The sequence below is a fragment of the Talaromyces amestolkiae genome, assembly GCF_001896365.1.
Source record: "Talaromyces amestolkiae strain CIB chromosome Unknown scaffold35.1, whole genome shotgun sequence".
Taxonomy (NCBI): Eukaryota; Fungi; Ascomycota; class Eurotiomycetes; order Eurotiales; family Trichocomaceae; genus Talaromyces; species Talaromyces amestolkiae.
In genome coordinates, this window is record NW_024468071.1 from 1 (window position 1) to 56,879 (window position 56,879).

The 56,879-nt window shown below is 46.7% G+C and overlaps 7 protein-coding genes across 7 annotated transcripts; 2 read left to right on the forward strand and 5 right to left on the reverse strand.

Moving 5' to 3' along the window:
• Positions 1-640: 640 nt before the first annotated feature.
• Positions 641-3,330, forward strand: BHQ10_010336 (uncharacterized protein; the record flags this gene model as incomplete). The annotated part of the gene is made up of 5 exons (XM_040872955.1): positions 641-840; positions 903-1,110; positions 1,164-1,594; positions 1,650-2,008; positions 2,081-3,330. The coding sequence occupies 5 exons, from the start codon at positions 641-643 to the stop codon at positions 3,328-3,330; spliced, it is 2,448 nt and encodes an 815-aa protein (XP_040738838.1).
• A 1,203-nt stretch (positions 3,331-4,533) lies between these two features.
• On the reverse strand, positions 4,534-6,495 carry BHQ10_010337 (uncharacterized protein; the record flags this gene model as incomplete). Its single annotated transcript, XM_040872956.1, has 1 exon — positions 4,534-6,495. The coding sequence occupies one exon, from the start codon at positions 6,493-6,495 to the stop codon at positions 4,534-4,536; it is 1,962 nt and encodes a 653-aa protein (XP_040738839.1).
• Positions 6,496-10,199: 3,704 nt separating this feature from the next.
• BHQ10_010338 (uncharacterized protein) lies at positions 10,200-11,687 on the reverse strand (the record flags this gene model as incomplete). Its single annotated transcript, XM_040872957.1, has 3 exons — positions 10,200-10,973; positions 11,025-11,109; positions 11,158-11,687. 3 exons carry the CDS (start codon positions 11,685-11,687, stop codon positions 10,200-10,202), a joined length of 1,389 nt encoding a protein of 462 aa, XP_040738840.1.
• A 4,304-nt stretch (positions 11,688-15,991) lies between these two features.
• BHQ10_010339 (uncharacterized protein) lies at positions 15,992-20,419 on the reverse strand (the record flags this gene model as incomplete). The annotated part of the gene is made up of 1 exon (XM_040872958.1): positions 15,992-20,419. The coding sequence occupies one exon, from the start codon at positions 20,417-20,419 to the stop codon at positions 15,992-15,994; it is 4,428 nt and encodes a 1,475-aa protein (XP_040738841.1).
• Positions 20,420-24,640: 4,221 nt separating this feature from the next.
• Positions 24,641-29,111, forward strand: BHQ10_010340 (uncharacterized protein; the record flags this gene model as incomplete). Its single annotated transcript, XM_040872960.1, has 6 exons — positions 24,641-24,724; positions 24,833-24,992; positions 25,053-26,205; positions 26,270-26,516; positions 28,036-28,442; positions 28,799-29,111. 6 exons carry the CDS (start codon positions 24,641-24,643, stop codon positions 29,109-29,111), a joined length of 2,364 nt encoding a protein of 787 aa, XP_040738842.1.
• A 4,654-nt stretch (positions 29,112-33,765) lies between these two features.
• Positions 33,766-42,085, reverse strand: BHQ10_010341 (uncharacterized protein; the record flags this gene model as incomplete). The annotated part of the gene is made up of 7 exons (XM_040872961.1): positions 33,766-37,491; positions 37,537-37,832; positions 37,883-38,222; positions 40,683-40,750; positions 40,797-41,096; positions 41,166-41,559; positions 41,609-42,085. 7 exons carry the CDS (start codon positions 42,083-42,085, stop codon positions 33,766-33,768), a joined length of 5,601 nt encoding a protein of 1,866 aa, XP_040738843.1.
• A 916-nt stretch (positions 42,086-43,001) lies between these two features.
• BHQ10_010342 (uncharacterized protein) lies at positions 43,002-44,848 on the reverse strand (the record flags this gene model as incomplete). Its single annotated transcript, XM_040872962.1, has 3 exons — positions 43,002-43,266; positions 43,317-44,454; positions 44,518-44,848. 3 exons carry the CDS (start codon positions 44,846-44,848, stop codon positions 43,002-43,004), a joined length of 1,734 nt encoding a protein of 577 aa, XP_040738844.1.
• Positions 44,849-56,879: the final 12,031 nt, after the last annotated feature.

Genomic DNA, 56,879 nt, shown 5'->3' on the forward strand with positions numbered 1-56,879 from the left:
ATAATTCTAGTTTTAATTAATAAAATAGCTAGTAATAGCTATAAAAACTTATTAAAATAATTAATAGTTTTAAATTATTATAATTTTATTAAAATAAAGAGAACTAAAACTAAAGATTAAAAAAATAAAATTATATTTAATTTTATAAGCTAAAGAATAAAGAATTAATAATAAAATAATAAATTAAAAGCTATATTTACTAATAGAATAGTTGGACCTACGGAATGGCGGTCCAAAATGACCGCTACGGCCGCCTCATACGGCGGTATTTCCACTGCCCAGTCCGCAACGAACCGGCTGCCGCTTTAACGCTTCGTCCCACCACATCGTCCCTGATTCGTCGCAGACACCCTTTCGTCAGGACCCTGTTTCGCAACAGAGCGGTCGTGATCGACTCCTGTCCCCTTCGCAACAGAGTCATGATCCCACCGCGGAGAAAACCTCTGCGACCAGCTCCAACGCTGTCTCCCTCTGACCCGCCTGGTCGGCCACTACATAAGATGGCACCAGCTCCCCCATCTCCCCTGTTCTTCTACCAGCATCCGCTCCCCTCCCTCCCATCTGCTCCTTTCCCAGATCTCCCCAAATCCACGCATTGCCCTCTTGCCCTGATCTCTGCATCATCATACTTCCTTCTCCCATGGCCCCATCCCCAGCATCGGCACCATCAACACCTCCTCCGGCTGCGAATCCCGAAGAGCATCAATACTGGACAGACCCCATTCTCTGCGAAGAAACGCGAGCCAGGCTCGAATATTACCGAAGCCTAGGATGGCTTCCTCCCAATCACAAACCAAAAACCCTGGAGGGAATCGCCGTGGTTGAGCGGTACTGGCGAAAGTATGTTCTAGACGCGTAACCTCTGACCGAGTTACTCCAACAAAACCACTAACCGCGGACAGGTACTGTCTCCAATCAAAAGAGGAATATGAGAAGTATCTTCTCTCCGAGGACCAGGCAATCTACATGAATTTTTTCGATTGGATGCACAAGACGTCCCGTGAGAAGCGTCTCCAATCCTACGATGAATACTGGCGGCGCCTCAAGCAGTATTTCAGCCTGTTCGCCAGACGTCGTATGGACCCGGAAGTCCAAGAACAGATGCGACGCGTATACCGTATTCTCTTCCCCTGTGATGTACACGACTGATGGAAGAAAAACAGTTTATCAACCAAAGATTCCCCGCCGAACACTCCATCTCTCGACGGATGAAGGAAAAGCATACACTATCCGTGGACGCCTTCTGTATTCTGTACCGCCACCATTGGATTCATTCAAGATTTTTTCGTCATGGGAGCATGCTAATACAATTCGCTACGATCCAACTATGGTCGTCCATTACTGGAACACGGCCCGGTGTGCTTCTCCCGCAGAGGACCTATCTACCCGACAGTATGACCGTGCGCAAACGAAAAGGAGGCTTAACTTTCCAAAGTGACATCCCCAAATATATCTCGGCCACTGATCTTCCCGATTCGGTGTGTTATCGAGATATTGAACTCTTCTATCTTCGAGATCCGACCGGCAACCGTGACGTTCTATGTGCCATCATTGAGTTTCGTAACTTGAAAGGCCGACCTGAGGGTGCCGATGGGTAAGAGCAATCACTTCCACCCTTAAAGCCCGACCATGCTAAAGCCTGCCTCTAGAACCAAGTTTTTCATGCATGGCGATTATCAACTCGCATACTGCCCGATCTTGCAAATTATCTCGTACGCATTTCGTGACGGGGCCTTCGCCAATACGACACTGACACCAGAGTTAATTTGGCAACTCCAGGTGCCAGACTACCTGGCTTCCCTTCCCCTCCATTGGAAACCGGAGGTCCTGGACACCCCTCTTCTGCGGCATGTCCACTCCACAGAATACGGCCTCGAACTTCACAAGTTCCTGCCGATGGCGTATGCCTCCAGCCGAGAAGCGCTGCAGGAGTTGGGTCGAGATGCCAAGTTCGAGGATGATGTCGGCCACTACAATTATCGGCGTTGGACTGCCAACGAGGCAAACCGTATGTCTAAAAGAAAAAAACCTCTATCGTGAGATCTGGTCATATCATCTAGGATCTAACATGCTATTACAGGGAACTTCACGAGCCAGGAGCGGCAAAGGGTGCTCGGTCAATCCGGTGACGGGGTCTTTGAAAGGCACTACCAATCCCACTTTGTTCAACGCGATCTTCAAAATGTGGTGCTTCTCCGGCCACCCCAGGAACACCTCCTTCAGGCCGCGGGGAGCATGCTCCGGAAGCGGGATCTGTCCGCTCCCTCCTCCGTACTGACCGAAGAGCAGCGTCGCGCTGTTTGCCAGGACCCACGGATTTTAGAGCTCAGGCGCGCAAAGCGAGAGGTAATGGAGGAGATGCGATCTCTTGCTGGGACCAAGAAGAAAGCCGAGAAGCCTTTCCCGCATCTCTACCAGAAGCATGAATCGCTTTGCAAGGAGCTTTCGCAGTTGAGGAAAACCTTAGCGAAGGACATCAAGAACACCGCCAGAAAAGAGCACTTCCATAATGCGCCGATCCTGGAAGTCGCCAGGCAGATCAAGCGACTTCTCGGTGAGCTCGATTCTGAAGATAGTGACGTTGACAGGCCCGACAAGAGGGACTGGGAACTTCCTATCCCCACCTACATCTTCCCGGAACGGGAGCGGCTTGTTGATTATTTTTATGGCCCAGATGCAGAGAATTACGAGCATGATCAGCTTCTTGCAAGACGGATCCAGGCAACCAAAGATATGGTTATGCTCAGTACCCTCTGTGAACCGAACCGTCGGGGCAATCGAGTTAACTGGAATTTCGACGATCACGAGTCTGCGGAACCGGAAAAGCCATGCGCTGTCGAAGAGGAAACTCTTGACTGCCCGACGGATGTTTGCATCATCTGTTACGGTCTATCCCGCTGTTCCGCGTCGAATCCACCTCCACACCGATTTCCTCCTAAGCGACAAGACTCTCTCCGGCGCCATGTGATCGATTGTCACCTCGCCAAAGCGTACGATGGGATCAGTTGCACCTGGAAGATATGCCACGAGGTTCCGAAGTTCACCCACACCACAGATTTCTTGGCCCATGCCTTGTACGTGCACGCGTACGATATTAATATTCAGCGGCAACATCTGCCTTCGTGGCAACTTGTTAGTGACTGTGAAGATTCATCCTTCGATGATTCAGATTCCTCTTCTGGATCCGATCGCGATTCTGGCGTAGACACCCCTGCTTCCTCTATCACATCTGAAACGACGAATACCGAGCCTGACTTGGTCGAATTTGGCTCTGTTCATTCCACACAATACCCAGTGCGCCGGTCAAAGAGAATCAAAGTATCTGTATGAAATCTAGATATAGGGGCTTCTTCGACGACTTGCACAAATATGTTTCTTTTGAGTCATCTTTAAGTTTATAATTTCCACACACTTATATCGTTTCGGCGCGTTTCAGTCTCTTTTATGAATAGAGTCCATTTCAGTTTTCAACCATTGTATTTTAGGTTTGTTGTATTTAGACATTTGCAAGTTCTGTTACACGATGTTTCCTTAGACCTAGGATCCAAATAGTAGAGATCATTTGAGAATCCGTGCGGCTTCATGGTAATGTTGGTACTTCAGCAGTATATCACGGTTTCATAGGTCTGGATTAAGTGGTAACCCTGGCAATGTAAAAAGCATGAAGCAACTTGTAGCCGGGGCGGATGCCTTAAGACGCCCAGCTGTCTGGTATCATCTTCAACGTCCGGACAAAGGAGACAGGATACAGATTGTCCAACGTATGCTGCCATGAAAGACGCCGAGAGCAACTGCAACAGTGGCAAAAAGATGGTCGAGATCTATACCTAGCCGATCAATTCGGTCGGTTCCAACCCATGGTATGTCGATACGCATGGTTTGAGACGTCCTGCGGGTCGATAACTTATTAAAGTTGAGACTAAAGGTTTTAGTGCCCGCACAGTTTTAAAACTACATTTATGAACTTACGGCTGGGATGATCCTCACGGACTTAACCTTGAGGACTAAATCAATGAATTTGACTACATAGAGCTGCGTCTTCTGCTGGTATGGCCTAGCGATAGATTTGTACTGTTAAATTGATACTTGGCACCATTTGAGCACGACCGTAATGTCACCCACCCTAGGCCCAAGAATAACGGAATCATCCATCCATTCAGTGCCTTGTCCACAGACTCTATAGTTCTGTCCGTGTCCATGCTTGCTACGGCTTTCCGTTACACTTTCTTTTCTAGTAAGACGCGTTGTAAAGTCCATGAAAATTTCCAATCCCAAATCAGGTAAGTAGATTCCGTTCTGTTAATACAATTAGAGCTCAATAATATCACGCCAGTCATACAGACCACAGCTTCATGACGGAAGTAGAACGTAATTAATCAAGCAAGATACACGGCTCCAGACTGACCCAGGCATTAATTTCAAGAAATCAGGGGCAACGAAAACGATATTGAGTGGCTAAAACCATTAGAGCAAACAAAAACAGGCCGAAAGAACACTGGACGCGACAGTTCTCTAACGAGGACATGACCGCATTCACTTCCGTCCAACATCAACTCCACAAGTCCTTGCCACAAATCCGAATTCGCGGTCATTGCGACAGACACTCAAGGAACAGAGCTCGCCAGCATACATTCTTTGAAATTCACCGTCTCCGGTCCGATCATCCCGATTTCGCGCTTCATGGAATATGCAGGTGAGGACAGCCTTTATGCCGGGAAGATCGCCGGCTCGAGTAAGGTAGTTGCGTGTCACGGGAGGCAATTCACTCCGCTGGTGAACAATTTGTAGGACATTCTCGACCGTGGGAGTAAGATTCAAATTTAGACAGTCACACACGCGGGCAAATAGATTTACATATCCCTGACGGATCGATCTCTTTGTTCTGAATTTCTTTTGGACGTCATGTGCGACGTGTCTTAGCCACGGGTCATTGTCCTCGACCCAGAACTTGCCATCATCGATGTCGTCTGACAGAAAATCAAAGATCGTGCTGGCTTGGTCCAGCAAGGCCAGCTTCATCCGTGGGGAGAGAAACCCTCTAATACACTGACCACAAGTGCATCCGTACATGAGGCGAGAGTTGAAAACGTTGGGATCTTCACCACTGGGAGGATGCATACCAAGCAAGGAGAGGCACTCTACTGCGGGAGAAGGAAACCCCTGAAATTCATCCGACACATGCAGGTTTCCCATAAACAGGTGTCTTTTGGTTCGTATGTCTTCGAGAAATTCTCTCAGCACATCCAGAGGGGTATCTCCATTCATGTCACGCGCCGCCTTCCATGACACTGCCAAGTCGACGTTCGCCAGAAGCCACGTTATGCTTTTCGTTTTCAATCTGCGTGCAAGGGTGTGCAAAATGGTCCTGTTTGTGCGGTCCACCATAGTCAAGCCAATGCCATTCTCGACTGCGGCTTTCTTGAGGTACTCCACGCACTCTAGATCCGAAAGTGTAGTTGCAGCGTGGTGTAGCGGGAATTCCTTTCGCAGAGTGGACAAAGTACTCTGGCCTTGCTGAACCTCTACTCCATATGGAATGATATAATCGGCCCCTCCCGGCTCGTCCTCCCGGTCGTCCAAAGGCTCAATCTGAGGATCAAAGTCCCTATCGGGGGAGACCGATCGGGATTGATGATTTGGATGGAATGAATAAGCAAAACACGGTGAGGAGCCGATACGTCGAAATCCGAGAGATCTATAAAATGAAGCAGCGACGTGGTTTGCTTGGAGCTTGACTTCATTTTTCTGGCGCTTTGTTTTGTCAGTATATCGAGGGTCGACATCCTCAGTAAGCCATCCAGGTATTACAATCGCATGAGCCGTAGTCACCCTCTGAAACTGTGTAATGGAGCCGAATTCCAGAGCTATGAGACCAGGTGACATATTCCGTGGCTTTGCGTCATCCACACGCTTCTCGCCGACCACGAGGAGCTCTCTGACCATTGCGCGCCCTACACCTCTCCTTCGCCATTCAACGTCCGTAATGAATATCTTTTCAAAAACCAGGAGGTGACCGTCGTCAAGCTCAGAACCCCATACACCTGTCCCCCGGTGCACGGTATGCGACTTGAACTTATCCTTGAGGAAACCGTACCGGTCGAAGATTGTCCATGCTATTTCTCCTATATCCTGGGAACATCCCTGCATTTTCTCCCAAAAGTCCTTTGTGATGATTCCCCGGTAGATAAATCGAGCAACAGCATGCCCGATCGCCTTGCCCTCGTGGGTGCACTTGACCGTTATATCATCTCGCCAAACACGCGGCGATATTGAAATCTTAATTTTGACAGTCTGGTTTGTACCATCATCTAGCAAGAATTTTCTCTCAATCAAAGTAGGTTTGCACTTGCAATAGGACCTGGTTTCACTATCATAGTCGTCCTCGGAGCTGTCAAATTCGTCGCTCTCCATGAACGTAATGTCTTCTGAGGCTGAGGTAACATTTTGGGCTTCTCGTAACCGGACAGCGCCGGCTGTCTCGTGGAGGATATCCATCGAATCTCTTCAGCGTGGCACGTTGGTACGTTATGCTCTAGGCGAGAGGGGGATCGTTCAGATGATGCAATGCGACAGTCGTGCGGGAAATGGCCTTTCCAAGCAGTCAAGATGCTACTTGAGAATCATCTGCACCTAGATACAACATACTTGAAAGGATGAAGGCGGGCGGAGTGAGTATATAAGTTTCATTTCTCGACGAAACAGCTTGTTTGATGCCTATTTAGTTATCTAGCCATTTGAAACGAGGAAACGGGAGCTCCTATGAGCTCCCATTTGAAACGAGCCGATGACTCAGCTCCCTGTTCATACATTTCGACGCGAGCCCCACTGCCAAAACGACGAGGCCACAATTTATAAATAAATTAGTTACAATCTGCTCTGACGAATGGCCAATTACCAATGACAAGAGCTTATCCACCATTTCACAACAGATTGAGTGGTCACATATCCATGGATTAAGAATCATTGCTTCAAATATATTTTGGAGATATCGTATTTCACTGAGTCAATAGGCTCAAAATTGGATCTATCCTAGGGAGAAAATACAGAAGATGACTAGAAACGGCAGTGCTGGGAAAGAAGCCAAGATATATAGAGCCAACACTACCCTCATGTTTGGGGTGTAACCAGGACGCCTCTGTCATTGCTCTGTTTTACTAAGCTGCCGTCTGATTGTAACTCAGAGTCGAAGTTTCTGGGCGCACTCAAGTGGTAAGACCATCACTTCCTCGTTTATCTGTTGCGTTGAGTTTCACGCTAAGTATATTAAGCCATCATAAATTGACATTTGTAGTCCACTTCTAGAACCTTTTGTGCCTGCTGCCGTCTTTGCTGATCTCTATGGAGAAGGCTCTACGGATATAGGCAAACTCAGACATGACGTCAGTCTGTTTCATACCGCATTTTCACCTAGATTGCCTGGTATAGCGCTAATGTTTATTAGTAAAAATAAATAATGGATATATAACCACTATTTAGAATAGGTGTTAGGTGTTAGGGGTATGATTAAAACCTGAGTCGACTTTAATCGCCAATAAGGTACAGAAGGGAATCATCGGTCTATTATTCMCCCGCCAATGTCTTAGATCTCTCCGAGAGAAATGTGTCACTGCTAAATACAGCCTCTCAGTCAAACCACGGTACTTCATACGTTAACAGTGATCTAGCATCAGATCCGCCTAGAAGCTTTATACTCCATCGTCTGTTTGATGATGGAACTTTCTCAACCGTAGTCGGAAGAGGCCGTCTCTTCCAACAAAGCCAATAGAGTCGGGAATAAACAACGCGACCATGAGGAAGAAGCAGGTTACATTATAGATGACTTGAAATCTGGAAAGTTTATTATTCTTCTCTAAGAAACTCCTAGAGTCAAAATGAGCCATTGCTAAGCATAGCGTTATATGCCACGTAAACGAACTAGGAAGCTGGTTATCAAGTCCCATTATCGTTTCATGCTTAAAGATATCTCAGTTTCCTCAAGTATTGAGAATGATCCTCACATTACTGGATAATTTGCTAACGTTGGTACGCATAGAATCAAGAGGTGAATACTATCACGTCACATGTCTTGAGCGTCTTCTGCCCGATTTGTCTACTCTACTCCGAGATAGCAACTCAACAGGATATCTAGATATCTGCAAAGGCCAGAGCACTACACAGCGGGCTAATTTCCAGGGTCTGCAGCCTTTGAAAAACGGTCGAGAATTGGCCGGTATGTCGGAACACAGATAGCCACAATACCTATACAGACTTCAATGCAAGACCATATAGCATGACTCACGTTGTCCCCTTCATAGCTTTAGTTTCAATCTCGTCATCAAGATAGAGTAGGCTTTGACATACAACTGGGGTCGTCTGTGCTGTTCACCGTATGTGCATATGTTAATCGTACAATACCCGCAATGCATGCACTTCAAAAACATCAGCAGGAGGGATCAATAAAGAATGGATGACTTTGACGTACAATGAGCCTGAAATGAGTGCGAGAATGATTAGTACTCTTCTTCTCTTTTTCATTTTCAGTGACCAAATAATAGGGATAGGAAGAGCTAGGATGACGAAATCGGTAATAATGTTGAAGATGCCACCAATTAGCACGAACTTCCCATAAGCAATACATTGGCCCTTGATGGAGGCATTCCATTGGGAGTGAATAGGTACACATCTAAAAATGGTACCGAAACCAAATGTAATTGCCCATGTAGTGATGAATGTCGCCATTGCAACGATCGGGGTGCGAAGATATCGGTGCGTAAGGAGAAACAGTCGTGAGTATAGGAGTAGAATTGAAAATTTGACACAAGCAATGGCAACAGGGAATATAACTCCGCAGGCAATCATGGTCTGAATGTCACATTAACAAGAGTAATCAATGATGTGACAGCGAAGATATATGTTTACCTTGGCAAAGGCACCAGCGTTCGTGACCATAATTGCATGCTTTCCCAAACCCCACTGCGTGGCCAAGGCAAAGTATATCAGGAGGCTGGTGTACACTGCCTTTATATATATTAGGTCATTCACATTAGATTGTTATCATAGTCGTGTTGCATACCAAGGCTATGCAGACTGCCCAATCATCTAAACCGATACCGAAATTGACCATCCGCCTCGCCACGAGTCGCAAAGCGACGGCGATATATGCAACCAAGGAACATGCAATTGAAGTGGTAATGATTTCGTTGACCCTGGACTCGTTTTTATGCTCTTCTATGTATTGAGGGTCTAGTGCCGAGGCGTTTTGCTCAGTCATCCTAACAATGGGTTGGTGGCCAGTTAATGAAAGAGAGGCAATTGGTGTCCAAAGAGCATAACCTGGATCGGAAAGTAATCATCACAAGTAGAGGTATTGTGATTATCTATATCATGGGGAAAGGAGACATAAATCAGACTTTAAATATACGATTAGAGAAGAGAACAGTTGAAGATATGGCCCGGTTAGGAGAGCCTCATTCCACAATATCAGCATTCCAAAACATCACGAGCAGGCCTGCAGGGTGCAGGTCAGCCCATATCACCGGTTACAAGCAGTAGCTCACGAAAAATAGGACTGTTCAGCACCTCACTAGCCCGGAGTAACACAGGGGCCGATTATATCCCACATGGAATGTGCCTCATAGTTCGGATTTCTTTGGAGAAGATCTGCACTGGGAGAGTGCGTATGGCCCCAGCAATACCTTGCTTCGAAATGTAGAGTGGTCTGTATCATGCTGCAGATGTGAAACACTCGAATCACAATAGAAGTGATCCATGACCAGTATTCTGGAGCGTACTCTGTATATTAACATTTATTATTCTGTGTAACTAAACAAGAGGTCAAAAGTGGGGGCTGTAATTCGGCGTCCACAATGCTTTATTGCTCATAATCAAACATACCGCAATTAAGCCGGCCTCTCATTCGGAATGCATGTGCTAAATTCGTACTCTAAATGGGGGCGAGTGAGCATTTCAGCAAGATTTTGCAAACGCATGTACGAAAATTGGCGAGAAGGGCGAGTAGAGTGTAAATATTTGACGATTATGACGACGAGTAAGTTGGGGCGATCTTCAAAAAACGAAATATTGAGCGTCGATCTCTAAATGGGGAAGATCAGATCCAACACAAAAGTATTACTGAGTAATACGAAAATACACACAAACATAATAAATTTACACCCGGCGACTAAGCCGAAAGGGCAAGTTTTGTCAAAATGTGAGTAGTCTTAAGTTGACGGTGACACGGCTGCTGCCCGTAGTGTTGGTCTCCTCACAAGATTCATTCTCACTTGCGCAATCTCCTCTTCATGACGCCTTATTTCGTCACAGTTTTCGCGAAAGGCCCGGGAGTCCACGAAAACCGCATACCCTGAAACGATTATTTTTTTGGCATCGACTGGATGGAATATAATTTTCGGAAACAGACACCAAGACTGCTGTATTGTAGGTTTATGCGCAGAGTCCTCCTTTGATTTCACATTGACATCTTCAAGCTCTGGGCAGTCTTCTGCTACCCAACCCGGGCTGCAGACTGCGGGGGGCTGAAGGTCAAATTCCACCAGGCAGCTATCCCGTTTCAATTCATTCCAGAACCTGATCGACTCTTGAAGAATTTCTCGCAGCTCATCCTCAAAGGCCCTATGCTCTTTGGCTGGGATTAGCCGTCGAAGAAATCCCATGATTCCTGTTTCTTCTACGTGGATATCCTGTGAAGTTCGTGTTTCGAGACCTTTGAAACTGAGGAAGCGCCACAAGCTCTCCGTATGACGGTCCTCTCCAGCAAGTGCGTGAGTAATTTGCGATAATATGGCCGTCGTCTCGTGTGAAAGAGGCTGAGTAGTGATGTAGAACGGCTGCCAAAAAAGTTTGTGAATTGCGTGGACGATTGTGCATTGAGCACCGCGAACGCGAAGAAACTTAGATGTCACAGATGCGGATAGAGAAATGGTTCCAAGGATGCTATTCATGTGGTGGAACTCCTTCTGTGTCTCCTCAATGTTCTTCCAACATTCAGTTATAGGCTCACAAAATGGAGACAAGATTCCACTCACAAATTCGTTATCTGGTGGTAAATTCGACAAGAAATGCTGTGCTATGGCTTGAATCTTTTGACGTATCCTTGAAAGTTTTTCTTCGCTGTTCAAGAATTAGGAGATGTGAAAATAATAAACGGATATAACGTACTAGTGCTCGATAGGTAGACTCTGGGTAGGGTATCTCAATTTCAGCTCGTCCACTTGCGACTCTAAAGCGTTGGAATTTTGGACGTATAATTTGAGGGTTTTCTCAATCTGAACCTTTTCCTCAGTTAGAGTACCTATCTTCTCATTGAGCTTCGTATTTTCCCTCTTCAACCGCTCAAATTGCGAAGCATTCGCTTTGACAAGTTTGTCTCTTTCTTCCTCGAGTTTCTTCTCAAATTTCCTCTCCTGTTGTTGTATGAAGCTTGTTTGCTTCACTTTTTCTTGTTCTATTTGCTTCTTCAATGCCTCTTGACCCTCCTTAAAACGGGCCTTCTGATGTTCTAATTCTGCCCAACGCGTAGCAGCTTCCACAGCCTCTGCCTTGAGGCCTTGAATTTCTTCATTGTTAGAACGCTTTAATTCCATAATAGTCATAGTAAGGGATCTGATTTTCTGGTCTTTCTCCTGGAGACTAGCCACTGCTTGCTCAATTTCTCCAACATCGTTATTATATGAAGACAAGAATTGCATCACGTCAATTATGCGAGAGATGGGTTTTCGGGGTATTTTCCCAGCATTACCAACATCAAGTTGTTCATCACTATCTGGAGATGCTGCTCCCCGAGCGTGAAGTCGAGCTAGTTTCCTCTGGTCCCGTCTAGACAATCGCGAAGAGGTCTCAAGTCGGATTAGTTTGTGACACTTGATGGAGAACGAGTTATTACCTGAGAGTTGGTAGGGCTATGTGAGCGACCATTCATCGTGAAAAGCCTCTTAGTGACACCGGCAAAGAACGACTTTTCGATCTTGTTAGTCATCTGTAAATTTTCTTGGAAATAGAGGGGTGAGTCCGGATCCTATATATACAGTTCAAGGACACCGAGTTCCTTCGATCAGAGAGAAGACGCCTCTATCCTAGCTTGCCTCACTTCTAAGAGAAGGGGTCGTATGGGATTTTGCACAAGGCTGGCTACGATACGTGTCACGATAAGATTTGTCTCGTTTTTCACCTCGCCCCGAGATTGTGCTTCATGGACAAGGCTGAACTTTCAAGGACCAGAACCCGCCAAAGCCACTGTTCACAGGTCGATACCCCGCTCTTCCGTCGATATTGTTATTCGAAAACCAACAAAAGTCGCATTGATGATGAATGACTCTACGTCCATGATATCTTGCAGGGGTAGTAGACGCACCCATCGTGGCAACCATGCCGCTTGCCTTATCAATGCCTGATATTAGCTTGTACAACTTTGTTTGCACGCCCTCTTAATGAATAGAGACGCAGGAAAAAGACACCCCGACCCTCATGCAAATAGCGTCGTGGATGCTATATCAATCCCAGTCGGGCGACACAATTGCACAATAGGCAAGGTTGATTGCAACGCGGGCGTTTCCAGGCTATCTATGACAGAGTTAGACGATCCCCATGAACCAGAGACCTCATGTGCAATGTCTCAAAAATCTCGTCCAATCACACCTCAGAATGCAGTCTCAGTGGTTGCCTTGTTTGTGTTCGATTACTCCAAGTTGGATTCTAGATGAGCATGGTTGTTGAGGTCCGGGTTGCGCACGGACAGCAAATACCGGTACCCGTAGGGTCGATTCGTGAGGGGTGACTGTGCCGCATTCTGCCTGGAAATACCCTGAACAGAAATGACCGCAAGTCGACCTATGCAATTAGTATGTGCATGAAGTTCGACTTGAACAAGATCTTGATTGGGTGCTCAATTTTGTCGATAATGAGAGATCAACCAGGTATTTATTCATTACCGACAAATTGCGGTGGGAAATCCCGCAGGTATGAGGATTGACAAGGCTGAATAACTGGAAAATGGCAAAGCTGACTTAACCGACGGAGGGTTGCAGGCCATTGTTGACGCCAGCATGGTTGAAAGCTTGTGTAGTTGATAGCGAGTCTTAGCGTTTAAGCCTTGAAGTCATTCACGTCTCTATATGTTCTTGTCTCGGTCGAAGATGGCAGAGTGTGTCTTCAGTATTCGTTGGAATGTAGAGTTAGAGAAGTCTCCAAAGCATTGTGTTGTCTGAGCTTTGGTGGAAATGGATTTTACTGAAGTGAGAAGTCCATTTGATGAGCCGATTGGTTGAAGAATATCGTCTTGTGCCGTGATGTTCTCGAAGATATTAACACTAGGTGGCTCGGACCGGGTGTTCGGCAGTATAGAAATCAGTGAACTACACATTGCGCGGCTGCTGTTCGGCGAATTTTGAAGATCATCAATCAAAAGCCACAACTTCACAAACGGAAGCTTGGCGCTGCAAGCCACCCATAGGCGATATGGTCTGATGCGCTGATAACAACCCTTGTCGATATGCAACTACAACCAATTATTAGTACACACGAATCAGTCACGAGGGAGTAACTTGCATGCTGTACAACTCCAAATCTTGATTAACACATTCCCTTCCCAATCCCCTTCAGCAACCGATCATAATCTGCCCTAAGATCAAGAATGCTTGTTTATGAAATTGCAATTACGATCGATTCCAAACGAAGTGCTACGCCGGATCAGAATAGGATCTCCACAATTACCTCCAGTGTGGTATTTAGGCCATGACACGACAGCGGAATGGAGCACGCTTCGAAGCCACAGGAAATACTATATATTTTGTTCTGACGTAAGGGATCCTTGCCAGTTTGAGCTTAATCAACGTGTCGTCATACGGAGATAATTCCAACTCGCTGCAATATAATCGAACCTAAGAATCATGATGGAGTCCGAGAAAAACCTTCAGATTAATTGTGCAGAAGATATTTCTCTGTTGTCGCTGCTGCATTCTATTCCAGAAAAGCCAAGAAGTAACCCGTTGAATTTTCAACCAAATTCTCGAAGTCAAATATATACACTCCCCTTCGATAAGGAACGCAGCTTCACGGGAATACTTGCGTTTATTGCAAGCATCAGAGGTGACTATAAACACATACCTGCTGTATGCGTTGGAGAGAGTTGTGATTCGGATTACCTGAAAATCTTCCTCGCTGTTAATAAAGTGGGGACCAATGATGGCAACAGCATCCTCAATGATATGAAGCGCGGCCTTGATCAGATATTTGGTCTTCTTGAGAGCGGATTTAATAGTAAGTTCTATGAAAAAAAGGCTTGCGTTGAAGAGACCTCTGATCAAGTAAGGTGAACGTAATCCTCGTGATGTAGAACATGAAGTTTTTACACAAGTGGTGTCCATGTGTTCTTCACGGATACTGACTCGGCTAGGTTTATCGTCAGGCAAGAGAGGTACCAGGAGATCAATCAATGACAGTCTGCTCCAAGTCGTCAGATATGTCAAGAAGATGGATAACCACCAAATAGAAGGCCTGGGGTTAACAACAACTGTGGGGTCATTCTTACAAGCAGCAAAAGAGACAATCAGCCTCGTGAATGCTTGGTGTAATCACCAAACGTTAACGGAGCTTGAGAGACTTGTTGATGGTATCTATCGATTCCACCGACAGCAATCAATCGCCACCGCTCTGCGCCTAGTATCGGACAAGGACATAAATCCTTCATTGAAAACGAGTCTTTTGAACATGACTAGTAAAGTGGCAAGATATAGAGAAGCCGCCACAATCTTAATTAGAGTTGCAAGAAAGTTTCCCATTGTTCGTCAGGCAAGAGTCGAGTCGATATGTTTCCCACCGGAGTCATTTCAATCTCCGGCAATTGGCAACTACAAGCCTGATCTTCTGTCAGCAATTTCACGAGTAGTGCCGAAATATCATACTACCAAGATCGGCCAGATATGGAAAGTATTACGATTGACGGAATCAGGTGCCGCTAATCGATTCGCGGAACAAGCTCAGAACACATTGCAACAAGCGAGAATTCACGCTGAAAAACAGCTCATTTTCCACTGCGAGCTTCAACTAGACGTCAAATTTCCTCGAGTGATTTGCTCTAGTAAAGATGCCTGTTTTCTGTGCGATGCGTTCATATCTCTGCATGGGAAAACATATACACCACGATGTCACGGCAGGTTGTATCCAGGTTGGAGGCTTCCCTACAATCCCCAATTGATGAACTTACAACGAAGTCTCAATCGGTATCTTGAGAGTGCATGTAAGGAGAGCTTTGGAGCCTTGATGTCGACTCGGAAAAGGATCGCTTATCCGTGTCCACTCGAAAGTACACTTTTGACATTACCGACATCGGTGTCGGCAAAGGATAGTCTTCATACCAGTTTAAGCTCGACGAAAGCAATTCCTTTGGGAGACAGTGTAGGTGGGAACAGTAGTTCAATACTAGAGACGGATGAGAGTTATCCATGTCGTTTTGAGAAGCCAGAGGTGGATCAACCCGCCAGAATTACGGAGAATCCACTGGCGAAGAATGTTGCGTGGTCAGATCACCGCCTGCCAAGAAAGGTTTGGCCGGACTATGATGAGCCGTCTATTTATCAAACGCTCATTTCAGGTACCAGTCTGACAAAACGAATGAAAGATGTTTCATCATTGTACGCTGCCGGCTCTTTGGAAGTGCAGATTGAACATGATCGCCAACCAGTGCTCCGCTCGGAGGACGTCATCTTTACAATCGAATGGCTCTCAATCGAAGATGTCCAAAGAGGAGAGATTTGTCATTTAGGATGCATTGTACAAGCTGAATCACTTGAACGCGATATAACACTTGAATTGTGTCATGAAAAAAACATCTATATCGCAGTAGGAAGTTCATTAGTAAAACTCAAATTTCATTGAGATCAAACCGCATAGAAGACCCTGACAAGCGTGTTACTCACATTGCTTGCCTCAACCCAATCCAACTTCGACTGCAAGCGTCAACATAGCCAGAAAATACACGATTTAGTCATGTCAGACACTAATTATAGCGTTGATGATGTGTGAATACCTGCCCTTCTTCGAGGGTCTTGAGATTGTGGAGTGACTCGTGCCACCGAGACCCCTTGAATAAGTCAGGGTGTCGTTCGCGTCGCGCTTCCTCTTCTGCGTAGTCAAGAGGTTTCTTGCCCTGAAAGTCATTTTCATGTAATAAGTGAACAATATCTCTCTCTCGTAGAAAGCTCGTGAGGTTTTCGTTGAAGGCACCGTGAATTGCTCCATGATGCAGTGCATTGCGGTCCTTGGCGTCTTTCGCTCTGATATCTAAAGACCGCAGCAATCGCTCTAGGACAAGGGCATTATCGCTATCCCACTGGTGCATCACTCGGTGTATTAGGCTCTCTTTTTGTTCGCTAAGCCAGGTCACATCGGCGCCATTATCCACTAAACAGTCAAAGACATCCACTCGAAAAAGCAAGTGAAATGATCCCAAGTATAGGCTGAGAACCGATTCCCCGTTATCATCTAATAAATTGAGGTCGAACCCAGACTCTGAAAGCAAATTAATTAGTTCAATGGAACCAAAATCGGATTTTGCATGATGATGTAGAAGTTTCATCTGCAAAAGGTCACTGTGCTGGCTGTTTTCCCGTGATTGCTGACGATGCAATTCCAAGAGATCCCGTACAACCTCAGTTTGGCCTTCCCCCACCGCATAATGAAGGGGAGATAGTCCATATTTGTCTTGCAGGGTAATGCTGCAATTTCGACTCGTTAATATTCGAACAGCGTCCAAGTGTCCCGCCCCGCATGCCAAATGAAGACACGTCTGACCTCTGTTGTTTGATTTGGACAAGTCGGCACCCTTTTTGATCAGCTTCATTAATATGTCTGATGCGTACCATTTATCAAAAGGAATCACATGATGCGGACAATCTCCTTGATTATTGGCAATATTGATATTGACAGAACCTGACCCCAAAAGTACGCCAACAATACGTACTCTTGTGGTGTCTATTTGGTTGATGATCTCAACGGCTTCACGTTCCCAATCTGTAATAAAACTTTGGAGGTCTTCAATGGAATAGTCTCCAGTTATCCAGTGATCATCATATCTAGACCCCAGAATCGTACGCCGAATTGCCAGATGCAATGGTGTATCACCCGTTTCCGATTGTGAGTGCAGATTGGCATCCTGAAGACATAGGAAATTGGTCATTTCTATATTTCCGTTCAAAGCAGAGAAGTGAAGCGCAGTCATCCCTGGAGCGGAAGCTCTATCCGATGGGTCTTCAGGGCTTTCATCAAGCTTATAAGTAACGTAACCATTTTGCATTTGACCGGTCCAAGAACGTCGATGAATTGCATGGTTTATGTCGTATCCATTTTGAAGAAGAAGGAGCGCTAGATCTTGTCGTCCGCATGCGACGGCATACAGAAAAGGAGTCATATTCTGTACATCGAGCTCATGCGCTGAGACTCCCTGGTTTAAAAAGTATGACAGCAATGCATAGCTGCTATCAGACTGCCGAGCTTTGCAAATGAGATGTAAAGTGTTTTGATGCATGTTGTTGGATGTGTGGACGTCAGCTGTGGCTTCGGCTAGACGATGAACAGCTGCAGCGTGCAAATTTTCCACTGCAATAAGCAATGCCGATTGGCCATAAACATCCTTCACCTCTAGATTTGTCTGTGTGTGAGCAAATTGTCGAACGAACTCTTCGTTTCCAACCTCGGCTGCAAAATGGAGAGCCGACCTCGACTGATTGTCAAGCAGTTCATGATTAGCACCCCAATGTAAAAGAAGGTTGACAGCTTCTTTCTGGGATTCTATGACCGCCCAATGAAGTGGAGTTTTACCACTTTGATCGACGGTATCTACATGAGGCGGCAGCTTGTATGGAGTCTTTGACAGCCTCAAAAGTCCCGTCACTAGGCCAAACACAGCCGAGACCTTAGATAGAGAAAAGGGTATAAGACACCCGATGCCCCACGTTGCCGCGACATGTAGAATAGAGAATCTTTGAGGGAGAGGACGGTGCTTGCGATAGGCTTTTAACCACACCTCACGCTCAGCGGAAATGGGACAAAAGAATACTTGATATTTAGGCAGAATTTTGAATTCCACGTCTGCGGAACTAGCGTGTTCAGGCCAGTAAAGGGTGGCATATTCAAGAAACGAATCACGCTGTTGATCCACTTGCTCGTGAAGGTGACCAATATTGTCTAACATGTATTCAACACATCTATTTGCCAGAGATGCGTGGACTTGCAGCTCGTTGATAGAGAATGGATGTGTCGAAATCAGAAGAAAATCTCTGACTGATTTGTGCAAAAGACGCACAAGTCCATCTTGGATAAAGACCATAAGACAGCACCTGTGAACATATTCTTCTGTATACTTCTTTCGATGTTCATTGTCCTCTTCTTCGTAGAATTTGCAGGCGATAGATAGCTCTAGAACGCTAAGAGGACGTCTCGATGTTGCGACAACGGCAAGGATCCGTGAAAGAGGATCCAAGATGTCTTCATCCGCGTCTAGCGCCATTTCTAGCAATTTGGCATAGAGAGAATGCAATCCTTGTGGTAAGCTGTGTAGTTTCTTGATAGCCTCTCGTGAATCAATACCTTCCAATTTCTCACACGCAAAAGCAACCCATAGAAAGGTTCCTTCTGCCTTTTCTTTAAGTATTCGTGATACATCTCGTTTTGTTCTCGCGGTATAGCATTTTCTCAATGCAAGGTCATTGACTTTCTGCTCAATAAATACTTGAAGGTCATCTTGGACTTGCTGATAAGTGCCCAAGTCTTTCGATCTATATGGATCGAGGTACTCTCGGATTTCAGGAAATGGTCGACTGATTATCAGAAAATGTATTTTACCGATTGTGTTATCGTTCTGATTTTCACAGCTCTGAGTGATCTGCATCAACAGCATTCTCTGTGAAATTTGGTCGCATTCATCCAAGGCATCGATGATACAGTAAAGTTGGTGATATGTATTATCGTGACCGATCTCAATGAATATGGCCCACAATGCATCAAATGAATTGAACAGCTTTCCCCCACGCTCCTTGAACTTGGGAAGTAAGTGTTTCATTAAACGTGGGCGTTGCTTAAGCAACTGGGATAGGAGACCTCGTAGTATAGCAGTTGCGGTACAGCGTTCTGGGTAATTGGAGTCGCAGAAGAAGTATGCAAGAGCCATTTCTTGGCTAATCGTATCATATTCTTCCGAGAGTTTCTCCACCAGCGTGATCGCCATGGTTGATTTTCCAGTACCGGGGTAACCATAAAACCACATCAATCTTTCGGAAGAGGCACTAGGTGGTGCGAGCCATGCCCGAAGTTCATCCGTGTGCATGATCCAGTCGCATGTGCCAGGAGCGCGTTTTCCTTTTTTACGCTTCAGGGCGTTCTTATTTTCCTCGGGTTCGGTTATAAAAAGACTTCGCAGGCACGCCTCTTCTTCGGGAGTGAATTCTTTTCCTGTCGGGCTTGTCAATGTATGCATTACTTGAGAAGAAAATGGCATACGCTGTGTTCGGAGAACAACCGACAGCAGCTGTTTTGCATAAGCCGCCGCAGTCAGGGCCGCATAGCCCTGCCATTCTTTCTGTTTGTGAGAATCGGAGTAGTCAGAAATTCCGCGGATCACCACAAATGGAAGTAAATCCATCAAGCCTGCCGCCTCCATCTCGAAGCAGAGAATGTTTCGTGCTTTAGCGACTTGGTCACGTGTCTGTGCATCTTTCATAACTTGATTTGCGGAAGCGATTAGGCCGTAATGAAAACCGGGTTCGTCTGTCACTTGCGGTGCACGAGTGACAATTTGTGTCCGGTCGCAGGTTGAGCAGTCGTAGGCTCCGTCTTGATGTTGATATGTAGCACTGAAAAGAAAGTCATCAGTGGGCCGGGAAAATTCGTTTCTCGTCCCTTTATTTTTCTCCAGCGCACTGTATATAATCTGCATGATGGAACGCTTCCCAAGGATGTGGTCTTTTCTCAAGTGGCTCGCTGCCTTCAACAGTTTTTCGGATGGTTTGTTGAGATTTCCTGTAGGCTGAAGCCCGGCGTGAGTTTTCTTCCCAAAATCATATTGTATCACACCACTTCCGCGCTCAGTTGGCATGCTAATCACCACATCGCCAAGCCGAATATCAACATTCGTAGGTACTCCACCTCCAATTCCGACTAGTAGGCCATATTTTAGGAACGGAAACGTAGCTTGCATTTGTACCAGCACCGAGGCTGCCGCTGTGATCCCGAAGGTACCCAACGGCAAGTTAGCAATCACTACATTATGGTCGTTCACGCGACCCAAAATGTAACTGTTGTGATCACTGGGTGCTGTAGGAACGCCGTTGTATTCTTCATCTAACATGTTCTGTGCTGCGGCTAACTCGATCGGCAGTGCACAGATCCATGCTACGGTGTAGTCCTCCGGCGAAAGGGCTAAACGGGCCATGATAGTCAAGCACGTTGCGTTGTCATATAAGAATGAAAGTTCCAAGATATTCTGTCAGTGTATCTTTGACATTCTTGTTTGCTTTTGGGAGGAGCGGGGGTATTTAGGTCATCACACTGGACACTAGTACATCGAGCGGGGTTGCTTAAAGGTGCAGAAAGGCTGTGCGCAAGGCTGATTTTGAGAGCCGGGATAAAAACATAAGTCAGTCATCTGGTGGGTTGCTGTTATTGATTTGGAAAGTATACACATCAAAGTTGCGGTCACCGTTGGGGATACGCAGTTGGTATTAGATCAGCAGCACGATGTTGAGCATGAGAAACAGACATACCACAGATTCAGAATCGCGAAGACAATCCATAGCTAGCGAAGAATATGGACGTCTCTTAAAACCTCATTGTTCCTCTGATGATGCTCATCATGTTTGCCGCTACCCGTGGTCGTAGCTCAGGTTTGAGGTCGAATGAATGTAAGGAGCTAAGGTGAAACAAACACCGCGTATCCTGGCTGAATCGGGAAATGGGTGTTGTCGAGGCGTTGGATTGGTAGTCCATAATGAGGCGGCAAGCGCTGAAAATTGCAGTAGTTCCGGATTTGATTGGTCGACATGCATGGTTCATGACAAGGTGACATTTTTGTTTAGATCTGCGGGTTGGTCAATATTTGCATGAGAGGATTCGGCGTCATCATTTCAGTACTCTATCAGCGATATTCCAAGATTGACTTGTACTATATCTTCAACAGAGTTCCCGGATTAATTGTTGTTTTCATCGTTTCCGAGTTTCCCTTCTGAGCATTCAGCGTGACTGGGTCTGGAAATAATGAGAGTGTAATAACTCAAGATGCGACAGATACCATGACTCTTAGGCAAGACTAGACCAGACAAAACATTCGCGAGTCAGCCGAAGCTCAAGAAGTGAGTTTGAAAGATAGCATCGAGTGAAACGGATTAAGGCTTATCGTCCTTCTCTGCCAGGTTACAAGCTCTCATTGCCTTACTGATAAAACACATGATAGTGTTTACTGGAGTGGAGTATGCATCATCATAGGTACGCTACTCGTATGTCGCTGTTTTTTGCAGTTGTGTTCGTCTTGTCTCGTTATTAGGTCTTGGTGCGAATGTAGAGAAGTCAAATGTCCCAGCTCTTTCGTATCTGTGGGGTAAGACTTTTGTTGTATTGAGCTGATGTATCTTCTTTCCGAATTACCCCCAGTGTGCCTGATAAGGTAAATGCCAGTTGAAGCTTCTGCAGTTCAACGGAAGGTTACACAGCATGCCTTCAAGACTAGGCTTTTCTCAGGACTCGCCGTGATTATGCCTTGAACGTCAAGTTGAGAGCATCGACAAACTCGTTATGGACATAGTCGTAGTGTTGCGTCATTTTCCTTTGATATTAGCGAGTATGAGGTGGCTATCGCCGTTGGATGATCATAAGTATTACAGCAGGCACTGCTAACCCAGAGCTCATTTGGAACCATTAGTGGATGAGTGTAGTCAAATCGGCAAGCACTGAAGAATCATCATTTCCGAGTCAAAATATAGTACGTAACGAGTGTCCGGTAGAGATGATATTGCATAGTGTCCACTTACCCGACTCAGGATTCGTAGGCACAGCCAACAGAGCAGAACAGCTAAATCATCACGACGACTGATGTTTTTGTCATAACATAAAATTAAGGCAATGTGGCTGTAATGAATTTCTGTCAAAAATGCACCAACGGATAGATTCCTTACCTGAAAAGGGTCTCAAGTGCATTGATGAACCGTATGTAGTACTTTATTTCTATCGTCAGTACCTGTTTGACAATTGACCTCAGACGCTGTTCAATGGAAGGACTTCCTGGAATGCAGAAGACTGTCGATAGCACTGCTGGCTGTAGCGACATGACCGACATGGGAAATCTCACTCGCTCTCGCTTTTTCATTGTCACATTTCCCAGTCGATTACTGTGGCTTCTACCATCTTGCAATTGATAGTTGTCAAAGAGTAATGGTGGTGCGGTACTTGTCAGGCATATTGTCAATAGCATATCTGTCGTTAACTCTTGTTCGGACATGGCACCATTCGCAATGACGTCTGCCAATCACTATCGTTGTAATGGAGGAACGGGCAGGACCGAGAGTAAGTCTCAAGGAACATCTTCCGGACCGGAAAAGAAATAAGAAAGGAGGGCAGTATGTCTGTGAAAAGCACTTCCGAGCATACCGATTGCGATTTGTAACGTGATCTGAAATAGAGTACTGACGAGCAGAAGCGAACGGAGAGAACCCTGACGTCAATAATTCGACAAACACGGTGTCGACCAGTGTTTCGACAAAGCCACCCCGTTGGAGAAGCCCGTGGCGCGGTCATGGTTGAAAATGGACTGGGACTGCTCATCATTTGTACCCAACAGTTTCGGAAAGAGGAACAAAAAACCCTTCGCGCGGTACAACGGGAGAATGTCAACAATTCTGAAAGAGGGCCTTGCACTATTGAGCCGGAATTTCCGTTTGGGTGACGGCGGCTAAAGCCAGTCTCAGAACTAGTGGCATTTGTGGCCTCTGCTGCATGCTGTAAACATGGCATCAGCCACAGATGGGTTCTTTAGATTACACCTGGGCTCACAATTACTATCCAAGGGGTTAGTGACTCTTGATTTGGGATGCTGGTTGGGGAGTGGTCCTAAACAGTCCACATGGGAGTTGCCCTGTTGAGAAACACAAAATCAGTACGGAGACTATGGAGGCATCCGGAACCCACCTCTATGTATCTCGATCGTTGTGCATTTAATCATCACCGAAAAGCGTAAGCAAGCGGACAGCAAAATCTTTGATGGGGGTTGTGTCATCCTGTGCCCTCAACAAGTACGGTCCCTATGATTGGTTTATGTAAATTCGCATCGAAAAAAGATAATCGAATAGTCCCGTAAGCAACGTCAAGGAGAAAGGAACAGGATCCCACTGTCCACGACAGCATAGGAATCAATGACCAAGAAGCAGAAGCAACATCTGTTTTTGATCAAAGTCCGGAAAGTAAGGACCAATAAAAGTCATTGCATAGCATAGAATCAATCTTGGCGATAATCACTGAGGCAATAAGCACGATGTCTCACCCTATGATGCGTAGAAGACTGGTCTTTGGCGAAATGAAGATGAAAGGAGGTGGCACTGTCAGGAGAGAAGCCAGGTATATATAACCGACACTGCCCTCATGTTTGGGATCTAACCAGGCACCCAAATCCAAACAGGTTGTCTCGTCATTCAGTCTGTTGCAGATCGCCGCCGTCTGGCTGGAAACTCACTGTCGACTTCTGGTTGACTTGATACCCCCTCCTTGCTTTGTTGTGTTGAAGTCCACGCTAACCATATTGGGCCATCATGGATGGACACTTCCCGTTCACTTCTCGAACCTTCCGTGTCTGCTCCCTTCTCTACCGATCTCTATGAGAAGGTGCCTGGCTCAACTCTCAAAGCTCTACATAGTACGGTCTGGAACCCAAAAAATAATCCATCATATACGGGCAAACTCAGACATGACGTCATTCAGTTTCATTCCGCACTTTCTCCTGAACTGTTGCCTAGCCATGCTGAGCACATGCTGAGCATACCAGGTCAAGTTAAGTCCCCCGGTCTGGGGTTCATTCTGAATCGATCTCGCGCTTTGGTTCTACCTTATTGCAATTGGCTGTGTGGGTCCGACGCACCATAGTACCGTACATGTACGTGTAGCTGTCTTCTCAGAAGACGGGAATCCAGTGCTTTCTTAGAGATCATGGCTCTGAATGCCTTCACAGAACCGAATTATCGACAATCTTGCCGTGTCCTGTCAATCTAGGTTGCTAGGGAGTTTGGTGGAGAAATCGATTCCATCTACGACCACCTCGTTGGAGTCAGTAACGCTTCCACCTTCTTAATCACTGTTTGCTCACATTTTCACCATGTTTGCATAGGGATTCACTTTTCTGAGGTGCTGAAAATGGCCGCCTTTAAAAACCTTTGCTGCCCGCGAGGGGCAGTCGCCTGCTCTCTTCCCCCTTCATCACGACAAAGTCAACTCATTTTTCCTCCCCCACTATTATCACTTTCGTCACACGATTTTCTGGCCATTATACTTGACCCGTTTCGAGGTTTCTGTGAAGATAGCCTTTGGGAGTCCACACCTATCCACGCTTAGCATATGCTCACGGGTGACGACCCGTTGGCTTATCCTCGCTTAGACGACAAATTTGTTGGTGACAATGGGTGCGACGGGAATTCTTTTGGAGCCACCGGTAGATATGGACTTCGTTTCAATTTTCCCTATCGTTCTTTCTCGTCTTATTGTAAGATAGCAGGAACCACGGTCTGACCACGCTCTCTACGACTATGCGAGAAGTCTCCAGGTAAGAGCATCACACACGATGATTTTTCCAGTGCTAATAACGTGCCAGGGTGATGAACTTCGACCTTTCGCCTTGATTCTGAACGCGCTGTCCATCCTTGAATCTCCACTACAGGAGGAGAAGTTTGCTATTCTCAACCTGTATCTCCCACCAAATATATCCACCCATCTCAATATCGGATCTAGCCCATCGAACCTCCCTGGGAAAGGTATTTTTTAAAACAAAGACGGTGTGACGTTACTGTTGCTAAATCGGACAAATCCTACAGAAGCTGAAAGCGAGCAGAGACCATATTCAAGTGACACAGTCTCCTCTCTAAACACGGATACAATCGGTATGCAATGGCTTCAACCTACAACGATGGCCGGTGATGTATTGCAAATGGACGGTAGCTACCCTATGGCAGGCTCCACATCTACGCCAATATCCGTAGAGTGTGATCCTTATCAGTCCTACGGAGACAACATACCAATAACAGTATCCACCGCTCTCAATAACATCATGGTCTCCGATTCCACCACCCACCCTGCAACATTACCGTTGATGGACCTCTCAGCGTGGACTCAGGACGACCCGATTTGCGACCAGTTCATGCCTGACCAGCAGATGGAAGATCACGCCACGTGTGACCAAGTTTCCGACGTTGCCACTGCGACTGCGGCGTACCCAACCCCTAGCGATTCGTATACTCCCGGCCCTGCCAACTATACAATGGAAATTAGTACTGGTGGGTCACTGGAGGAACTTTCCCCACGAGCGATGGCAGATCTCCCGGAATCAACGCCCATCAGCTTTCTAGAAGCAGATCCATCAAGCATCTCGCACAACGAGGATCCAATGGTAGTGAGTGATCTTGGTGCGTTGAATGAAACTCAGGACACACGCTTGGATCTTCTTCAGTCTCTGGTGAGCCACGCTGGATTATCCAAGAACGTTCAGACCTTGCGGGAGATCTATCAATTAGGGGATAGCATCATTCATCACACCGCTGCTGTCTTGGATGATTGGAATGGCTGGTTGCTCCAAAATTTCCCATCTGACGGACTTTTGCTTCCACCCTGCCACAGCCTTTCGCTAAAGGCAATCTGTGCCTCTATGTCTCAATTTTTGATGAAGACTAATAATGACATGCAACGGAAATCCATCCATCGCCGACTCGCACGAATACTTCTTCACGTTTGCCATGATGAATACGATAAAGAGCTAGACAATGCATCCTTCAATCCTCAGAGTCGGAAATCCGTCACCGTCGCCCATGACTCCATCGTCGCCCAGCTTCGTGGCTTTCAGGTCAATGGCAAGGAGTGCACCCGGAAGTACCTCAGTGACAATCGAAATCTCGGCAAACGATGGTGGAGACTTGGAAGTGGGATCGGAATCATCCATGTCTTGGCCTGTGCGCCGCGCATGGCCAAATCTTTGTAAGTCACCGCTCGACCGTGTCACCGCTCGACCGTGTCACCACTCGAGCTTACATTGTGCCAGTGATAACCGTGGCTGTAAGAACCGTGGCTTCGATGATGCTTCCCTGGAACTCTTGGTCAACTACCTGAGAAACGCATATCCAGACGCCATCGCGTATTTCCAGTCGCTCGATGTCGCCCTTCAAGCCCTTGTTGCCAATTCCTCATTGGCCACAGATGATTCTGTTGCAATCAATGAGCCTCCAGACCACTCACACTTGCATTTCAATGGCCCTCCTGAGAGCATCCAGTGGGTGAAGACCGACGATGTAATGCTAGCTGCGACACCGTCCTTTTTGCGCTGCTTGAGGCAGGCTTAGATCGTGGCTGCAGGCAGCCTACTGTGTCGTCATTTTTGCAATCTTGCCTATCGTTATATTTTACTCCATTGATTATACCCTCCAGAACGTACCTCCATCTTTTTTTCCTGCTCTCTCAATATGTTGCACCGCAGCCTTGGCTGTGCCTGAGCTAGTCCTGTACATGAGTCTTGCGCTAAATCGATCCGAATAATACTGTGTGACAAGTAGTACTCGGGTGGTGTTGTGGGCCGTGGATCATTGCGAGCGGCTTTGGATGTGGAAGGAAGCCGAATGTTAATGTCAATAAGATTCCTCAAGATATCACCACTCGGAACATCAGGCGATGCCCTACTATTCAGTGGGCTACATGACGGGCTCATGATTGGGTCAAGTTTCATGCGAAGGAGATGGAATGAAAAGGTAAAATGTTGAGCTAGAACTTGAGCCTTTGATCTCATAAGATGAAAGTGATGGCCCAACTTGGGAACCCGGTGTAGAATGAGAGATCAAGTCTAGAACGCAACATTCGGATTGATCACAATAAGATAATTTATATTGGCAGCGTGTTCTAATCTTATATATCGACGGCTGCAGGGCACAACCCAGTTAAACAATAGTGGGGTTTGTGGGGCTTCACGGGAGGATGACTAAACTCCGTGTATCCACTGGGGTGGGTAATACTACCATGACGTATCCCGAAGAGAGGACTGTGCTTCGGAGGAAAAAGTGGATAGTGCATTGCAATCTGAGTGTAGAGGAGTAGCTTGCATCGTTGTGATCTGCTGATTGCACGCATCCTTACGGAATGGGCCGAAATACGAACCCCTACATAGTATACCAACCACCAGACCTGGTCGAACACGACAAGCCACTACCACATAAGACCAAAACGCACCATTAAGCAATCGAACTACTATATCCAGGTACATACATGAAAAAGAAGAAGTAGAAGGAAAATCGCGAGACTCCGGTAGAAGAAAAGAGAGAAAGACAATTAAGAGGAAACGCCAAGCGAACAACAGGCGCCAGCATCCGACGAGACAACAGACAATGGGGACCGACAGATGAGCAAATTGCTTGTTGAGCTCATAAAACTCAAGTATGACATCAGAGAGAGGGATAAAGGGGATTCACGGCTCTCTATCTAGGGATATACTAAGCTTCATGTTTCGCCTTTATCGCGACAGTAGCCGGCATTGGGTTTTATCGGGCTGTTGTGCTTCATGCCGAGAAACAGTTCTAAATCGGGATTAGCGTATTAGTCAAATTCTCTGACACATATGACAATTTTAAAAAAAAAAAGTAAAATCAACGTGTCATCATCTTGCATCCGGTTGGATCACTATCGACATTTTCTGAAAATAGTCTCCATATTAGGGGATTGACGACATACCCGCCTGAAAAATTCCAGCCACCGATAGCGCTATCGGTGTGTCAAGAATCTAGAAAGTTCACGTTGCGGCACTATCACCATCTTCACCACCAGGGCTTCCCATCTCATAATTTTTACATCCACCCCAAGCGCGATATTCTCTGGCTTAGTGAAAATCGGGTCCACGATCATCTGCCGACGCTACGACATTCCTACGGCGACTTAATAACAACGTGTACCAACATCCTTGTTGACCGTTTTAGTTGGGATGACGAAAAGCTGCGAGATGATACACTGCGGTCATTGAAGCTGCTGAGTGCTATAGAATGTATTTTGATCCTAGATGATACTGTTCGCTTGGTTGAAGAGGATGATGGCACTTATCTGGTCCCGGATAGGGACAAGATAATCGCGCGAGCGAACCGCTATCGAACCGAATATGAACACTTTGTCAAGTCTTTGGAAAAGCAGAACGAGGTGGAAGGAAAGGATATACGATGTGGTAATCCCCGTCGCGTTCTGTGCGTCGACTGTGACGGTGATTTGTATTGACTTGTCCATTACCTTGACCCTATTCTTAAAAAAGGTTATGAATTACATAACTACCACGTATTCAAGCTGCTCTTTGCGTAGGAGACAGACGCAATAGAATTCTCGGCACATGATTAGCTACTCTTTGTCACGTAATAAGTCGACGTTAATTCAGATTGGTTCTTAAAATACTTGCCATGTCGACTGAGAATGCCCACGACACCGCCGCTTTGTTCCAATGTTCATCGACATAAATATTGACTCGATCGGCAGAATTGTTTTCGGGGTTTCTCTGATCGTAGGGTGGGTCCCGTCTATTTGAATAGTTAGCTACCACTCTCTACAGGCGGATGACTGCCAAGCTCGAAGACTTACGACTTGAGATTGACAGTAAGATCAAATCAATGGAGCTCAATAAAAACTTTCTAGAGAATACACTGAGCCAACAACTCCAGAAGATACAACAACAACGAGACGATCTTGATTTGCAGGAAAAAGAATTGAGGGAGAGGATCGTCCGTGATGACTGCGAGAACAAGAAATTCATTGGAGATTTGCTGGAAGACTGTGTCAACAAACTCTTTGACGTTGAACCTATGACTGCAGGTGATGGGGACCAAATGTCGGATGCCGAGGAGTATCATCTTGCAGCAGCCTAGGTATAGAAGCATCACGTGAATCACTCTTTAGACTGATCTACGTTTCCCGTATTTGGCATATGCTCCGAACAAGGACGCCCATCCTACAGTATGGTTTGCTGTCCCACTGCGTCGGGATGTATAGTATTGAATTTTTCATAAGCCGATGCCTTTAGTGCCTGACAGCAACAATTCAGCGTTATCATTTTGGTACTTAAGATCAACGATTTCCTCTGGCATCTTCAATAGAATCTTTAGATTCGCTGGCAATTTCATCGTTTCCTGTTTCTTCTCCTTCTGTAGATCCAATGTGTGACTGGGTCTGGATATAATAAGAGCGTAATAGCCCAAGGTGCGACAGATACCATGAGTCTTGGCCAAGTCGCAAAAACGGGTGCTATCTAGCTGTTAGGCCATATAGAGCATGACTTCTGGGAAGGTTTGTACCTTGAGAAGTTCCCTGGGGGATATTCTAAGTGGCATTTTCATGAATTGATCAGCCGCTAGCCCTGACATGTGGACAAGCTTCACGTTGCTAGGGAAATCCAGAAGGGTAGCTGCAATACTATAAACAGCCTCAATGTCACGAGCAAAATTATCCCTCCCACCCAGTAACATGCTTCTGCCAATATCTCCTGTCGAGGCATTAGTAGGGTGATTGTGAATTTCGATTGTAGTGACTTACCAATTTGAACTTCACCGTCTTCATTGACACACACTGTGTCACAATTTACGTTTCCGTGAGAAATATTGAGGAAGTCATAGATATATATCAAGCCGTGTAAAATCTATATCTTGGTCAGTCGTCTCACAGACGAAGTGCTTATGTGCTTCTGACCTTTTTGCAGATAGTGGCCACTGCCACCGCATCTCCCTTGATGAATGCGTGCAAATTTGTCAAGGAGGCCCCTGTTCTCTCATAACTGAAAAAAACCCCGTTCCGAGTCCTTGACATGCCCGTGAGGTTCACCAAATTTGGGTGACTAGTTCGCTGTACGAGGTCATTTGCCCGGAACGAGTCACAAACGTTCATTTGTTTGACCAACGTTGGCTGAGAAGAGATATCGCCTATCCTCATTCCAGAGTATCCATCTCCGTACATGTCTGGGAACTCGACGAAGATGGTATCCGTTCGAGAGAATGGCAACCTTTCCCAAGAGAAGGAGAGACGTTCGCCAGTCAACCGTTTTTCCGTGATTTCCTTGCATTCGCCATCCTGAAGGGAAATCGATGAATCATTGGCCGTACTCATTTCAAGTTGAGATTAGTTTAGCCGGCAGAGGGTATGGCTGATTGAGCATTATCGAGGGGAGATGCACGATTTATATATTTCAAGAGCAGCGGCCATCCTTGAAGATCACTTCACAAGGACCTGACTCATACAATATGATTGTCTTTTCTCTTGTCACCTTTTTTGCAAACCCTATGAGTGGGTAGATTGTTTGATAGCAGGATTAAATCTGACCGAAACAATGTCATGAGGCGGTCTGGACAGCCAACCGTGGTCGCAAGATCATGACTAAGCTGAGCATTTGGGGCCATTCCTACGGCACTCAAGCAATTACCCCATTACGGAGTAAGTTATGTTAACTAACTGAAGTTGTTTGGAAACAAGCGATGAGTCAGCTATATGTTCAAAAGTAACTACCGATTTGATTGGCAGAGACTGTACCCAGAGCCCCTCTCTGTTGTGAGGTGGGTCGTCTCTAATTAAATACTGTAATTGCATCAATTTAAAACTGGCGGATGACTCGGCTGCCTGTTCAACCTCCGCCGCAAATAGTGCACAAGATTGGCCAGGAACAAGTTGGCTGTATCCAATAGCAGAACTTCAGCTACACTTGGAATGAACCAAGAAACACACTCCAATGCCGAAACACTCAGCTTGTTTAGGAGATAATTTGTGGTCAATGCTGACGACCGTTGGTATCACAGTGAGGGAAGCTGCACTATGGTTTGACCGAGGAGTTTTCACTGATGTTTTTCAAGCGGTTGCAAATATGGTAAGGACGAATGACTAGCTCAGACAGAACGTGACACATCTGATAATCACATTGAATCAGACCCATCGCTATCGTTGCCACTAAACCAATCACTCCAAATTCTGTAGTCCACCGGCCACTCAAGAGTCTCAACTAAGTGTGAGATCCGGCTTGCGAAAGGAACGAGAGATTGATCATGATTGGACAGCTCTGTGGTAGTACCCTCTTCCAAATTCAAAAGCGCCAGTAATTTGCTGTACCCACAATCAAAGTCAGTTGTGATGGATACTTTCTCCAAGCAGGAAATGTTGGTTGGGAACAAAAAAGGCAGGAAAGTGATAGAATCTTTCGTCAAACTCAGAGACCTCAGATGTGGTAGCTGGATTCTGGAGTGATGTCCCTCCGGGTGAATGGCACAAGAGAACAGGTCGAGTTCTTCAATGTTCTGTCCCAGGTTTCGTAGGAAGCTCAATTCGATATTGGAGACCGTGAAATGAACCTTCTTTACTGTCGAAGACGACCCCAAAAGCGTTAGGCCCTCCCCTGCGTACTCTTCCAATTCGAAAAATGATAGCCGCGGCAGCTTCGTGAGGTCTATCAGAATAGAAGAGCCACCGGTGCTGCTCTTCTCGCAGTCAATTGACAAGTCACGAAGAGCGGGCAAGCTTGGGATCGTCCACGAGCAAGTCACCTCTATGATAAGGCGTTCCAACGATTGAAAGGAGCAAGAGGGCCAGAGGTAGGAGGATAAATCCAGCGTGGAACACGTGTTAGGCTCCGCGATCCTGTGATCACGGACCGCATCAATTCTTTAGAGAATCAGCATCAATACGAGCCATGTAAATCTCATAGTATTTATAGGAAAATGGGATGGGAGTCAACATACACGCAACACTTCACGTTAGGGATTCGTCCCAATAAGTCAAGGAAACTCGTGGGACTCGTGCATGAAGATGTGGATAGATACAGGTCTCGTATATGCGATAATTCCCTCAACAATACATCAATCACTGTCCTCACGGGCAGTCTCCTGAAGTTCAAGGATATGGGCACGTTCTTCTGGAACTTGACGAATGTCTCCCGGAAAAGTAGTCGAACTGCGTGAACTCGCAGAGATTGGGAAGTGTGATAGAGTGCCCATAAGTCGGATTTCGATATCTCCTAAACCATCAGTATGGAGTACGTCTGTGTGAAGAGAGGCCTCATACGCTTTCAAATACTAGCTGCAACACTTCAGCTGGAAGGTCCAATAACTTTCGTTGTGTGGTCCCCATTGTTCATGCCTAATGATGTGGTCGGCCGAAACAATCCAGGTATCTCATGAAGCATGTATCTGTAACGCCGAATGAAACATCTTTAGACAGTGCGACGATCGCAGATAAACGTGCAGATTCAGGCACAGAATTTTTTAATAGGCCTAGGGTAGGGGGGCTGTGGGGCTGTCGGGCTGTCGGCCTCCACAGACAGGTGAGTAAGCTCCATGGACTCGCAGGAGAAACTACTCTCTCGCCACTGGGCATTGTCATAGATCTCCCACGCAGCGAATCAAGTTAAGGCCGCATAAAGCCCACCGGGCTCGGCATGAGATAAAACCAGCATGAACAGAAGGAAGCAGCTGTGGGATATTCACGAGGATAAACAGATCCTGCAGCCAGAGTCCCAAACTCTCTTCTGGTTCCTACAGGCGGATGACTAAGCTTCATGTTTCCAGGGACAGGCGAATGACAGCGATCTCCTTTGATAGAGCGACCAAGTACATACTTCTTCACACTATCTCATTAGTCGTTTGGAACAAGCGGATGACTCAGCTCTATGTTCGAGGTTTAGTTAACTAACTTACTTAGTTAACTGGTTGTAGGAGGATGACTAAGCTTTATGTTTCTCGAACAGGTAAACGAACTCAGCGATCTGTGATAGTGACGGTCGAATTATTAACCAGCTCCCGGAGAGCTGACGAATCTCAAATTAGGTTGACTGGGTTTTTTTGACCTGGGTTCAATCAGAAACTGTATCCGGAGTCTCTCCGATCGTAGGGTAGGTCTTGTCTAATTGAATAGCTAACTCAGTTAACTAGTTAACTACAAGCGGATGACTAAGCTTTATGTTTCTCGAACAGGTAAATGACTCAGCAATCTGATTGTGATAGGACGGCGAGGCCCTTGCTATAGAACTTTGCGTCCTAGGAAGCCGTTCATAGGATCAGATGAATCATAGACGCCTATGACACCTGGTAAACGCATCCCAAGGTGGTATGCATTCTAGATAGTCCATCTCTTGACCGCGAGCGGCTTAGGTAAGAATTTCTATAATTGAGTATTTCCTACAAAAGTTCGGTGACCATATGGCTGGGCTGGCTATACGTCGTGGTGGGACACTGGTCGAGAGCCTCATGCCCCAATCCGCCGTAAAGACAAGTCTACAAGTCTATGAGGGCCAAATGGATGTAGACATAGAGCAGTGGACCGTAGGCGGAGGCGTGAAGGCCATGGACGACGGGACATGGACACATGAACCCGTCCTGATCGCCCACTGGGCCATATGGCCCGGGCCATAGAGCCCAGCCAGCCCACTGGCGACCGCCGTGGCTCCTCCGTGGCCATGGAGTCGAATGAGCCGTTGAGATGCGGTCTCGCGGCCGAGGCTTCCATACGGCCTCGCATGATGGTGTCACATTGCCGCCGAAGCAGCGAACACTAACGACGTCTGAAGCCTATGAACGCTGCCGCTGCCTGTTCCATGGCTTTGTTGACAGTCCGGTCTTCAGGAAAGATCAGAAACACGGACTGGCTGCCATCCTGTCGAGCCGACTCAAGACATTGTGAAGGCATCAGCATACGCAGTCGCGCATCTCGGAGCTGTGCATGATATGCTTCTACAAAGCGTTTTGCTTCGCGCTCGCAGCGAAGGGGATCAGACGGATCGGCAACGACTCTCTTCCGCTCCGTCCACCGAGTCCCAGTCCAGACCCGGAAGATGACCAGATCATCGGACGGCTCGTGAGGACTGGCAACAATGGGTGGCCGCTGTTCTCGAATCTTATTGGCGGCTTTCCTCCTGCGTTCGACACTACCATTAGGAGGCGGGGGAACTGGAAGCGCGTTGGACGGGTTCTCGATCGGCGCCGGCTCAGTCAGAGGAATGGCCGGCAGTGGCGGATCTCCCGGGGCAATGGTAGGTTGATCTGAAGTCGTCAGCTGCATATCGATCTGCGTGAGAGGTCGATCTCGGTCTCCTTGGCCTTTTTCTTGGCCTTTTTCGATTGGACGCCGATACGGACCCTGGCGAGCAGGCCGAGCAAATTGTTTTCGCCCAGCCTTCAGAGGTTGGCTTGGTGGGCTTGGTGGGCTTGTTGATCGAAGTCTCTGGTTTGCTCCACCTCCACCAGTAGCAGCAGGAGGAGCATGATTGCCTTCAAGTGGAGTGATCTCACCGTTGTTGTTGTCATTGAAGAGATCGTCCCCGCTCTGAGTCTGAGTGAAGTCATTTTCGAATTCCTGGGCTGCTCGCGGAGTATTTTCTGCCCGCTGCTTGGCTTCCCGTCCACGTCGAGCTTCCTCGGCGATTCTCTTGTCTCTCGGAACTTTTCGACGGGATTCTCTGTCGTCAGTCAGTACTTCTGGTCTTGCGGCTTGCAGGTCTTCATGAGGAGGTTCGGGTGGAGGATTCCCAATTTCAACTCCCTGGTTCCCTTCCACCGGGCTTTCAGACTCACGCAACCGAGCAATCAATTCTGGCACCGAAGGCAGAGGAGGATTGGCAGGATCGGCAACGGCCGAGTCAGAGACGGCTGGAGGCTCTGCTGATTGGGCGACTGTTTGTGCCCTCTCTTCCGCCACCACCGCTTCAGGTGGGCTCTGCCCTGTGAGATCCTCGGTTGGAGGCAGTTTCTCAGCTCCAAGGTTTGCACCGGGAGTGAACTGATGCCCTTGTTTCATATCTACTTGCGTGAGACGATGGGCTTTTCCGCCGCGATGTCTTTGTGCAGCCTGTCGTCTGGCTTTCGCCGATCGATTGAGCCCTAAGAGTCGGGAAGGTCGAGCAGCCCTGTGCTGTCTTGATGAGCGGAGTGTGGAGGGAAGCCCTGAGAGTCGGGAACGTCGAGCAGCCCTATGCTGTCTTGATGAGCGGAGTGTGGAGGGAGGTTCTGCAAGGCGGTCATCTTCTTGTCGAATTAGAGCCTCACCGTCAGCCACTTCTCGCGGTGATGTATTTGCTTCTGTGGGGGTGTTCGACCTGGCATTGTCCGTGGGATGTTCCGGAATATGCCCAGGAGACGGCTCGTGGATGATTATCTCTGGAGTCACATTATGGTCCTCTATTTCTGTCTCGTGCGGGTCTTCCCCAATGTTGGTGGGCTCATGACTCTCCTCCACTGGACTTTCGGGCTCGCGCACTCTACCGAGGAACTCTGGCACAGAAGGTGGGGGGGACGTTTGGGGAAGATCAGCATGATCTGCAACGACCGATTCTGAGATGACTGGACCCTCTTCTAACTGCGCAAGCGTTTGAGCCCTCTCTTCCGCTATAACTTCTTCGAGTGGACTCTGGATTGGAAGGTCCGCATGGGAGGTGAGCTTATGCCCCTGTTTTATATTTACTTGCGTCAGACGACGGTTCTTTCCGCCGAGGCGGGTCTGTGCTGCAGCCTGTCGTCTGGATATGACCGTCCGCTTGGGTCCTAAGGGTCGGGATCGTCGTCGCACAGCCCTATGCTGGTTTAAAGCACTGAGAACGGATCGACGATCTTCTATAAAATGACCTGACGGCAGTTCGCCAAGGTGGTCAGGCTCCTGTCGAGTTAGGGACTCATTTTCGTCTATCTCTCCTGGTGTATTCGCTTCTATGAAGTCGTGTGGCCCGGAATTGTCCTCGGTATCATCGATAACGAGCTCTGGCACCATTATATCATCAAGAGTATCTGCCGCTTGAGAATCTTTCTCAAGCGCGGCTTCGATTTCAATCGGTTCCGCTACCGATGAGTCAACTGGCGTCTGGTTAGCGGTGAGTGCGTTACCTCTCAGTTCCTCGATTACTGTGTCTTCCGGCTGTGTAGATTCATGCTCATTCCCAGCGTCGATTTCCACTTCCGTGATATTTCCGGAAGACCCGCGACTTGATTCCCCATGGTTTTGGTCTACAGAATGGGGTCTGGCGGCCGGTCCGCCTTCATGTCCACCACTGGACATTCGTTGACGGCGAGACTCTCTCTGCCGTCGCCGAGTCTCCCGCTCTTGCCGCCGCCGCTGTCTCCGTTCCCGCCGCTCCTCGCGTCTACTATTCCGACGCTGAGTGTCAGTTCTGTCGATCACATGATCCGAGGTCCCCGTTATCTGGTGGTCGTCTGACGGATTGATTTCTTCAGGGACGAACAGCGGCGACGGAGGGGGATGAGGGGAGCTATGGGGCGTTGAATGGTCTTCGTCAATTGGGGTTGGTGGAGTCTCAGACGGTCGACCAAAGAAAGCGAAATATACACATCTTCTCACATAGAGTGCGGAAACGGACTCATCCGATGGTTGGCTCTCCATCTGATCGAGGAAGAGAAAGTTTTGCTCTTGTTCGTGAGTCTCGATGCTGGGTTTCCCGCATCGACTCTGTCTGGGGATGGTGGAAAAAGGAGCTGAGGCGCGACGGTCTCGAATCTCGACAGGAACGGCCTCGTTAAAACATGCTACAATCTGATTGACAAGCGTATCGATAGAATCGTAACGATACTGATCACGGTCACGTGCCTTCAGAAGCGCTTCCAGCGCAAGCCGGCGATCTGGCGAGTCGTCTATGAGACGTCGGATCTGCGGTGAGTCGAATCCTAGCTGAAGGGCTAGGGATGCCATTCGGTGCACGACTCCATCGTTGGCTTCTCGGAACTTGGTTTTGGCATGTCGCTTCTTTTTCTGACGCGCTTTCGGCATCTGGAGGTAGTGTCGAAAGGCAAAGAGCCAGAGTTGTCGATATCCACTCTCTCTGCCTTCTTCCACCGTCCCGGAACATGATCGGAATTCCGTCTCGGACACTTGCATTTGATAGCGACCGCGACCATGTCTCGCGGGGTTGTAGATCTGCTTCATGGCGGACCGCATGGTGCGCTTGCGCATGGCCGCGAGGTCGACTAATCGTCCAAGGCAGCTCGATGTGACCTCGAGGTAAGAAATGTCCTTGAAAAAAGTGTGAAGCGATGGGACAATCTCACCGCGACGGCGCAAAACCCTCCAGATAGACTTGCGTTCTGCCTGGTTGAATTTTGGGAATGCTTCACCACTGAGCACGAGGCCTTTAAGTTTGGTCCGGTCTAACCCTCCTGGAACCAGAAGCTGGAGCTTCTCCACAGTCATACAATCAATCTTCTCCATCCGAGATCGGTCATGTTCAACTAGTGATGACCAGAAGTCCTTGATAAAACAGAGGTAGTGAATAATTTCCTGATTGCATCAGCAACAGTCTCATGGCGCCGAGGGAATACGAACCTCATCACACTTCACGGCAATGACCCGAGGAAGGTTGCCAATACTCATCCCATTCCAGAGACCCGGAATTGGCAGCAACGAGTCAAAAGCCGAGCGGATCGAACTATTTTCCCGCTGTGACAGTTGTCGCATCCGCTTTTGTTTATTTTCTGTTAGCCGAGACAGCCATCGCTCTTCGAAGCGAGCACTGGCTTCGTACTGATACTGACGGACTTTGCGATACACTTCGCCATCGGTCGGTGTCGCTTCATTAGCATATTCATCCGTTAATTCCGTCTCAAGCTCCCGACTGATGTCTCGTCGAGAGTCAGACCCCAGTAACTATGAATGAGGAATCTAGACCCACCGTCTAAATATAGATCGACTGTCCACCACCGGTCGTAGGGTGCCAAGAACTCCCTTCCCGCTCTCAAACGGTGCTGTCCGTGCAGGCACGTCACCTGTCCAATCGGAAACTCGAGGGCGACGTAGCTATCTGGCTGCTGACTCATCAAAGAGTTGGCGTTTACCTCGTTGCCACTCAGGGCACTCATGAGGTGTTCCCTCGAGATGGTCGCCACGACATGATTTGGCAATGATAATCGGTCGCAATCTTCACTGTCAAAGATACGCCGCAGCCTCTCCACATTGTCCGGTTTGTACTCGGAAGGTAGGGATATTTGGCTGATATTGATCTTTGCTGTGCCCTGAAATTTAAGACGTCGTTCTCTTGCCAACCGTAGCTCTGTACTGCTGAACATAGAACGATCCATGTCGGAGCAGGGGTGGTTGACGTATAGCACTCAATCAATATACGATCGACAAATTGTGAGAGACGATGGTTGGGCTGGCATGTTGGGGGTATTTATAATTTCGTTGACAACGACGGATGCGAAACAAGCAGATGAGTCATGACACTGTTTCCACCCCTCCCTGTTTTGAAGCCCTTTCGTCTCCTTTCCTGTTACGTCTTTCCTGTCCGGTTCAGCGTACGTAACGAAGAGCTGTCCATAGTTATTTGGTTTATGTCTATGATTTCGTTGACAGCGATGGATGCGAAACAAGCAGATGCGTCAGGACGCCATTTCTACGCCACCCTGTTTTGAAACCCACAGTTTTCGTTTCTTGTTTATTGTAAGGTTTCACATAAATCCCCCTTCTTCCCTGTCTGAGCCACCCTGCGTAATGAAGGTCTTTCCGTAGCAGTTGGTTTTGTGTCTATAATGTCGGACAACGTATCTCAAAGTCTTACTGTTGGTGCTTCTGACAGTGCCTCAGTAAAATCCTCGCATCAATCCCTTAACGGGCCTATGGAAACACGAGCGGACAGCGGAAAGACCGCAGGAAAAAACTCTTCTACTAAGCTAACTGGTGGTCCTAAGAGATTGGGACTGCCAATGACCGTGCTTCAAGCTAAAGCCGAACATGAGTTGCGTGGCTGGAAAGATTCGCCCTGGAAACACTACAACCATATATTCAACTGTGACCTCGCTGGTGACGTTTCTATAGCTACCGCTCGTACCCATCCGTCGGAGTTAAGGGCCATACGGACACTTAAGAAAGAAGATTCCGAAGATATATTGGAGAAGTTCCGTATAATTCGACATGAGAATATCCTACTCGTTCGAGAATACTTCACACATGAAGATTCTGTATATATGGTGTTTGACGATCTCCCGGTGACTCTGGACCACTTGGTGGCTTGTGATTATTACCCCCGTGACACTCAAGTCTTATCCGCGCTGGCACAGGTAATACCACGAGCCCTGATCGTGGATATAGACCACTAAACATATCTGAAGATTCTCAGCGGCCTATCCTTTCTCCACGCATGTGGATATGACCACCAGGCTCTCATTTGCTCCAACATCCTGCTGGGGATGGATGGCACAATCCAGATCGGTAAGAGCACCTCAATGTGCGGGAAGAAAGAGCTGACCAACTTCTCAGCGGCATTGGATTGCTGTGTGAAGGGACCTCCGAACCAGGCCAAGTCAATCGATGCCGTCGCATCAATAGCCACACTGCTCATGCAAAAATATACCAAGTCAAACGGCGCTAAGGGAATCGATAATGTAGATCGGTGGTCTATGGACTCCCTGGCTTTTCAATTTCTCCTAAAGACAGATACAGCTGAATCTGTCGATGAATTGAAAGATGTATGTTCAGATCAAACCAATGACAGACAACGGAGTATCTAACGGTTGTACAGTATATCCTCAAGACCGCAAAATTCTCAAAAGATTATTTGGCGGGATTGGCTCGATTCGCACTGATTTCTGCACGCACTTTCTACTCTATTAGTTCCCAGATGTGAATAGCTGATTTTAGGCTTCGCGAATACTCCGTGTGTCCTATTTTTCTATTGTATGAACGGTCGCAAATTCTACTGTATCTAAAGGATGTACCATACCTCTACTCGTCATATGTCATTCTATCTTTGATGAAAATAATATTTCCTCTATATGGTAGCTACGTGATCCGGTATACTTACTTTGTCTACTCCGTAGTAAGCACTCAGTTTCAAATACATAAGGTTGAACTGGGTGACGACGTCATCAACTTGTTTCCGATGTGAGTCTAGCCGCTGCGCTATCTTGCACGGTCGATCGTGTTTTTAAAACAGGAACATGTGGGTCTAGCCGTTGCGCTAGAACCTGCACGGTCGATCGTGCTTTGAAACAGGAACATAATGACGTCATGGAATTGTCTATCTCGACTGGTAAACTAATAAACACTTTAGGTTGAGAAACATTTCCCCATAATTACTGTGCGATAACTTCAGACGGCCGATAGTCCACTTCCTGCATAGTAACTTTCTTACCAAGGTATCGACAAACAACGGACTTCAAATGATCTCTCAATCGGTTTGAGACGGAAGCTTTATATCGATGTTAGTATTCCAATCAGTTATCGACTTTATGAAAGACGTACTCAGTATCAGAATCTCCCCAGTCCGTTCTGGAGTGCTAGGGATTCTCTCTATATAGTCATCTGCCACTTCGGTGGATATGATTTTGTTGTAGTCAGGCTTCCCATGGTATCGGAAAGCACGACCGTGTTCTCCGAAGGATTCTCCGTTATCGTGGGCTGATTCAGTATAGATCGATACTTCAAATATCTTCCAGTCGTCAGACGCGACCCCCAAAGGACCTGGTATGACTTACATAGCCGTTGGTAAGACTGTCGTCTTTGAGAAGATCATTAAGTAGAGGCTGCGCTTCAACAACCATATCTATATCGATTAGCTCGGGGCGTGTGTATAAATGGTCATTGCTTACCTAGGGTGTCAACTTCCCACACGAGATGCAGACGGCGGATTTGACCCGTCAATGTGTTGTAGCTATAGAGAAGCTGTTTGAGATAGGGAACCACGCCGGCAATACCAGCATTGCTGGCCACAGCAACGACGGTCTCATACTGACTTAAGGAGTGGCTAATCCCAAACGGACCCATCACGAACGCACAGAACGAAGCGGATCCACTGGCAGCGGCGCGTTGTTGCAAAGTGGCAGTGAATCCTCGACGGACCTGGACAAATAATTCCAGCGTGGTCTGCTTCTCTGATGACCAAGAGGTAACTACGAAGGGGTGTGATTGCATCCAAGAACCGAGGCTCACCGAGGGCATCCACAAGTAAATACACTGACCGGCGCCAATGCCAAGAGGCCTACCCAGAGTAACACGAATCTTTATGATGCGCCCGGTATCGTTTTCCAGTTCCTTACCGGAGCCTTCCTTGTTCCCAGCGATTGGTAGCTGAATCGGTCTGCAGGTAATTGTTGCACGCGGCTTTGGCCGGGATGAGATGAAGTTGTTCTGGTATAGAAACTTTCCAACCTGGTAGACAGTGATCAAGCAGAGGATAGACAACGGAACGTAGATATACAGTCGTGGGAAGACGGAACCCGAGGACAAGTGCCGCCAAATAGAATAGAAGAATAGGACTGCAAGGGCTTGATGAGTTCGCAAGAATATTTCATAGATCCGCTTCTTGAGGACAGGAAGAGTAGATATAATAATCATTGCTAACGATACGGCGCCCTAAATAGAAGTTAGCCTTGATATCTGGACAGCAAGGGAACCTGCCTACAATAATTGCAAAGAGGGTCTCCTCTTGTTTAGGGTTGACATCTTGCTGAATTGTCAACACATGAGTCGTCACTAAAGCACAAGTCATCCACCCAGCTGCACGGTGTATCCATTGGCAGGCTTCTAGGGGAATTCCAAGGATGTCTGCTAGGACACTCAGGTGAGGGACCATGAATAGGACTGTCATATTGACAAGAGCAAGTCTGCCTGCCCGAGTACTAGCCTCCTCGTATGTGTGGACATTGTACAAGACGACAACGCAGTTTGAAGCGCCGTACACTAGACATTTGATGATCCCTGCCCAGGTCCAAGGTCCGAACCATCGATGACGATTCAGCATATATGGATAAACGAGATATTTCGACACCAAAATGGAGAGTACGCGGGCCAAATCACAGAGAGCGGGTCCCAAACGAGCTACAATGAGAAGTAACAGGATGCCGCCAACGGCAATTCCATAAATATTAACGGCATCCATAAATGATTGAGAGAAGTGGATTCTACACCAGAAACTATGCAGTGAGCAATGTCGTAGACGAGGGCGCTGAGGACCTTATATAGCCTTCGTAGGCAAAGGCCTTACATAAGCGTCCAGTTTGGTTTCAACAAACAACACGGTGCCATTCTGTTTCAAACACTCAAGAGTCAATAACAATAGCCCTATAAATACGCAATGGATCCCCCATTGGAAAGATGAAGTGAATCAAGTCAGACCAAGGTGAATCACTCTATAAAATGACCGCAGATTCAAGTTCCAAAAAACGTCAATTGGATACTCCGCGAGCGAGGAGTCAACAAAGAGGCAGGCTCAGGAAGACTCTTTTCAAAAAAGGCTACACCTACAGTGTTGAGTGTGACGCTGATGTTTATATGGTGATCCGGCTAAGAGGCACCGGTCGAATCTTCACTTTTCAGTCCGATTCTACCGAAGCTTTCAGCCCGTCTCTCCGAGAACTAGTGCGCACCTCCCCCCGTTGAATGGCTTCCCGTAAATTAATGACAGCAGGAACGCCATTGGCCCAAGCCACTAAAGACCACTTCTAAGAACTTCCTCAGTCAAAGCGCGAATTCAATCGACGAAGCCAAAGCGATGCCCTCATGAAAGCCATGTCGATACTGATTGCCATTACCTTCAAGATCGAAGTCCGAGACAGGAACGACGCTGGGTTCTGCCGGACTACTGTTACTTGCCTACGTTTAACCTAAATCGGTAATGCGAAATTAAATCATTTCTTTGTTTATGGTCTGTGATAAGACTCAGTGAATGCATATGTAACAGACTTATTCCCGCCATATTAGTAAAAAAAAGGCAGCAAGTAATTATTATATACGGAGCTAAGGAGTATCAAACTGAAGAGACAGACTGCTGCCTGCAACGCCTGTCCTTCTAAGTCTTATGTGAAGACACGCAGGAGCCTTTCCGTTGCGGCTTCCATTGCTTTCTCGGTATTGAACCACTGGACCCGTTCAGAAAGAGGATTAAATTCCAAATGCAAACCGTCTGGACGGACGGAAGCATTCGTGGCAAATGAAGCATTAGCAAAAAGGGAATGAAAAATGGGATCAAGTGACTGAAAGTGAGCTACGGCGTTGGGATACGCGATTCTCACATAGTTGATCAAGAGCTTTAAGAAATCATCAGTGTATGTTCGGTTTTCCCTAACAAAAAGTGAGTCTCCTATCGATTAGTATGTTCGGGGCTGGCTTACATGTCGCCCATCACCGAATCCGGTGCGCATGTCAGAATTGTGATGATTCCAATGCCACTTCCTAGTCTCCACCATCGCTTGCCATAATTTTTACTGTCCACAAGTCGATTACGATTCCACGCGACCCTTTCCATTATGAAGTCATGGGCCATTGCCATGGGTGTGCGACCGTTTCGGTAGAACATGTTTCCCAATTCTTTCTCGTATACTGCAACGAATATGTAAAGAAGGACTTGTGCCAGACGACGAGCTATGGATTTGCCATGGCTGCCATCCTTGGGTTCTACCAATATTCGAGACGCAGCGACGCATTTTTCCACTGTGGAAAGACTGCGATAAGGAGGAAGTAATACTGGTTGAAACTCTCGTATCAACCACTCACTCCAGTCATTGAGAATGGCACAAGTTCCCCTAACTATCCGATCGCCTGTTTCATAGATCGTACGCAACGTCCCATCGTCTAATTTATCGACCCCACGCAACGTCTCCCCATTAGTGACTTGATACGCTTTACTCACCAGACATCTGAGGAGACACATTTGAGGAGAATAAATTTCGTTCGACGGTGAAGGATTACCCCGTTCCAAAGTGGAGAGTGTTGACGCTGACACGTCTCTATCTTCTCGAATAGCCTTTTTCCTCGTTGCTTTACGAGGTTTGCGTTTCGGTACACGGTTTGCTAGCTTCGGAGTATGAGAGGGGTAGGATAGAGGGGTAGGATATGACTCTACCCCAGCGGTGCCCGCCAAACTTCTTTCAGCAGGCATGGACTCCCCAGTATCATGACTAGACTGGTTACAGTCGCTAGTGGAGACGGTAGATGGTGATCGGCCCATCCCGGGTGACGCTGCCAAGCTGGAGTAAGAGGGACTGTCTTGGTCAGTGATCCATTCCGGAGAAGTGAAACAACCAAGACGTTGTGAATTTTGGCAGCTGTCAAAATTCCGCTCAATAGGATCGCTCGTCTGCGCCAAGTCAGGTGTAGCACCGACCATGGACGAAGAACTGTACCCATGTTCGTAAGGATCGACCTGCTCCATGTGATGATCTGCGACCACCGTGTTCGAGCCCGCTTCGATGGATGGAATGTTCTGCGCGGAGAGCATATCGCGAGACAGTGTCCCGTCGTTATAACGATCTGTGGAAGTTGTACGAGTTAGCGGGGTCACTCAAGAGGACCAGTATCCGGGAAGAAAAACACCTTGATAGTATGATGGAACTGGTGGCGAGGCGTGCGGAGGAGTTTGCGGTGGTCCTTGTACGTCGTCATCAACGTTTCGGTCGAACAGGCGGCTCATAGATCCTATCTCAGAAGTGGCATCTATGGTAGGAAGATTGGCCTCGTGACCCAGTGTGTCCGCCGGCTGGGGAGCACTGGATGAATTTATTTCGACGGGGCGAATAGTGTGGGCAGGAGGTTCACTTGTATGCGGCACGTCGTTATCATCTAAAGGAGCTGTTCTAGTTAGCAAAATCGACCTGTCATCATGTTGGAAAGGGAGCACCTTGATGAGCCTGAAGAGCCGTCCCATAGCTGGTATGTATGGATATACCCGGTGCCAGAAATATCTGGGTAAAGGCGAGTGTCTCTTGCAATAACAAAGGTTCCAGAGTCAGGAGTGAGTTCAAGTAGAAGGCCAAGTATTCATCAAACTGGCTGACCGTTAGGATTCCTTACACTAACAAGGTTTGTGGCCTCACCTGAACGCTTCTCGCATTATTGTATAGACGCTGATAATCTGCGTCCTCTATTTGTATCTGCAATTTCACATCAGAGACGGGAATCGCTTAATAACTCGAGCGGTAATATGCACAGCATTCATAACTTACGGACGCTGAATCTATGAGAATTCTCGTCAGACTCATGGTAGAAAGGGTGGGAAAGAAGTGATGAAGTTCCGCTGGACGAAAAGCCGTCCCATGGCCGGTATGTATGGATATACCGGGTGCCAGAAATTTCTGGGTAAAGGCGAGCTTTTCTTGCAAATAGAAAGGTTCCAGAGTCAAGATTGAGTTCAAATAGAAAGCTAAAAGTCCAGCAAACTGGCTGACTGTTAAAGATTCGTTATACTGACAGGAGATTGTGACTTCACCTCGATGCTTCTCGCGTTACTGTAGAGACGCCGATAATTTGTGTCCTGTATTTGTATCTGCAATTTCACATCAGAGAATAGGATCGCTTAATACCTCGAGCGGTAATGTTTATGACTTACCGCCGATGTATCTATGAGAATTCTCGTTAGGCTCATGGTAGGAAGGGTGGGAGAGAGATGGTGGAGATTCGCTGGATAAAAAAGAGAGTTGGCGACTATCGGTCGCAGGAGGGCGAGGGAAGGTTTTTAAAGGTGGTAGCCATGTTTGGCTCCTTAGAAAACCGAGGCCCAGGGAAAAGGTGGAAAAATGGTGAAAAGTGATGTGGGAAAGTGGTGAAAATCGTGGTGAAAAGCGTAAGCCGGTGGTAGTGTGCACACAACCATGAAACAAGCCAGCTCGCACGAAAACTGTGGCCATAATTTCCCATGGTTAGCGTTGTAAATCAAGATAAATTTGCAAGATCTTTTTCAGTTTAAATGCGAGGGATAGATTCGAAAGAGAAATCGTGTGAAGAATCGAATTTGTGTCTGTCTTTAACAATCGCACTCTCCGCAGCATAAACCAAAACGAGTCAGAACGAATTGTTGTCAAAGACGAGCTAGTGTCAGTCCGAGTTAGTGTCACTTCGAATTGGTTGCCAGTACTAGTTGGTGTTGATCGAGTTGGTATCGGTCCGATTTGGATTCATAATGAATCGTTGTTGAAAACGAGTTGGTGTTAAGTCCGAGTTGATGCCGGTACAGACTGGTGTCGGTTGTCGTCAAAGAGTTCGTTCTCGATGCACCCCGCAGCCGTGATTGGGAATTCGCCCACGTGCGAATCAAATTAGTCCTGCCAGGCACCAGACACGCCTTACTCCATAAGTGGAGTATCGAAACGCGTCGAATTTCGACGAACCTCTTCTTATTCTGAAACAAACCAGATCGACGGTCGATCAGGGTCTGGTCTTAATCCCTTATCGGCAGGCACAAAGCAAGTCCTTCACAAGCGTCAGATCTAGATTTATCACCAGTGAGTATTTTCCTAATGTGGTTAATGGACCGCCACCGACGTCATACCTTATTGTTTTAGAAGAGTCTCGATACAAGTATGTACTCTGTAAGCAGGGCCAAGTCCCATCGGCAGCGGTCGGGAAGATTCCTGTCTGATGCTGTCATACGGTGCTGGTAACGACCCGTCTCGTGCTGTCTTGCACCCATACGGTGCTGGTAACGATCCGTCTCGTGCTGTCTTGCACCCATACGGTGCTGGTAACGATCCGTCTCGTGCTGTCTTGCACCCATCCGTGGTCCACCTTTAGAAAATCCAAAAAAAAAAGGAGAAAAGAGAAAAAATAATTTAACAATTTCTGGGGGAAAGGATGCCTACTTTGAATCTGTCCTGTTCTGGAGATTTCGTCGTTGTGATGCCGCAGCCTGCCACGGAAGAAAATATTTATCATTCTCACGAATTCATGACTAATTCCTAGAACCAAAGCATTCCTAAAATTTAGCAGATCATTCTCAAAAACGACTGGTTCTATCCTGTAAATACAGTCTTTGTCCTCAAGAAAGTCGTCTTAAATTTCCAAGACGCATTTGATCACAAGCGGGGAAGCAGTCTCCTGTATGGTTGGGCTTAGACTATTCATCGCACCGTATCTCTATCTATTAGGGGCTCCCGAGGCTTGTACCACGACGATGTGATATTTGTTCGGGTGGTGAATTTCAGTAGAAAATTATCTATTCAAGAGTTAAACTTTTGATAAGGCTTTTCGTTGCTTGTGTCGTATGTGGGTCATTTATCACTGGTGATAATCGAGGTACATTTATAATTTCTTTCATTGGATGATTCCAGATACCAGGAACACCACGAAACTCAACCCGGATCCGTCGGTATGCAACGGCAAGGCGACTATGTAAAACAGATCACTCTAGGATAGATTTTGCAGTAATAAGATTGCTCATGGATACTTGCACGTATGGATTCTCCGAAACCCATTACCTTCCCATTAGTGAAGGGGGGATGGACGGGATCGTTCTTTTCTCATTGAGCCAATCAATGAGGATCCAATGTCACAGGTACCATTGCATGGGGCTGGGTAAGAGACGAGGTGTGTTTGCTAGCCAACCTGATTTGGAGAAAGTATGACGAGAGAGACAGCATTGAAGACGAGATCGGTCATTTTCATACTACATTTGATATGACAGGAAGATAGTAAGTACATGGTCGCTTAGTAGAGCTTCTGCTGCGACCTTGTGTGAATGAGCAATCGATGAACCGCAATCCACCGATGACAGCCAGCGAGAATGACTCATAAAGTGTGACTCACATTGCTTAGAATGTTCCAGAATCACAGTGGCGAAACTTTCCAAAATGTCAATAGTTGAAGGAAGGTGAGAGTGACGGCAAGTCATAAGATGAGAAGTCTTTTTTGTGCTGGTTGTCTTATCTAACCAGCCTTGCTGGTGAAGCAGCCAGAAATAATCGTTGACGGATTTGAAGCTCTATACTAACAAACGCTGACATCTGTCGACGCTCAGTGGTTCAGTTAAGGAATGATCAACAGGTAATCGACAAGGCCTGGATTGGAAATTTAGGTTGCCTTGTAGGGTACGGTCACAACTATACTTAACTAAGTTGGTTCCCTGGGCTCAATCGCTAAAGCCAGACTGTGTTCTTTGCAGGATCATGATCTTTCTAGAAAGTTGTGAAACAGCTGTCGGAGCATGGCTGCCTAGCCGTTACATCTCGACAGATCGATTGAGCATCTTGTCCTATGAGAGAAATTATACCCCGATTCTATTACCGGTGATAGACCCAAGGCATAGATTTGGAACTCCGCATTGTCCAATAGAGTAAGATCAATTAATTACCTGGACCGTGATAAATTACCCTCGTGGAATACAGTAAATTGATTTTCTGATGAGTAACTTTCACCATTCAAATATCAATCATGCATAATTTCACCCCGTCAAGAGCTTTATGGAGAAACCCTTGCCTATCAATATTACTGCATCTTGTTTCACCACTCTTTTCACCTGTTCAGGTTGAGTGTAGTAAGTTGTTCATTGTCATTCTAATCTTGAGGGGCAGATGGCCTCATAATATACACTATGTATGCACAGACCCACCTCCTTATCGGCACAACACATACACCGAGACATTCTACTGTATATCCAACATCACCACTCCTTCCACCACTCCTTCCATCACTCAGTTCAATTCAATCCAATAATCGATTCACCTATCATTTCATGATCATATGTATCAGCAATTTTCGTCAGTATGTGATACCTATCCCTAATGATGCCCTGTGTGTAGATCAGTGGTGAACCTCTTTAATTCATGGATATTTTCAACACGTGGAAGGTAGGCGGGCGCGCGAGCAATTACATACAGTATCATTTTAAATGTAGCTAGCGCAGCGAGGGCCAGGGTAAATGAAATCACCCGCGATAGAGTGCCTACAAAATATATATATCTAGCAGCACTATCCAAACGGCCGCTTGCTACGTCTATTGCACGTTGTACTGCAATCATAGTGGATACAGTTGAAGATATGTATTAAAACAAGCAGGTATACAGTATAAATCTCAAATGTCTTAAGCTTCGTTGCAGAGAAGACAAAACTACGATAGCGTAACCAGTACGGTAACATACTTATGAAAAAGAAGTCTTTTTTTGTGCTGATTGTCTACCTAACCAAACTTGCTCGTGGCATAGGTAAGCCAATTAGAGGAAACTCAAGTTATTTTATTTACCCACCAAGGGGTTATAGTACATGCTAGATACTGGGCGCCTGCACAACATGGAAATTAGACCGTCATATTCTAGCTTTTACAAAGGAGGACAGAGCTTAGCGTGCTCTTAGCCGACAGGTAATATCACCTAACAATCAGTTATCACAGAGAGGCTAGTCATCACTGTGTTTCTAGACAGGAGACTCACCAAGCTGTGGCTACAGTTCATAAGTACTTAGAACGACTCCGCGATAGGAAATCCCTAGTGGAGTAATCGACCCCATCGAGTAGGTTAATGAGATGATTGTTGGTTTTGACGGTCATTGTTTTGTGGCATGTTACAATTGTTGTAAGACCCACTACACCCCCACTAGTTATTGGTTGTAACGGTATCTGAGTTAATCCGCGATCCGTACCGGACCAAAACATCCGACTGATCTTCACAGCAGTCCGCGTCTTTCATCATCTGGGTCGAACCGAACCATTGTGCATATTAATGGCTGACGATAGCTCACCGGATTACAAGAGCCTTTTGCGGCGAGCAGAGGAGTTACTTCGGCAGGCGGAAAATTGAGAACAACGGGAAGCAGAGCTACGCAGGCAGGCGGAAGATCGGGAATAAAGGGAAGCAGAGCTACGCAAGCAGGAAGCAGAGCTACGCAAGCAGGAAGCAGAGCTACGCAAGCAGGAAGCAGAGCTACGCAAGGAGCTACGCAAGCAGGAAGTAGAGCTACGCAAGCAGGCAGAAGACCGGGAATAACGGGAAGCAGAGCTACGCAGGAAGGCGGAAACGCAAACCTAACCAATAGCTTTTCGAGAGTTTGTCCAGGCTTGCTATGAGTTGTTTTCCTAATAAATAGAAGTTGGCACGCTAACTAAATTGATGAAGGGATATATTCTGGCTCCAATTGGAAAGTACTGCCCAACACGACTTCGCCTCTAGTTGGAATGCCCATCTGAGTAGTGAGAGATCTATAAGATTATCTGTGATTGCCTATAGCCAGCAGGAAGAGAACCTGCTCGACTTTTCGCATCTCTTATTAAACTGCATAGCATCAGTTGGCACTTCTCTCGCCGAGTGCTTAGGAGTGAAAAGGATCTAGAGAGCTACGAGCGTTTTGTCGTGGAAGACTATGTCCATAATATTATATTAGAGTTGTGTAAAATACTAGCTGCTCAAGAGAGATTTCGGCTCGGCAACGGGGTTATATTTGATAATTATGTATATACTCTGGACGATGCTGAAGGTGCTGATGAAGAAGTGATGGATATATTAAGCTCACAACATCTGAGGGCCGATTAATTCTGTATCTATTAAGTTGATGGTACCACCAATATCTTACTTACCATAGTGGAGTATAAGCTGCCGCACAAGTTATCTGTTGAGAATCTCCGAAAGGGTCTACGGCTGATGGAATTTTGGGAAGAAGTTGTTAATCGGAACAAGATTCCTGTGGAGAAGAACGCAAAGTTAATCTATAATACAGAACAGCTAGCGAATTCAGTCGTGGCTCAAGAATATCATATGATGATCTAGGAAGGTCTTGAATATTTCTATATCACTAATGGCTTGGCCTTGGTCCTTCTCTGCATTTTATATCATGATCCCAGCACTCTGTATTATTATCTATGTGAGCCAAATAGGGAGGTCAATTTGTAAGATTCTGCTAGTTTCTAGTAACCAGCAACAACAATTGACAGGGTATTATACCTCTATTTAATAAGTTTCTAATCTCAAATCCGAGATCAGGCGTGGCGTAATAAAGCTCAATCCCAGCTATATATATGGAAGACCAGCTTCAACTATATACGCTCACAGATTCCTGACGAAGAACTATAGGAAGCCTTGCCAGATTCAGAATATCTGAGTTCAGAATCTATAGGCTCTAAATACTTACTATCCTCCTCACTGGAGTCAACTTCAAGGCAGGCCCGTCGAATCTCTTCCCGATCTTGAGGCACATGCGTGGACCTCGAAATTTCCTGAATAGAACCGATGGACTCATCCGATTCTGATACGAATCTGGTAGCGCACGGCCGAAAGCGAGGCTTTAGTCAAATCATGTCCTCTCCATCAAATCAATATTCAGCAATATGTCCAGCTGACTCGATTCCTAGTGATCAACGTCAACAACACATGAACCGGTTCTGTACACAGCGATGCCTGTTGGGTCTTCAACAAGAGGGCACACTGGATGGTTCCTGTCCGAATGTTCATCTCCACCGACAGGGCCAGGAGGGCAACCGGCATTGTATTGATGCTAACACAATGGTACAACTACTGAAACACTAGCTCGATCAAGATCTTGACCATAACTGTACACTATTTGGAGCTTGTGGATCATATGGTGCTCCGTTCAAGATAATATGCGCCGCATATGGCTATATGGTGATTGGAAAGGGGACTATATCTAAACTCTGGAAAGAAATCTCTTGTGAAGCAGAAGTATACTAGGTTCTTCGGAAGGTGCAGGGACTTGTAGTGCCAGTGTTTCTTGGAGCTATTGACCTGGATATGACTTATTTTCTCTATGGAGCTGGAGAAATCCGATATATGCTGCTGATGGCATGGGGGGGAAGGAAAATGGAGCCTGGTGAGAGCTTGACTGAGATTGCGCGGTCGAGGGCACTTATTAGAAAACTAGGAGTGGTGTATGGCGATTTGCGACTTGAAAACATATTATGGAACGACGAAGTGGGTGGGGCCATGATCATAGATTTCCATCGATCTGAAATCCACCGCCAACTGATCGAAGAGCGTGTCCGTTCTTCAAAAAGATCACGTAGGATTCATGATGCGGGCCACTCTAAACGCCGTCGTCTCCTTTACACATGAAAATTTGCGATGACAGAATCAAGTATCAACTATGGTCAGTGAAGGAACTTAGTATTTGGACGGATCGAAATGCTTGGCATCTTGACGATCATCTGATTGCAAATTACTTTCTACCCATATCAACTATTTTATGGGTTTCCCAGAAGCAATAGTCCACCCACGACACTCCGCACTTAATGCCGATGATAACATTGATGTTCGATCACAGATCAGATTATAAAAACCGTCCGCATACAGCTGAACGTCATGTTCAAGGGCGCATGGAATATCGAAGTTATAAAGCATGATTTAGACTTTACACGATCGACAACGACGAGTCTGTCATTCCTTGAGCCCTGAGAAGGAAATCAGAACAAGTATATCATCTTCTGAAGGGGTGTTAAGGGTCGTCTGTTTCTTCGCCTGGCGGGACACAGACCCAGAATCAATGTACCTGTAAACTATTGATATCGCTGTAGTTTGCCAGCAACACATGCTCCAGCACATCTACCAGCATACATGTATTGTAATCCAAATACTCGAGACATACAGTAAGACAGACAGTATTCTCCTCGGATCGACCTTGATTCTAGACTACTCTGCATCTATTACTGTATCGGCTCTTCTCGGCACTGTCTCAGAATAAGCAGCGAGAGATTGAGTTGTTACTGAGTCTACAATCCGACATTGAGATTGAACACTCGTTCAGAGATTCGGCTGGCTCTCGCATGGCTAGGCAACAGTCAATTCGAAACAGTGGACGAAAACACCATGACGTCATGTCTGAGTTTCACTGGGATTGACTCAAAGCGGTAAGTAGGAGTTGACTTTTTTGGGGAAAACTTGTGGTGAGCGGTCTCGTGGAGTAAGGCAGTTTCTTTTCTTTGAAGGTTCGAAAACAGAATGAAGTTTCTATCTGTGAGTCACATTCGGGTGGATTCATCTGAAACAGACAGATATGAACAGTGTGTTTGAATCTCAAACATGAGGGCATTGTTGGCTATATATACCAGGCTTCTCTCCTAGTAGCACCGTCTCAATTCATCTTCCGCATTTTCTCGAAGCTACTCTCATACGCATCTTCTGGCGGGATAGTAATTAACATTTACCTCAACCGAGAACAGCTATCTTTATCCATTCCTATTGAGCCAGCAGGGTCTTATTTCTCTCAGCTCAGGGCTGATCTACTCCTTCTTGGTCATTGATCCTTTGGTTATCCGTGACGAAGTGTTCTTCTCCCTTGCCGCTTTCCAAAGCAACGCAACTATACAGACGATGATCTTCTGGCTGTGAGAGCACCGAACATATGTCAGGCAAATCAGTTTCAGACACTTTTGATCGTGGGACGCAGGATGGCACAACTTGCGTACAGTAACACCAAAAGGCTAATATGATCTTCTCCTAATTCTCCAGTGACCGTCAATGCATGATGAGTAAGATGCGGGCGGTTTCGATTCCTTTCGTGGTATACCACCTCCATTTTGCTCGACGAACCAGGACATTGGAGTCCTTAAGATCACGTCCGTGTGAGTTGTCATCTGAGGTCTCTTGTTTTACGCGCGTGTTGGATCCTTCTTCGCCTCAGTTCAGGGCTCCTACGATTTTCTATAGCCGAAAACCGAGCAGGTTTCTTCTCCAAAGAATCCATCTATGGCAGATGGGGACCTCACGGAATGCAGCACCTACCAAATATGCAACTGTCTAGGCTGACTTGAGCAGCATGTACCTAAGCAAAATCTCCGACCCAAGGCTACCATCCGAAGCTATCTCGCCTTTTCCAAAAGTACAACATGGGAGGAGCCTTAACCATCGGTCCATACCACATTGAGAATGCAAACTGATTGATAGTGTGCTAGGCACTTCTGTCCAAGCTCTTCGTTTCGTCAGAGAACGTCGTCGTGACTGGTTTAGGTCACATCACGAGTCCGAAAGCGGCGTGCTCGAAAGTACCCCGTGTCTTCAATTGCGCATCGCTCTCGTCCCATCGGCCATTGAGTGGCCAGAAATCTCGGAACTTACTCTCATGTCCATCCTTTCGTCTGTTACAACTACGCATGGCCGAGAGTCATCGTCTCGGAGTACTCCATGATCGACCATGGCAACCTTGCCGCTAAATCAATGCCCGACAACGATGCTCCTCTCATATTCCTCTTTGATGAATAGAGACTGATGGGTTTAGGGGACCGGTGATTGACTCCGCAATGTTGGTGATTATGCACGCGAGAAAGTGAGTGAAGCCTCCCATGTCGATTGCATCCCCACGCAGGCTGAATATCGGCAGTCCTTTGCATTCAAAGCTACTTTTTGATATCTCTTTATTCAACATCTTTTGTCGAATAGGTATGACCGACATAAGGACTTCGACTTTTTAAATTATTGAGACAGCTTTCAAGTATGGAGCATGTTGGTTGGTGTAAGCATATCCCATTTCTCTGCTGCTATCATAAGGGTCTCGCTCCACCGGCCGCGCTCACATTCAATTGAAGTAGCCAGTGACATGTTCCGCCCATTCTGACCTGATTCATGAACTTCCGACTCATTTTCACCGCATTTTGAACATGGTGGTATTGCTGCTGTTCTGCTTTGGCCACTGCGAGCGCATGACCCACGGATACAAATGTCATCGGTCTAAGATGAAAGATGAGCCGTGACCAACAAAAAATATGCCCAAACATAGCTGTCGATCATTGAGGTACAATCTTGCCAGCTCGGCCACCTCTTCATCGCTGAGATCCATCGGACCCTAACTGTACGAGCCCGATCAAGTGAGCTTTGTCAGATTCCCATCCGCTGATCTTGCTTCAACCCTGATATCCGACGGAGATATGAATACGAATCAGAATCGTAGGGTCGAAATTTGAGGCCTAATTAATAGTGAAGAACATCACCCCTTCAAACCATTCGAACATCCAAAGGAAGTCCGCAACGATCCTATCATGAATGATTCTCCCCAGTCCGAGTTTCGAGGAACACATTCGCTTCATCAAGTAAGAGGAGAGCATTCCAGTATTTGCATTTGCAAAGATTCTTTGCATTTGTTCCTCAAGAGCACTGGTGCTGTGTAGTAACTCTATCGCAGATATCTATCACGATGAGAACAAATATTTCCGGCGATCGCAGGACGAAAGACCACCGAATATAGGGGCCGCCGGATCTGTTCCGCCACAGCTTGGGTGGTCAGTGTCTTTCTAGGCTGGGGGCTCCACTGATGACTGGGGAGTATGAAGTTTGATTGCTCGCGAATCATATGTCCTGAAGCATCACGGACAACCCTCATCCTTTTCTAAGTGCTAAGTCATCGAATTGCGGACTCTCTACGATGCCGAGGCGAGTAATGGCCAATGCCATGATGAGTTCTTTATATTCCGGCTTGACATCGAGTCGGCCAAAAAGCGAGCTGGACCAGGCTAGATCTTCGATATCCAGGATGACAAACTCACCTATATACATGTGTCAGCAGTTTGTAAAAAGATCGATCTATCTTCGAATCTCACTCCAAGATTCATCGCGGAAACAAAATACCGGACTGTGGGAGCGCAGATTAGATATTCCTCCTCTCTCAATCCGTCCTCGGATACGCGACTCTGAGGGATGGGTAGGTAATCGCTGTGGTCAACGAGATGTACACCAGAACCATGAAGCAAGTCTGCAATCAGTGTCGGTGCATTCACCGTATACTCACGATCCCATCAAAGATCCTTAATGTTGAATTCAGGCAAGCGGTCCACAAAGTGAAAGGCAGCTCAAAGCCTTGCATCATATGAGCAGGTGGATCAAAAGCTCTACGATCTGAAGATCTTTCGATCTTTGACTGCTGACAATTTGGATTCATCCGGCGGAAAAGTGCCACATCGGTCATCATACGGTTATCGATATTGCGTTTCACTTTTACGTCGTTCTGTATGACAAAAGCTTTGCTTTTGCAGTGGCAGTGATGGGACCCACGTAAGCTGTGAAGCTTCTTACCGCACGTAATCAAGTCAGCCCACACCTGTCATTTTTGTGGTGGCACTGAAGGGGCAAGCAAGGTAATGATGCGACACGCTCTACCCCTGTAAATCTGAAGATGTTGAGATCAATGCATACCAAGTTAATTTTCTCGCCATCCGAGTCCAGATACTGACATCCTGGATTGAATGTTGGGCCAAAAGTGTGGTTTTTCATTTTCTTCTCCCAATCAACTTCGAGGTTGGGCAGAAATTGAAATAAGAAGTGAAGTGAGGTTCAATCTGTTTGCTATTCAGTACCATACCATACGAAGGGAACGGTCAGTCCTTAGGTTAGCTCTAGCTGCTTGAACCTAAGCAGATTTCCTGCTCCCTGGATCACGGCTCGTCCGAGAGTATGACGAGGCAGTAGCCCTCCTCCGGTCCGTGCCTCATTCAGTGATATTGTGAACTGATCCGTACAGTACTAGCATTTCTGTTCATGCCCTTCCTTACGTCAGCAGAACGCCATTGTGAATAACGAAGCGTTGTGCTCGCAAGTGCCTGATGTCTTCAATGGCGTGCCGTTATTGTTTCGCCATCCATTCTAAGCTGTGACTAGAAATCGAAGATCGAAACTTGCTCTCTTTCCTTGCCCTGTTACAACTACACGTGGTCGAGAGTCACCGTCTCGGAGTCCCTCATGGTCGACCAAGAGATTATGGCAAGCTTGCTGGTTTGTCACTGCCGCACAACAATGCTTCTCCCACATTCCTCTTCGATGAACGATCTACAGGAACAGTCTGACTCCACGATGTTGATAACAATGCACATGAGAAAAGGAGTGAACCTGTCTCGATCGCACCCTCACACAGACTATAAAACCGGCAAGTGTTTGCATTCAAAGCTATATCTGATATTCTTAGGGTTAGGGTTAGGGTTAGGGTTAGGGTTAGGGTTAGGGTTAGGGTTAGGGTTAGGGTTAGGGTTAGGGTTAGGGTTAGGG